Source organism: Cheilinus undulatus, linkage group 16, assembly GCF_018320785.1.
Source record: "Cheilinus undulatus linkage group 16, ASM1832078v1, whole genome shotgun sequence".
Lineage (NCBI taxonomy): Eukaryota > Metazoa > Chordata > Actinopteri > Labriformes > Labridae > Cheilinus > Cheilinus undulatus.
The window spans coordinates 19,993,900-20,064,105 of NC_054880.1; the positions used below are offsets into that span (position 1 = coordinate 19,993,900).

At 37.7% G+C, this 70,206-nt stretch overlaps 6 protein-coding genes across 6 annotated transcripts; 1 reads left to right on the forward strand and 5 right to left on the reverse strand.

Moving 5' to 3' along the window:
- Window positions 1–9,396: 9,396 nt before the first annotated feature.
- mrpl24 (mitochondrial ribosomal protein L24) lies at window positions 9,397–17,535 on the reverse strand. The gene is made up of 6 exons (XM_041808022.1): window positions 17,472–17,535; window positions 17,023–17,209; window positions 14,842–14,937; window positions 14,386–14,489; window positions 13,995–14,125; window positions 9,397–9,838 (listed from the first exon to the last, which is right to left on the reverse strand). The coding sequence occupies exons 2-6, from the start codon at window positions 17,203–17,205 to the stop codon at window positions 9,702–9,704; spliced, it is 651 nt and encodes a 216-aa protein (XP_041663956.1). The 5' UTR covers window positions 17,206–17,209; window positions 17,472–17,535; the 3' UTR covers window positions 9,397–9,701.
- Window positions 17,536–18,542: 1,007 nt separating this feature from the next.
- On the reverse strand, window positions 18,543–25,619 carry LOC121524459 (hepatoma-derived growth factor-like). The gene is made up of 6 exons (XM_041809859.1): window positions 25,149–25,619; window positions 22,760–22,836; window positions 22,341–22,479; window positions 20,626–20,784; window positions 20,356–20,544; window positions 18,543–20,163 (listed from the first exon to the last, which is right to left on the reverse strand). Exons 1-6 carry the CDS (start codon window positions 25,233–25,235, stop codon window positions 20,143–20,145), a joined length of 672 nt encoding a protein of 223 aa, XP_041665793.1. The 5' UTR covers window positions 25,236–25,619; the 3' UTR covers window positions 18,543–20,142.
- A 6,036-nt stretch (window positions 25,620–31,655) lies between these two features.
- prcc (proline rich mitotic checkpoint control factor) lies at window positions 31,656–38,639 on the forward strand. The gene is made up of 7 exons (XM_041808604.1): window positions 31,656–32,441; window positions 32,542–32,589; window positions 33,091–33,579; window positions 35,511–35,603; window positions 35,700–35,846; window positions 36,303–36,368; window positions 38,238–38,639. Exons 1-7 carry the CDS (start codon window positions 32,130–32,132, stop codon window positions 38,322–38,324), a joined length of 1,242 nt encoding a protein of 413 aa, XP_041664538.1. The 5' UTR covers window positions 31,656–32,129; the 3' UTR covers window positions 38,325–38,639.
- Window positions 38,640–41,389: 2,750 nt separating this feature from the next.
- mrpl9 (mitochondrial ribosomal protein L9) lies at window positions 41,390–45,507 on the reverse strand. Its single transcript, XM_041808605.1, has 7 exons — window positions 44,904–45,507; window positions 43,087–43,246; window positions 42,872–42,996; window positions 42,720–42,773; window positions 42,544–42,645; window positions 42,332–42,415; window positions 41,390–42,019 (listed from the first exon to the last, which is right to left on the reverse strand). Exons 1-7 carry the CDS (start codon window positions 44,982–44,984, stop codon window positions 41,687–41,689), a joined length of 939 nt encoding a protein of 312 aa, XP_041664539.1. The 5' UTR covers window positions 44,985–45,507; the 3' UTR covers window positions 41,390–41,686.
- Window positions 45,508–46,032: 525 nt separating this feature from the next.
- On the reverse strand, window positions 46,033–49,975 carry LOC121523674 (transmembrane protein 272-like). The gene is made up of 5 exons (XM_041808607.1): window positions 49,818–49,975; window positions 49,673–49,738; window positions 49,531–49,581; window positions 49,250–49,432; window positions 46,033–46,776 (listed from the first exon to the last, which is right to left on the reverse strand). The coding sequence occupies exons 2-5, from the start codon at window positions 49,731–49,733 to the stop codon at window positions 46,523–46,525; spliced, it is 549 nt and encodes a 182-aa protein (XP_041664541.1). The 5' UTR covers window positions 49,734–49,738; window positions 49,818–49,975; the 3' UTR covers window positions 46,033–46,522.
- A 2,261-nt stretch (window positions 49,976–52,236) lies between these two features.
- On the reverse strand, window positions 52,237–55,694 carry si:dkey-266f7.9 (uncharacterized protein LOC100006223 homolog). Its single transcript, XM_041809729.1, has 4 exons — window positions 55,562–55,694; window positions 54,884–54,974; window positions 52,932–53,502; window positions 52,237–52,665 (listed from the first exon to the last, which is right to left on the reverse strand). Exons 2-4 carry the CDS (start codon window positions 54,943–54,945, stop codon window positions 52,294–52,296), a joined length of 1,005 nt encoding a protein of 334 aa, XP_041665663.1. The 5' UTR covers window positions 54,946–54,974; window positions 55,562–55,694; the 3' UTR covers window positions 52,237–52,293.
- Window positions 55,695–70,206: the final 14,512 nt, after the last annotated feature.

The following is a 70,206-nucleotide window of genomic DNA, read 5'->3' on the forward strand; positions in this document are numbered from 1 at the left end:
GTCCATAATTACAAAGTCCTGCTAAAGCAGGTGGAGCCACACACACAATAGACACACTGCAGTTCGCTGACTGGTCAAAGGAATCGACACCTCATGTGTGACAGCTGTAAAAAAAACAAACACTCAGCCCATCCATCCATCTTCTTCCACTTATCTGGGGCTGGGGTCGCGGTGGTAGCAGGTTGAGCAAGTCTTTCTCCCCAGCAACACTTTCCAATTCCTACTGGGGATCCTGAGTTGTTCCCAGACCAGACAGGATATAAAATCCCTACAGCACATTCTAGGTCGTCCCGGAGCCTGGCCAATTTATTTGCTTTGCAAGGTTAGGTTATGGAGGCAAGTCATCTGGAAGTCCTTTCATTCCTATGGGAATCTCTTTGCTTACAAAACTCCTTCCCTCCAGAGCCTGGAATATTTCTTTTTTTTTCTTTTTTACTATATCTTTATTGAGGTTTTTTGTTTTTTACAACAAAACAGAGCAATAGAAACAAACAGGTCATCAGGGGTAGTACAATACAGTTCATTTTTCAATAAAGTTAAGTCAGGATTGCTTTCTCCAGTGTTTGAGTATTGACATTATTGGTCCATCAGATCTTCTAAATGAGTGTGTATCGAGAGTAGGACCTTTACAAAACATTTACAGGCAGACCGATCGTTATACTTAAGTTAGTCACCAAAAAGACAAGAGGCACAAACTAAAATTACATATGTAGTTATACAGAAAAAAATACATACCAAACACCTGCTATCATACATTTATGTTCAGAAATGCCATCCATTTGGACCAATATTTTCTGAATTTATCAAAAGAAAGTCTTAATGAAAAGGTCAGCCTCCCCATGTCATACAATTCATTTACAGTCAGCCATTCTGCTTTTGTGGGTGGTTCCTTGACAAGCCACTTCCTGGTTATTGCTTTTTTGCTTGCAACTAGTAATATTTAAAGAAGGTATTTGTCCTGGTCATTAAGGGTAATGTAGTTTAATGTAATGTAGGGTAATGTAGGGTAAATTCCCTAAATATATAGTTCTGAAACTATCATCCAGCTCAAGACCTAGCACTGATTTAATGATTTCTACTACATCTGACCAATATGGTTTAATAATTTGGCAATCCCAGAATATATGAAAGTGATCAGTAAGCTGCCTCCAGCAGCGACCAGATTCTGGTCCACCATTTTGAAGATATTTTATTTTGAGAGTAATTAAAAAAACCTTGTTATATTCTTCCAAATGTTTGACCACCCTTTCATCAGTCAGGGTTATGTTTGATTCTCTCTCCCATTTAGTTTTCACATATTCAGTAGACAGATTCTTAGACAACTGTAGGCATGAGTATATCTTTGTAACAACTTTCTTCTGAATGTTACCCTTACATGCATCAATAAAAATATTGATGAGGCCCATATCATTAGTGATATGAGATTTCACATTTCTGTTGAAGTGGTTCCTAAGTTGTAAATATCTTTAAAAGTCCTTCTTCTACAAATTATAGATATTTGCAAGATTCTGGAAACTTTTCAGACCTGCACTGCTCGAAATTAAGCAGTATGATGTCATCCCTTTCCAGGTCCACTACTTAAACCTGAGACTAGCTTGGCAGGTCTAAAATCCTCATCATATGCCACCCATCTTAACAATCTTGCACCCCTCTCTTCCTGTAGCTGTTTACATTCTTTAAACCAAATACTTGGAGGAATCATTGTCCAGCTACTTTATTTATCCAAATGTAGTTTCTTTAGATTTTTATCTCCTAATATGGATGGAAGAGGGATATCCAACTGGCTAAACTCTAGGTCCTTCCATTTAGCAGAATAATCCTCAATGCACCAGTAGACTAAATATTTTAATTGTGTAGCTTTATAGCGATCCTCCGAGCAGGGAAGTGACAATCCTCCTTTATTTTTTGCTAGCTGTAATGTTTCGAGTCGTACCTGACCTTTCCATATGAATCTGGAGATCATGTGTTTCTATTCATTAAATTGTTTCACTGGGATCTCTGTAGATAACGATTAGAAAAGGTACAATAACCGAGGCAGGATAATCATCTTTATAATTTCAATTCTGTTATACAAGGTAAGAGTCAGAGGAGCCCATCTGTCTAAGTCAGCTTTTATATCCTTTGTGATAGTACCATAGTTCATGTTATAAATGTGAGCCAAATTCTTGGGGATATTAACCCCAAGATACTTAATGCTATTAGTAATCCATTTGAAGTTCATTTTTTTATATATGTCTTCTCAATGTGAAAAATTATAGGTAAGAGTTTGAGTTTTGTGCGTGTTTAATTTATATCCTGAATAAAAACCATATTGCTCTAGGCGTGACATGAGTTTGGGCAGGCTAGAATCTGGGTGGGAAAAGTCACTAAAATGTCGTCCACGAACAGACATCTGAAATATTTCTTGTACAGAATGTGCTGCGAGTATGACAAAAACTGAACATTTGCAGTGGATTTTGGAGCAACCATATGGCTGTGCGCTAGCTTAACAAACAAGCTACTAACTAGCTAACAGACTACAAGTCATATCAGTTTGGTATGAAATACTGTCAGATAAATTAAAGCTAATCTGACAGCATAGTTTAACAGTCAGTATGAAGTGCTGTCAAAACCCTTGGCAGTTTAAAATATATTTCTACATGTAAGTGAAAAGTTAGAGGGCATATTAGATTAAAAAACAGTTTGGCTGACATACAAACTTTCAAATGGCTGAACGAGTTATCGTAGTTCGGCTTTTCAGTCATGTTTACGTCATTTTGATAACTTATTTCTCAAAATTCCAGGCAGTTCTACTTTATTTACTTATTTCTTGACATGCATGCATTAGTCTTGGTAATTCCTTGAACACATATTTCAAACCAATGAATGGCAAAAAAGAGACAAAATTATTATCTTCTAATGGCTACGGGTAGTTTCTATCAGGTCTTGATCCATACTTAAAGAAGTGCACTTCCATTCACTGGACACTAGGAGGCAACTTCCATATATTTACAGATACAAAGACATCTGTCACGTACGTACAGTGCTTAACAAATTTATTAAACCACCTGTCTCAGAGACCATCCAGCATCATGAAGTGCTGTAATGCAGACTCTTAATTTTCAGTGAGCTCTTCACATTTTACCATTTTGAACAGGAATGAGGAATTTCAAACTGAATTCACCTTTTTATACCCAAATTTGAGCCAGCTCACTGGGTTTCCCTGAGAAGTCAGAAATTATTCAAGCATAACATTCAACCACTAAAAATAATTTTTCTCTTCAGGAATGCAAGTAAATAACTATAATTTGACATATTAATCAAGAAATAATAATGTGCTTTACTATTTTTTTCAGTTTTTTTGTAAATCAGTAAATTTGAAAATTCGTGGATAACAATAATAAGTATATCTTAGCATTAAAAATATAATTTCATTTAAAGAGCTTCTACATATTGGTGTATTAACCATTGCAGAAACATAAAAAATGATTTTGGTTTTACCAATTTTTACCAGTGCTGTTAATTTAGGGCAGCTGTGGCATAAACCTTACTTTGGGTAGTGGTCTAATAAATTTTTTAAGCACTGAATGTAGAAACTAGGCGCCAGTGGCCTTGTCTGACATCTACCATGTGGCAACATTTGCAAGCAATTAAAAGTGATGACAGAAATAAATCTTTAAACTGATGGATTTGTCTGCTTTAGCAGCCCTTGAAGAGGCATCAGTTTCAGTTCCAAGCTGTTTCATAACCAGTTAAAAATCTCCTCATAGGACCTTTAAGTTCACTTTCCAGTTTCCAAATTCAACATACTGAGGTTATGTACAAGAATCTACTAAGAACAGCTTTTTTAGACCAAATATACTATGGTTAAACGTGCATGCAAGCCATGCCTCAGATCTGCAAGCAAGCGAACGTTACATTTTCCAGCATCCTTCAAACGAGCAGCCTATAATTAGGCACCATCATTATAATGCAGCTGAGCTTAGATCATCTTGTGAAAGAGGAACAGTCAAATTTAGTTTTTTAAGCGTCTTCAGATGTTTCAAAGATTTTTGAAAGAGGGATACCTGTCTGGAATTATTGCTACAGGATCTTCACAGCAAACTTACTCAAGCTACCATAAAAACGAATTAGATAGCACAATGTAATGTGACTTCTTGATTATCAGAGATCTTTCTAAGCAGTTTACTCTATTCATGTGCAACCTATGCAACCAGGCTGGATTCATTAGTTTATGTGGCTGAGAAGCAAATATGACTCAGCTGAAATGCAGAGCACCCAGCCTGCAGTTTATTTATAAGTATTCTGATTCTGCTTGAGTCATGTTCAGTGGTTTAACCAAGTTACCAGAAGTGCTGTGAATTTACCACAGAGTAGAAATTACAAGACAAGAGTTTTAAAAGCGCAGTCTCCCCTGCACATGTTCATACTGACATAAATCTGGGCTCTGTGAATGGAAAAAATAAAGAGAAATTAAGCGACACAAAGGTTCCACTTCACCAATGTTACACATCACCTTGCTGTAATCCCAGACTGAAATCCCCATCCAGTGACAGAAAAGACAACCAGCCTTTGAATCATTTTTCCTCCCATAAAAGTTAAAACCTCAAAACCCAGTTTCCGCTGACTGGCTGCTTTTACTCCCTTGTGGATGCAGAGTGGCAGAGAGGCAAACTGGTTCAGAAGGGACGAGTCTGGGAAATGTGCCTCTCTCATCCAAACGGCCAAACCAACCACTCGCCATGCTTTTTGCATGATGATACTGCACTGACCAGAAATTAGGGTATAGAGAGCCGCTGTGAAATTCTGATGCTGTTATATTATCTGTGACACATCGTTTTTTGTGTATGTGTTACCACCTAGCAACAGAGTTAGTTACTTCTCCAGCTGGAGATCTGGCAACAAGTAAAACTAGTATTACGGTAAATCAGTACTGGTGGTTAACCAGGGAGGGGGGAAAAAGAGACTGTAGAGGCAGCAAATGCCACATATCAGATTAATTTACAGCCAGATGATTTAAAAAGACTGAAAATATCAGTAGATACTCATAAGACTTTGGGTAGTTTAATACGAAGCAGGTTTCCTATGTGGGATGACTGCTCTTAATTAAGTTTGAAACAACAGCTTTTGTAGACATTTTCAACCCCAGTTCCATAAACGTTGGGGAACTGTGTAAAATGTAAATAAAATCAGAATGCAATCATTTGCAAATCTCATCAACCCATATATTATTCACAATAAAACATAAACAACATATAAGATGTTGAGACTGAGACATTTTACCATTTCATGAAAAATATTGGCTCATTTTGAATCTGTTGGCAGTAATGTGTCTCAAAAAAGTAGGGACAGGGCAACTAAAGGCTGGAAAAGCAAGTGGTACTAATGAAGAGGGGTTTTTTGGAGCTAATTCAGTGAATTTAAAAAAGGTCAGCAACATGACTGGGTATAAAAGAAACATTTTAGAGACAGTGTCTCTCAGAAGTAAAGATGGGCAGAGGTTCAACAATCTGCAAAAAAAAAAAACCTGTCTAAAACTTGTGGAACAATTTCAGAAATATATTCTTCAGCATAAAATTGTGAACACTTTGAATATCCCACCATCTACAGTACATATTATCATCAAAAGATTCAGCTTTCTCAAGGCCAAGGGTCAGTATTGGATTCTTGTGATTTTGGGACCTTCAAAGTGGAACTGCATTAAAACACACATTCTGTATTGTAACTTACTGCATGGGTTCAGGAGTTCTTCCAGACATCATTTTCTGTCAACACAGTTTGCAGTGCCATCCACAAATGCAGGCTAAAGCTGTAACAAGCAAAGAAGAAGTCATATCTGAACATGACCCAGAAGCACTGCTGTCTTCTCTGGGCCATAGCTCATTTAAAATGGAGTGAAGCAAAATGCAAAATTCTTTTTGGAAATCGCAGATGCTGGTCCTGCAGACTAAAGGTAAGGAATATTGCCTCAAGAATGCTCAAATGTCTAATTAAACCAAGGCACAAAATGATAGATTAAATATATATTTTATAGTTTAAAGCACAAAATCATTTGACCTCATATTCATCCTTTAGAATGTAAATCTAAAAACATCTTGAGCTCTCTTTAAAACTTTGCACAATCTCTGACTTATGGATGAACTGGTCACATTTTGGAGGTCAAAGTATCCAACCTTTCTCCTGAGACCAGCAGGATAAAGTGATGTTAAAAATGCACTAAAACTGCCATTTATTTCAAGTGTGGCTGACGTGAAGCCATGTATTTATGAGTGAGGAAAATGTATTTTAAATAAACTTTATCTACAGTTTTCTCAATAAATTACCCATCAAGTATGTATGCTTATTTATGTTCATATGGACAAATGTCATATTATTAAAGTGAGAGCAGGCAGAGGCTTGCACCTCCCCTGATCTTTGGCTCCCCCCAGACACCAGCTTGAGAACCAATGCCCTAGATTTTACACGCTATTACAGTGATGCCATTCAGTGTCTAATGACTTCTGCAACTATTTTTGTTTACATTCAGGAACCAGACAATCATTTTTGTTGAGTTACAGTCTGTTGAGATCCACAAAGCCTTGAATATTTATAAGAAAATCTGTCGTGTAAGACGCCTGAAAGACTTTACCAGTTGAGAGTTAGAATGTGTAAACCAGCTGGAGTGAGGTCAGCAGCTGGTATAAAAATATCTCCCAATATTACACATAACCTTTCCACAGCAGACATTCTGATCTGTTTCAGAAGTAAAAGCTCTTCTTTACCAAATAATTTAAGCAGTTGCTCTGTACCCTTTATTTACCTGAGTAAAACCTGCCAATGAGACAACATGCACAAAAGCAAAACAGGGCAAACCTTCATTTAATCAATCCATCATTAATATTTTTTTCTGATAAAACACTATTTTTTTTCTGCTAGAGCAAGTCCTATTAAGTGCTGTGGAGAAGCTGCACTAGATTCTCAGTGATATGGTTAATAGCAAAGATTAGAGAGTTATAAAAGGGCATTTTTTCCCTGTTCTTGACCGAGATTCACCACTATTAGAAGTTTATGTTTACAGTGCCTATAAAAGACATTGACCCCCTTGCATGTTTACTCAATCATGGTCAATATAGTTTGGCTTTTTAAACATTTTTTTTAAAACCTCTTTAATGTCAAAGTGACAACAGATTTATACAAAGTAATGTCAATTAAACAAAAATATGTAATGTAAAATAAGTAATTGCATAAATATTCACCCCCTTTAAAGTGACTGGCCTAATTCAACTGCCAACTGGTGCCAGTAATCTCATAGGTATTGAAATGAGGATCACCTGAGTGTAGCGAATGTGTCTTAAGTGATTTTAGTATTAGGACACCTGTGTCTGGAAGGTCCAGTCACTGGTTAATCAGTATTCCTGGCCACCATTACACCAATGAAGATAAAAGAACACTCCAAGCAACATAGAGAAAGGGTTATTGAAAAGTAAAGGTCAGGGGATGGATACAAAACACAATAGACCATTTCCCCATGGTGGCCAAGTTCCTGTTAAGTAATGCACAGGTGGGAAACTGAAGATGTTATTATGTCATACTATAGTATTTCAGGTTGCCATGTACATTTCAAGATTCTGACAACTGTGTTATATGATTTCCAAAACACGCAACTATAAATGAACAATAAAGATAAACAAAGTAGTACGTGCATGCCAATAATTAGCTTTGATCTTATTTTAGCTAACAGGTCATCAAACATGTTTTTAATATGAAGTGACCCAATTTCAGTCTGGGTTTTTAGTACCCATTGTCTTTCTGGTTGCTAATCAATGGAAAGCATAAAATAAAAACAATGCTCACAATGTCAACATTCATATGAAGAATAACCTGAAATATAACAGTGCAACATAACGTTAAGGAGCATGGCTGCCATGGGGGTATACTCTGCTCAACACATGGATTTTTACTATAATCGTTATTTCAAATGTCAAAAGGGATTTTGAGTGAGGTTAATCAATTGCTTTCTATTATCTCAAAAAAACTACTCAGTTTAAGATTTAAAAAAGAAGTGTGTAAAACTGTGTTCTGCTTAACTGAAATCTCAATATTTATGCAGTGATTTTAAAGAAATGCTAACAGTATTCCTTTATCAGACACGCGTCTGATACATACATGGTCATCAATTCAGGGATGAGATCATGTTTAAAACCTGTTAGACATCACTGTAATAACCTGCAGCGCCAGTTTATGAAGAGTCATATGAGGTGACTGAGAACTTGGTTTAAAACTCTCCGGTCTAAGTCATCTCCTTCCAGACTGTTTCCTTCAAAGCTCGGTTTCCCAGACTTGTTGGAAAGACGGCCTCATTTGTCTGAAGGCCTTAAGTTTTGGAGAGCAGTATGTCTGGGCTTCTGTAAAATAATATGACTATTTTAAGCCTTATAAATAAACCAAGCGGGCTGAAATGATTCTAACCATTATCATCATTGCCAACAACCAGAATTATTTTCCAATCATGCAGAGTGTGCAGTGTGCATGAAACGCTGTACAAAACAAAGTCTTTTACTCTCCCTGGCTCATACACCAACTTAACAGCCTAATCATACTCAACTTAACAACACTGCCATCTTTGCCTGAATGTTGGTTTGATTTTTTTATGTCCCTCATGTTTTATTACCATTAAGTAAATATGAGTGTATGCCTAGTTTGGGGAAAATTGCAGAACTTTCCTTCCAAACATCACTGCGTGTTGATACTGATGGATCATAGGCTCCTCTTATTGGAAAACTTTAACTGAATAATTATTTTTCCAACCAGCATAACTATAATCTTCATAGTTCTGCATTAAAATAGAAAAAATACCGTTGTACAAGCTGGAAAAAGAAACAAACAGTAAGCAGAAAGTTACCTGTTTTGACCAAACGTTTCTGAGTACAATCCTCTATCAAGCCCCTTTTTATTTCAGTTATCTGAAATTCCTGAGAATGAAAACTAATTTTGTAGTACTAAAATACTTCAACATGTTCACCAGTTACAACTTCTCGTGCATATTTGTATCATAGCATGGTTTATGAACACATGATAAAAGGGGTCAGGGCTGCTTGTAAACTAGTGGTTTCTAATCTAGACTGTTGTCCTCGAAGACAGTGGCCAGGGTTTCAATCAGGCCTGTGGCTCCTTCCCTGTATGTTATTTCCCACCTTTTCTTCCAAGTTTCAGACTCTATCTACTGTCTCTCCAATAAAAAAAAAAAATTAAAAAAGGAAAATGTCTAATATTGAATGCTTCATTGAGCTTAAAATGAACAGCAGTGGCATGCAATCATTTTCTGTGACATGGCACCTGATCACATTAAAGCTTACTTATCTGATTTTTCATGTGAAAACCTGGTAAAAGCTGCTTTTAAGTTGGAGTTTGGTCAACAACATTGTCAATTCTTCAGAAAAATAACCCTTTTTACTTGTTTACTTCTGACATTTATTCACAAAATTACAAAGAAACAGACAAATAAAAAGTTAAGCTGCACCCATTCAAAGTTAAGGTTTGAAGCCAGCTTTGTTTGCATGTCTCCTCCTCCTTACTAGTACACAAAGCTGTAATTTACTTAATCAGTTGTTTGTTGTTGCAGTCCTTTTAAGTCCAGAGGTTTGTGATATTATCCTCACACAGCCTTCTTCAACTGTTAATGTGACTCCCGTGGAACATTTGTAATTCAAAAGTATTGTATGGATAGTCTCTGATTAGTCCAATCAGTACCAGTAGGACCTCCGGTGCCTCCTGGGTTCCTGGATGCCCAGTTTTTCCATGACTTCTTCCTCCAGGGTTTTCAAGGACGGTACAAAGGTCTTTTCTAGAGTGTCTTCTGGACTGGTGTCTTTAGGACCATCTGTGGAAACACAAATAAAAGTTAGCTACAATATACACAATCCAAACAGCATATTAAACAAAATAATACACTTAAATAAACAACTTATTTGTGACTTTTTTTAACCATTAGGCAGGGGTGGAAAGTAACTATTTACATTAGCTGGTTCTATTCATACCTTTAAGAGCGAACCTTTGCGGTCACCATAGGTAACCACTCCTCCTCTACCTCTGTCCTTACCTGTGGTGTACCGCAAGGGTCGGTTTTAGGTCCTATTTTATTTTCTATTTATATGCTGTCCCTTAGTCAAATAATCCAGAATCATGAAGTCTCCTTTCACTGCTACGCAGACGACACACAGATATACCTGCCCTGAGACCTGAGGACCCTAGAAGCCTAGCTGCTTTCATAGGCTTTTTAAATGATGAAAACTGTTGGATGGCACAGAACTTCTGGCAACTTAAGTAATGAGTCCACGGACATGCCAGCACGTCACAAATCACGTGACTGATTTAAACCGGCTAGCAGAGAGACACAGCATCGCTGAGGCTCCGTTTCAAGCTGTGTCGACAGTGTGGGCTTCAAGCTATGTACCAGTTTTTAAATTGTGTTGATAGGCCAAATAAAACCAGAGTTATGGTAAATAATTTACTCGTATTTTTTACAGAGTATTGTTGGTGTGTTTAATGCACGTTTGTTGCAGGCTGACAAGGTTAACACGGAAAAAACAGCTGAAGCGCCGGTTGCCGAAAGTGCTTTCAGGGAAATGAACATGAAAGTCACTCTCCCACTGGTGGAAAAATCAACCATTCACCGTCGATCTTGTCTCTGTTTCTAAGGGAAATGTAAATGAGTAGTGACAGCCGGCAAAAGAGAGAGAAGTTGAGCGATCTTTGAAAATAGCATGTTTTGAGTGTGTATATAGTGTAGTGTTAAGTGCAGCGTAGTGTAGTGTGTTTAGTTTATTATTTAGTCGTTTTATTTGTTTTGTTTCAAAAACAATGAGATGGCTTTTGAATGTGAAGAAGGCGGTACAGCTCTTCTTTGAGCAGGAGGAAGCTGAGTGAGCAGCAGAGGCAGAGATGGAGTCTGAGCCAGAGTCAGAGTCAGAGAGAGAGACAGTGAGGGTTTTTATGATGAAGTTGTACATAATTGTGGATAACTTTGTTTTTTTGCTAAATTTGCACATAGCTTGTTGAAATGTAGACTTTATATTTGCATTCTAAGTTATAAAATCAGTTCGTTAAACATGTCTGTGGTTTTCTGAATAAAAAAATCAACTTTTTTCTTACTCGAATTTTAGTCTGTAGTGTGGTTTTAGGTCCAATGTGTCAATACAGTGTGTCAAAATGAAAAAATCACTGCAAAATGACAAAATTGAGGTTGTGCTGAAAAAAATGACACCAAGCATGGCAAGGTAAACAGTTTTTAAGGTAAAATATAAAGGTAAAATCAAAAGAAGTCAAAAACAGCCAATTATACCCAAGTTAACAACTCAAAATCTGAAATTACAGTGTTTAATCCCCACTACTCCCAATCCATCAACAGCCACCTTGGTGCTCTAGCAGCAATAAACTTCAAACCCACTGGCAGAAATGTAGGTGTGCTATTTGACAATAATCTCTCATTTGATCATCACATAAAATCAGTTATTAAATCTTGCTTCTATCAGTTACGTACCATCTCCAAAATAAAAACAATACTGACTCAACAGGACCTGGAAAAACTCATTCACGCTTTTATCTTTTCCAGATTAGATTATTGCAATTCACTCCTCTCTGGTATCTCCCAGAAATCACTCTGTCACCTCCAACTAGTACAAAATGCAGTAGCTAGGCTTCTCACAAGTTTTAACAGACAACATCACATCTCCCCCCTTTTAGCATCTTTACATTGGCTTCCTGTTAGTTTTAGAATTGATTTTATGATGTTACTCATTACTTTTAAAGCACTGAAAGGTCTGGCTCCAACCTACATACAAGAACTTTTAACCCCGTATGAGCCAACCCGCAGCCTCAGATCCTTGAGTGGGGGCTTCCTGGTCGTTCCAAAGTCGAGACTCAAATCTAAAGGTGACAGGGCCTTCTCCATCAGGGCCCCTTGACTGTGGAACGACCTGCCCGAGGAGATAAGGCATGCAGAATCATTGACATCTTTTAAACCACTTCGTAAAACTCATTTTTTTAGACCTGCTTTTGTATGTCATTTTCTTCTTATTGGTTTTTATCTTGTTACAAATTTTTTACCTTATTTTAGTTTCTAATCATATTCCATTTCCTCTCAATCTTTTACTCACTTTTACTACCTGTCAACCCCATTTTAATTCCTTGCCCCTTGGCTGTTTTTTAATTGCTACCGTCTTCCTCTCTTTATTGCCTTTATCTCTTTTTCACTTCCCTTTTGTTTACCTTTGCTATGATATTTGTCAATTTTACTGCTTTACTGTTTTAGAGCTTGTTTAACTCTGCTTTATTTATCTATTTCTTCCCTCTTTATTTACATTGTACTGACTTCTCTTGTTTAGCTCTTGTTTTTGATTTACTCCTCTTTGTTTCTCTTTTCGCTTCTCACGTCTTAATTTTTGTCCTCTCAGTCTCAGCCTGTGAGGCTGGGTTCCTGCATTGCCTGGGTTCCAACTTGGTTCTATTTTTTTTTTTTTTTTTTTTTTTTTAATGGTACTTGATGTTTGTGTCCTGCCTTTGTCCCGATGAGGTCCACAATGTCTTAGTTGTGTAGTATCGCATGATGTCTGAACTCTGATTGATGTCTGACATGCCTTAGTTTCCATGGCATCACGACATCTGGGTTTGATGTATTTTGATGTTGATGAATTATTATCTCGATCATATTTTTGGTTACATTCTTTAATTGTTTTGGATTTTGCTGATGTTGTCAGGTGTCATTTGTTCTGTCTTCTTTGTCCTATCCTTGCCTTGTTCTTCTGTTTGCTTCTACACATGTCAAAAGCACTTTGTAAACCCATGTTTTTAAAAGTTATTATTATTACATTTACTCAAATTACTGTGATTGAATTTTTTTTGTGTAGCTGTACTTTTTGAGTAGTGTTTAAGGGGCATTTTGCGACTAATTCAGTGAACTGGCAACAGATCAGTAACATAACTGGGTATAAGAGGAGCATCTTTGAAAGACAGAGTCACTTAGAAGGTCAACAATCTGTGAAAAACTGTCTTGAAATATGGGTTTTAATACAGGCAGTTTTAAACAACACAAAAAGAACAAACTGCCAGTATGGCAGTTAAAAGTGAAAAAGAGTTTCCAAGAATAATCCATCTGGGACTTCCTTTTTTTTGTTGAACCATAACTGTACTGAATTTTGATCCCAAAACCAAGGTACACACCAAACCGTGACTTTGGTGAACCGTCACACCCCCAACATTTACTGCCTGAATTCCAAAGTCAATTACTTGGTTGGATAGACTTCAAACTTGGGGAAAACTAGAGTAGATCCTTCAATTTGGAAAAATATTTAACATAACAAGGGTGCATAAGCAAACTGACTAAATAGCATGAGCGTGTTTGATTTTTGAAACTGTGTTGCTGCTATTCTTCACCAGATCTCTGGTTTGGTATCTCTGATCACAATGGGACTAACCTGGTTAAATAAATAAACAGTTTTTCCATGACTGCTGCCTTTAAACCATATCCCTTTGACATTTTTGTCTGTTCCAAAATACCCGGCATCTACTGAATTATGACACTTTCCAAGAACACATTAATGCTTTTTGCTAATGCAACCACTGACCAAGTGTGAAGTTCTGAAAAAGTCTTTGAGGGGTTAACTTTTTCATTTTGCTTTTTCAGTCTTCAAACAGCTACTTCAGTCAGTAATTGGAAATAAAACAAAGTTAAAGGAACAATTCTTTAAGAGAAACTATCAAACATTTATTTCATTTAATTTCATGGCCTCCTTTTTTTATATTTTTGATGATAACTGTCATACATAGCTTTTTTTCAATCACAAACTGAATCACGAGAAAGAAAAGAATCATGTTTCTTACTTTTTAAAACAATCTAACAGTATTATTCTGATGCCTATTTTTAGAATCCAACTTTGCACAGGTTGGAAAATAAATGACAGCCCATTGTATGTGCTATCTCTGAGCTAACAAAGGTAATAATCCAGTGACGGAAAATAAAGTCACATAGAAACACTCACCCTTCCACTGCTGGGGCACAATGCCGTCTCGTCGCTCAACTACGGGTTTGGGGATGATCCGACCGGTCCTGAGAGACACTCGGACCCTCTCACCTTCCTCTGTAAATTTCCACTCCACCTCAGTGGGCTTCCTGAAAGATCAATATCAGCAGCATATTAGAAATCCTAACTATTACCATTAAACAGCAATGGGCTCTTCTTTTATGTTCTGAGAAGTTTAAAGATTGTTAAAATGCAGTATTAATCTCAATAGCAGTGAAAATACCATGTGTACCAACCCTTATGTACCATGTTTTTGCTGCAAGAGATCATTTTCTTTGCCAGTAACATTGTTGGATTACAATCGTACAGTTTCTTGCCAGAATAAGTGAGGTGGTCAAGTTTACTGTACCTGTCTGCAGGATCAACGAGGGCAACGTCTCGTAGCAGGAGGGGAGCCTCGCTGGCAATGTAGGTCCCACGGTAATCCAAAGTTTTACCGACATACCTGTGATGCTAACACAGAAAACAACTGCTTACTGTCTTAAACCAAACAGGCAGCAGCCAAATGGATTTCTATAGTCCCCTGTTGGAGTAGCAGCACATGAACTCTAGACATCTGGCTCCATCTGGTGGAGCTGTTACTACAAATTAAATATTTAAGTGTGAACATAAGCTTGACAGGGAAATGGTAAGTAAGAAGGTGTCATATTGGATTGCCTGGAGTTTATGTGTTGCTGAGATGTCAACTACGTGCTTCAGTAACAGGGCATTGATCAAAAAGGGCAATGATTAGTTAGTGTAGGATTTACTTCATTTTACTGTTATAACATGTTTATTTTCACAGAGAGAATTATCACTTTCTTACTGTGTTAAGTCCTTCCAGGATGACCCAATTTCTGTTTCTGAAGACTTGAATCACTTTTCCTTGCTTTCCTTTGTCCTTCCCTGCAAGAATCTCAACCTAAGAAAAAAAATGAGAAAATCGAACATCACACAAAAGATACAAACCTAAATTTCTCTTTTATGCGAAATTGTCTTAGCCCTATTTGTAAGTCGTACAATCCCACCTACCAAATTCTTATAGTGTAACATTTTGGTGCTTATCCAATTTGTCAGGCTAGCTCAACTTGTCTTCACTCTACTGTTTTTTCCTGACTTTACATCAGGAAACATAACTGTTACCTTTTTGGTTTGGCAAGGTTCCAAGCAAGCTGAGCAAATATCAAAATACAACATTAAGAGACTGCTGACCATTGAGTGGTAAGAGAAGATTGTCACAAGTGGTATTTCCAACACAGGAATCAAATCCCTCTTTTCATTGGCTTCAAACAGCTGTGTAACTTCCCAGACTCGGCTGTACTTTTCAAAAATGTTTTGTCACACTGCTTGCAACCATCTCTGGTGCAAAACTTGTCTGTGAAATAAACAAGCAGACAGAGTGCCCTTCATTGTTGTTGTACTGGAAGTCACAGCAGCTCTGTGCAGCCATACTATGACAGCGCTGCCAATAGTGAGGAGGTACTATCTTTATACCATAATGGGCTGCGTTTCCATCAAGTAGTCCAGTTTGGATGAGTATGGTTTGATATGGTTCCCTATGTTAAACCCCCAAATAGTTAGCGTTTCCACATGTATGGAAGCATAACAGCATGTTACTAAAGACAAAAGATGAAGCTGGGATAACAAGCTTTCAGTTAGGCTGGCTACACACTACAGGATTTTAAGCCCAATTTGAGGCAAGATTTCCATCCCCCGACAGTCGTAGGGGCTTTTCGCTGCACCTGTAACACATGCCAGGGCAGCCTGTTGCGGAGAGAGCAAGAGGGTATTGACAAGACATCTGTGTTTGTTTGCTTTTTTGTTAAGTCACGTGATCACCCAATGCCGTCAGCAGGTTTGTGGTCTGACAGTGTGGCTGAGTCGTCCAGTGTGTGCGTTCAGAGGATAAAAGATAAAAATTAAAACCCTCAGATTTCAGCAGACCAACCATATACTTCATGAAGTGATGTATTTGGCACTATAAAAGTCGATAGACATTTTATATATATTTATATAAGTTCCTGATACCGAAATCAAGTACAGTCAAACTGGTATTACATCTGAAAGGACAACTTGTTTACTGATAATGCTTGATGAATATAAACATCTATCATAGATTTATATCATGTCAGTTGCACAGATTTTTTTTACTCCAGTTGCTTACTCCAGTAGGTAGATAGGTTGATAGTTAGTCAGACAGTCAGATAGATAGATCTTGGTAAATGCAGTTGGTAGGTTGGTTGGAACTAGGGAGATGGGTAGAAATTGATGTATTTTATTAACCTGACTGCCAGAGTTTTGTCTTTTGAAAAGAAAACAACCCACTGCTGTTCTTTGTTCTTCTTTTAACGAAGAAATGTTGTCAAGTTCTGATAAAACTGGCACTTTAGCAGCATCCACGCTAATCTCTTCCTCCATAACTGCACCAGCTCTTGCTGCTGCATGTTTACGTCACGACTCTGCTGTGCCTGAAAACACTGCCCCGGGTTGCTGACTGGTCCTGTCACTTTCTAACCAGGCCAAAACGGTTCAGATGGGAACTTTGCAAGAAGGATTCACCAGTGAAAAACAAGGAAACAGGTGTATCCATCTTCTTTGCAAGATTAGTATTTTATTAGTTCAGACAAGAAAATAGTGGCAAAAAAAAACTGTTGCACACATACATTGGCAGTGTTTCAGTTTGCAGTTTTTTATCACTGAAAATGTGGGTGCCTTGAACTTCTATTATCATTTCAGTGGTTTAAAAACAGATGTTGATATTGTTAATTTCAATATTGCCGTTTAAAATTATGGTATTGAGACAACCCTGGTGACTGCACCAAATTTTGTTTTGGTTAAAAAAAAAAAAAAATCATCTACAGTGATTTCACAAATGTTGGAAAAAGATAAATGTTGATAGCTTCCCTGGACTCATTGAAGGTCAGCACTCAGACGCATTGACAACTCTAAATTAACTTAAGTGACTTGTGAAGAACTTGTCTTGAGTGCCTTGTGTGGTGATACTTACCCTGTCCCCTCTGAACAGGGTCCAGTCCTCTGATGCTAGCGGCTCCACGAACACCTTTCTCCTCTTACTACCCGGAGGATTGAGCCTCTTGGCAGCAACAGTCCATGGTCTATTCGTCCCGTAGCGATAACCTTTGGGTTTGACAACCCTGACAGCCATCGACAGGAGGGCAGTCAGCCTCATTTTTCTGCAGGGCCAAAACAAACATGACAGAAAATGATGCACAGTCTGCCTCAGTCACACAAACTAACTGCTAACGTTAGCCTCTAAAAAGCTATCAGTGTTCATTATGTCTATGGTGTTCACAGCCACAGCGTCTACGCCTTATTTGTTCCAAACAACCCAAATTCTTCATTTAAAACTGTAACATATCTTTATAAAACATTTAACTTAAGCTTTGTTATTAAAACAAATACAAGCTGCAAACATAACATGCAGACTTTTCTTACCCTCCGTTGCTGTCAATGTCACATGGAGCAGCACCAGTGGGTCCCAAGCATAGCACACGGCGCCTCCTCGTGGACCGGAGGACAAGAATGCGCATGCGCAGTGGTTGACTTATGCATCACTGGACATCAAGATTTGTAGGCAGGAAGGAGGCCGCTGACTGAAATATGACCTTCACGGTGCTTTAATTTTACAATACATGGTATATTTTGAATGTTAGACATAATAGATACATTTGGAAGCAGTACAGACTGTATCAGTTTGTTATAGTCAACGGATGACACATTTCTTAGCTTGAATATGAAGAAAAATTTCTATTTTTATGGTTTCCTGTACGATTATTTTACCTATTAGAGATTTTTTGACTTTTTTTTTTTTTTATCACAAAAAATTGAACCATTTCAAAAATTAAGTTGGGGGCAGTAATGCTAGTTTGCATATGAGCTGTCACATAATGGTGTGAGCATCGACTTGGGGAAATCTGGTAAGTTCATTCAAGCTATAGAGTAGTTATTGTAAAAAAAAGAAAAGATTAGTGACATTTATAGCATCCATGAACCAAGACATGAGGATAGTTTCTTAGAAACTGCAAACATGTAAGCATGCTGAAGGAGTCATTAATCTTGAGAAACAGATGCACCACACAAAAAGAATGGTTACAAATCAATACTATTTAAATAATGGATTTTGTTAATAGGAAAAAAAAGAGTTTTAAATTAATCGTTCAATATATTTCGAGCTCAAAAACTCCTGGGGCAAATTCAAAGCTGTCAGACCATGTTACATAACAAAACTAGTTCAGTCCCTGAATCCCCAAACTGTGCTAAGGGGTTCTCTTGGGATCAAATGATTTGTGACGAGTGCACAAAAAGGTGCCACTTAGTTTTATACATTTAATACAGGGAGGAACAAAGAGACATGAAATGATTGGTCTGGCTGGTTTGAGAATTGGCAGGAGACTGCATCCAAGTGATTCAAAAGACTAGTGGCTAAAATGGGATTTTTACATGTGCTGTAAGACTGCTGTAAACAACAGCAATAAACTGCAAGACAAGTGAAAGAAATGACACATTATTTGTAATTGACAAGTTTATTAAATGGACTGGCAACTACAACAGTGAACTAAGCAGCAGATTAAGATAAATGACAGCTTCTAAAAGAAACCAAGACTTACACTTTTATGCCAAATGATACCCTTTAGTAATTAAACTCTAGATTTTACTGGGCCACTTTGACAATTTAGTAGCAGTCATGAGTCATATCTCCTCTTAAAAGATTTTTTAAAGTTCAATATTTCATTCAATGTGGGAACACTAAGCCAAATACACAAATGTACACTGAATGACATCCAAGTAACATGATGAGCAGGGTGAGCAATTAGAAAACCAATAACCTTTAATATTTAGTGAAAAATAACACTTTTTGACCATTTTTGAAACAAATGTTGAAATGAAACACACTGGTAAAACATCAAAACTTTAACAGCCAAATGATAATCAGAGCATTAAAGTAAACAGCCTTATTTTCCAGTTAGGAGGACTTGGAAACAAAAAAACCAAAAACTTTAAAGGTGATTCACTCTGTCGTTTCTTAATTTGTGGTAGATAAATTGGCATTGTCAAAGCTGAAAAAATATTTGGTACAATCAATTACTGAATGCAAATCTTCACTATTACATATCCAGTTTGAAGCAATGGCAGCATTCATGCGAGCTAAACAAATCACAACATGAAACTGAAATGAGTTATTGGATTTCTTAAATATTTGCCAGAATTTATCCAGAAAAAGAAGTGAGGGGTTACTCTTGCCACCAACAGACGGCACAGCTCCAGCTTGACTTTAAAATGTCAAGAGAGCAACATTCAGGAATGTCTTTCAGCTTTCAATAAAGTTAACAGTTACTGATTAAATTCTAAAATAGTTCTTAAATGGGCGCTGTATTTTCAATTTGGTTTAATCAAGCACATAATTTGGTCACCTGCTTGAAGCACAAACCACAACAGAGCAATAAAACCTGCATTGCAAAAAAAAAAAAAAATACCAAGAACTGGACATGATGAGTCAAGCAAGAAAAAATTATTTCTTAAGGTGCAACCCATCATGAATGCGCTGACTGAATATATGCTTAAAACAAAGCTGCAAAGCTAGACACTAAACAGATGGAAGTGATTATTCTTATGCTGGAACTAAAGCTGAGAGCATGTGTGACAATTTCCTCTTATTCCTGTACAATATCTAAGTTTTAAAACCTTCAAATGGGAGCTTTTTTGTGGTTAAAATGTTTTCCACTTTTATTATTTGTCATATAGCCCGTGTTTATTTCCCTCGAAACTGAAAAATGTTTTTATTTGACACCTAGCATTCAGTCTTTGTAATTATGTAATTGCACTTAGAAATAAAAAATATATACACACCAAAATCCCATTTATAAACGAGCCTTAAAGTGCTCATTTCAGTTGTTTGAAATCAGATTAGCAAACTTTTTCTTTATTTCTGGGATATATGATATCCCAAAACTGGCAAATAAGGATTTTTTTATGTCTTGATATAAACACTTTTTTTCTCCTATTAATTAAAGAGCTGAAATCTGGCACCCTACAGGTAATCTTGTTGATGCTCAAATTCCAGAGAAAAGCGTAGAAGTTTCTCTGTTTCCTTCTGAGGGTTTTGACGTTAAGCGCTGTCTGTCACTGGCTGCAAGGAGAACAAGAGAGCATTTATTTAACAATTTAGCTCAACATTTGAAAACAATTTACCATTTTCAAGGTCCTTAACACCCATTCTAAGGATTAAAGCAGAATGTAATAGCACACCAGTCTGGTTTATTAAAAGTTCTAATAATTCAATACTTCCGGGCTAAAAACCCAACCAATGAGTGTGTCTCACCTTCTCTGCTGTGAGCTGGCCTCCTGCTGCAGCATTTTCCTGGTTCTCTGCTTTTGACTCGCTCTGAGAGGAGGGAGCCGTCAACTTAGGTGCAGCCACATCATTCAGCTTTGCCTCTGCGTTCGACTTGTTGTCGTCTACTTTAGGGTCGCCCCCTGCCTCTGTATCCTTCGGTCGTTTGGGAGAAGCCTGAAATACAAGTGTTTGACAAATGTCAAAATGTGTGAGAAGGAGGCCCATTATTTCATGTTGTATTTTTGTTTATCTCACCTCTGTGGACTCCTCTGCTTTTCGCTTAGTTCCTCCCTTCTCATTCTTCTCGTCAATGACCAAGGCTCCTTCATCCTCATCACTGCTGCCTTCAGCTTCAGGCTTCTCTGAACCACCGGTGTCCCCTGCTCCTTCTGATGCATTCTCCTTCTTTGACGACTGAAGGCAGAAAAAAAAGTTATAAAAAACACAAAAGGACTAGAACTAATGCCTGGCAGTTAAATGCCTCCACAATTGTCACATAGTGAAAGTACAGTGGTGGGTTAAGGGCTGGGGTGGTTTCTGTGGTTGCCTGATTCATAGAAATCTTATAAATAAGGTACGAACATGTGACCCAATTGTCTATTCAGTTTTTTTGTTTGTGTCAGAGTGGACATTCATGCAAATTTTGAGGGAAAAAAAAAGGATTCCAAAGTGTTACTGAGATCATACATGACATAATCATATCACGATCACAACTAAAGGATGAACATTAGGCCTGATGATCTCCTAAATCTATTGAGCTCATCTTCGAGTTAAAGTGGATGTGAGTGCAAAGTTTGAAGAAAATCCCTCATCGCATCCTTGAGATAAACATGCAAGGGACAAACATGGGGCTCAACAGCTTTGACCTCCAATGTCTAATCAGATCATCCTTGAACCACAGTGGCCATTTGTGCAAAGTTTAAGGAAAATTGCTCAGAGTTTTTGAGTTATCACATTCACAAGAATGCATATATGTATGTACCAACAGATATAACTAAACTAAAACATAATGCCTACAGCCTCACTATTACTAGTGTGGAGGCAAAACAACCATGCAGATTACACCCAAAACTTTAAATCCTGAATAAAACTGGCGACTATCCTGCATTCTTTCAGTGGTCATAAATTAAACCATGTTTTACTTCTGAAAAATGCTTACAAGAGTTAACTTCCAGTCTCCTAAAGAAAAATGTTTAAAGTTGAACACAAAAGGGAATAAAAAGGAATATGATTTTGGTGCTAATTTCACCAGGCTCATAAAGCAAAGAGAACTTTTATTAAGAGCTGACTTTGAGTTGCCTGGGCAGTCAAAGCAATTCTTATTAAATGCATGATTGATCCTTTTAGATCCTGATCTGACCTGATTGATCCTCCTTTCAGATGTGCCCTAATTCAGTTAACTTCTTCCTAGCCTTTACAGACCAAAAAAAGGCTGATCTGTAATAATACAATGAAAACGGTTACGAACATAATACAGTATAAGAGCAGCATGATTTAGTAATGACTTGTGATTGCAATTATACTGGACAATACTGCAAATTTGAGATTACCATATTATACTTGCTTGGTTATCAAGGAAAATGCAGAGAATAATGATAGTTTTGAAATGTGTGTTTCTTCATTCAAAACATACAAATACTAAGTGGTATAAAAATACAGTACTGGAAGGTTTTACAGTACTGCTTTAAAAACAAACTTTGTATTTTCAATAAAATAAACATTTTTCTTATTTAAAATAAAAGTACCTCTACCAAGTACAAATGCAGTGTCACTGTTGTAAACGTAAATGCCTTTCTCCATGCATTTTTGTCAACTTTTCAAGTAATACTAAATACAAAACTAATTGCAGTCTTTTTTTTATAAAGTTATGTAACTGCACAGCCTGACATAGCAAATGCAAATGCATTTAAATTAATTGTGCAGCACTACACAGTATACACATGGATGCAGTTGCAGGCACACAAACCCACCTCGTAGCCTTCATGCGTGACAGTGGGGTTGTTCTCAATCTCCCAGAGTCCCTCAGTGAAGCCTTTCCTCTTGTTTGGTTTTCCAAGCTTCTCCTTATTTTCATCATATGGTAACAAATCTTTGGCTCCAAGGAATGCCCTGTTGGGGGGGTGGGGGTGGGGGTGGTGGTTGCAAACAGAAGAAATAATAAGTTATGTACATCTACTGACACATGATACCTTCACTGGGATTAAAGCTGACTTTGTGTAAGACTATGATATTTCGTAAGGGAATTTGTATTTGTGTTTGCCCAAGAGCTCACTAAAACAGACTTCATTTCATGTCTCCAGATAAATACTGCCAGCCAAACACTGGTGTTCCATCTCCTGACAATTAATAAACAATGAATCAATTAAAAGTATGAACAAATTTTACTCACGTCTCATGTGTTCCAAAAAAGAAAACCTGGTACTTGTTTGAGGGAGACTTCACGGCTCCTTCAGGTAGCTCATCAATCTGTAAATTTAAAACATTGCTTGTTTAGAATCTGATTAAAAAATTTGTTCTGCTCTGTAGATATCAAAATGAATCAAAAGTAAAAAAAAGTTGTGACAACCAGTGATAGCCTCATGCCCAAAACTGACTCTCCTTCAAGATGATTAAAGAGGCTGAAAAAGCAAATCTTCACGTTGAAGAAGTTTGCATAGTTTTTAATACATGTTCCTTGATAAATTGAAATTTTTTTATTATTAGTAAAAAAAACATTGAAACCTTTCTATCAGTGGAGCAAGATATGCACTATTTAATTCTCAAGATACATTAAGCCTCAACAAACATGCCACACAGTGTTAATAATGAATTGCATTTTGCAAGGTTGTTAAAATTAACTGTGTTGATACTCATAACTATGACTGGGGTTGTCAAATTTTTTGATGTAATACAACTGTGCTAATTAGTATGATTGATAGCATCAAAAAAGCATAAAAGTTTTTTTTTAAATAAGAGCTTACTTTCAGTCATATTTTTAACTAAGGGCTGCCACAAGAGAGGGGCAGAGTACTAGTATGCAAGAGTTTGCTTGCATTTTTTGGTAATTTTACACAATAAATGAGCTAATGTTGGGTGCTTAAGACTTCTGTTTTTGTTGCTGTGATATCAAAAACTGTATCAATATCATCCTTCATTCTTGTGCCACAGGAGACATTTGCGCAAAAAAAAAAAAAAGAAATTCCCTCAAAGCATTTTTAACATATATGCACAACTAAAAGATGAGGCCTAATGACCTCCTAAATCTAATAAATTCATCCTTGAGTTTGGTGGATGCAAAAGCTTGAAGAAAATCCCTCAAAGCATCCTTAAGATAAACGTGACCTTAAAAAAAACATACACAAATGTAAAAATCAAGTCTTAAGTAACAAACTGATGTGATAAACTCCCTTCTATTTGAACTAACTCTCATGTCTTTATTTCCCATAGGTAACAGCCTGATTATTCAGACAGGCATTATTTGTTTGTATTTTTGACAATGAAAAGAAGCAGAGGCACAGGAAACTACCACTATGATAGCAAAGCATGGAGTCCATTTGCCTCTCCATGACGGGCCTTTTGGCAAATGTGTCCACTGTTTGAGTAGGTGGTAGGTGGGGCAGGGTCTGTAGCCTGCTAACATGGTGCATATCTGATAAGACTGAGAAAAAGGAGGGAAGAGGCCAAGATCAGTCCTGAAGACTAACTCCACTGTTATGAATGATTTAGCTGACACGTGTTTTTATTCAGAATATGCTTAATAAATGTAAATACTTTTGTAGAAATGGCAGCAATAATTTACGTGTTACTTAATGTAATTTGTGCTACAGTCACCACCTGCCACTGTATAACCTTTTTTGACCCGTAAAGAAATAATATGTTTTAGTTATTTTCATCCCAGTTTTAATTTCGTTATTGGATGATACTGTCTATGAAGCTCTCAGTGGGGCTTCGTTTTAGAGGGAAACATACGGTGACCTTATTCGACTCAAAGTTGTCATTTTCTGTCATGCTAAATGATTAGGAAACACAGACAGCAATGCCAGGTTACTTTGTATTTGTAGAGCGGGTAGACATGACGTTATACCGCTGTTTTTGTAAGCATTTAGCCATTTGTAACGTAATGGAAGTAATTAAATGTGACGAGCAGAAATGTAAAAGTGCTACTTGTTGCAACAAGTGTGGGTAGACGGGCGTGTTTACAAAGTGCCAGAGCATATGGCTACACAAGCAGCCATGTGTAATCTGAAATGCAACAGTTATTAAAAGAGGGAAACTTATTTAACACTCACTTTGCTAAGTGAAATAATTTCTTTGCCGCTGTCTTTACAGCTATCGAAACTCTTAACATGAAAACATGTTTCGTAGTGGGCAGACGTTAACTTGTGTAATACATGACTGTTAATTCGAAGCAGACATTCTCTTATCCCAACTGCTGTCCTTAACGGTTACGATAAATTAGCTTAAAAGGCCCCCGGGGAGGCGAAAGCGGCAAAAGCAAAGCACCGCTGGTGGAAGAGGGAACCTAAATAACACATTCATATTTATTCAGCCAAGCTAGGAGATGAGACGTCTGTCTACGCGATGAATCACCAAAAAGAAATGTGCAACTGTCTACAGTTGGCTAGCTGTGTTTGGATGCGAGGCTATGTTAGCTGACACGACTGAGCTAGGCTAACTCATGGTAGCTAACTACTATTAGGCCTCGCGGGCAAACAAGTGCTATGAGCAGTCAGGAAGAAGGACAGATATGAACACCAAATCTAAAGCAGGACACAATAAATGCAACGCTGGATGCTTACCCTCGCAGGCCAGTGTGGATACCCCTTCATTTTAGCGAATACAAGATCTCCGGGTTTGTACTCTCTTTGCCTGTTGGACCTCGGCATGTTTCTTGCAGAAATGGCTTGTTATATCGGGAATATGTTAAATTAAAGCAGAGTCGCAGTTTCCCAGTCTGGTACAGTATCTCGAATGGTCAACACCTGCAGCAAATAATCCAGGCTTCGGTTTGTCATCCAAATTAACCAGGCGCGGAAAACTGGAGCGAAGACGCCGCGGCTGACTTTTCCACGGAATCTGTGAACAGTAGCTTTAGCTATAATAACGACACAGCGGCGTAACGTTTGTATGACGTTAAAATATTACAAATATATGCTTTGACGATATGAATTTAACGTTATCTCATATACCGCTTGCTCTTCCCTAGCACTGTTTGGGTTTGAAACTGAAACCCGCTTCCCACTTTACAGACGCGCCCCCAGTACTGGTAAAGATTCACAATTAGCGCCCCTACTCACCAAAAGTGTGTACTGCAGGTACTAGGACATAAAATATGGAAAGGCGTGCATTACATTGAATACTAAACTTAAAACAAGAAGTAAGGCAATTCGTGTTTGGTACATTATTTCTTTGTTGTAACAATGCTTCTTGGTAATAAATCTTATACCGTTTTATTACCCTTTTAAATGGTGCCACATTTGTAAGGATCATGCATTTGTGGAATGAGCAGCAGAGCTGAGTAGGTGGGTTGCGCCCATGAAAAATGTGCCAAATTTTCTCTGCCAATGCCAAACAGCTGATTCTGCCATTGACTCTTGTTGGGTGTTTGGTGGATTGGATGATTGAAGTTTGAAGAAACAAGACATATTGACAATTCAACAATTTATTCATTTAACAAACAGGAGCCTCAGTAGCATGTGGAAGTACCATACACAGCCACAACAGCCTGGCACTTCCTCCTCATGCTGGTCACCAGCCTGGTCACACACTGCTGCGGGATGGCATCCCATTCTTCAACCAGCATTTGTCGCAAGTCAGCCAACGTGGTTGTGTTGGTCACTCTGGCATGAACAGCACACCCAAGCTGATCCCTCAAGTGTTCAATGGGGTTAAGGTCAGGACTGCTGGCAGGCCATTCATCCTCTCCACTCCCAAATTCTGGAGCTAGTCTCTGATAAACCCCGCTCTGTGGGGGCGAGTGTTGTCATCTTGGAGGATAGAGTTCTTGCTGACAGGGTGAGAAGAAAGTATTCTTGAGGTGTTGTCTTCTTGGGACGCCCACTTCGCGGCCTGTCTCTGACATTCCCAATATGGAACTTGGCCTTCAGTTTGGAGATTGTACTAGGATTCGCTCCAAACAATGCTGCAACTTGGTTTTGCTGAACACCAGCTTGAAGTTGCCCAACTGACGGGCCTTATCCAGATCAGTCAAATGTGGCATGTCGATTCTTGAAGCGGACATCTACTGACCACTGTAGCAGGGCCCATGCTCACAGGTGCTGCCAATCAGGCACCTGATTGGCAGCACCTGGGGGTACCAAAAGCTCAAAACAAGAGTCAATAGCGACAGCAAAATAAGCTGTTTAGCATTGTGCAGAGAAGATTTGGCACATTTTTCATGGGCGCAACCCACATACTCAACAAAGAAATAACAAAACAAAGAAACAAAGAAATAACGACCAAACACGAATTGCCTTACTTTTTGTTTTAAGTTTAGATGTAAAGTAGGGCTGAACGATTAGGAAAAATTTTGTGACTGTGACACACCTCCCCCCACCCCCCCAATATTGCGATTTAATCGGCCATTCCTTTACTAAGTCCCCATTCTTTTATTTCAACAAACACAAGCAATAAATGATTTTAGATTATAACTAACACAATATTAAAATAGATCAAACTAGGGCCAGACGAATTAGAAAAAATGCAATTAGTTCGACTCAAATTGCAAATTTAATATGAACTGTTTGTTGAAGGAAATGATCATCTTCATGTCATTCTCATTTTGATTAAAACATCTGCAAAATTAGGAGAGTTGGATTTTTACAAACTATTCTAAAAAACTGACACTTGAATGTTTGCAAAATGCATAGAGCAGGGGCCATCTACAGTAGTTCTCAATGTGGGGGTTGGGACCCACTTGGGGGTCATGAGATTGTGAGGGGAACGCCTATGCTTCAACCATCTTCAGGTACAGTAGAGGTCCCCGGTCTCTGGCACGTTTATTTTGGGAATTGTGGCCTGAAAAGTTAAAAAACCTCTGATATAATACATTTGTACATAGGCTATATTTTGTTTCGACGGACACTGTTGGGGCCAGACTTTCAAATAAGCTAAATTAAATACATATTTTGTTCTAATTAACATATTATTGTATTTGTATTTCCTTCTATCTCTTGGCATTAACAATGAGATCAGCCTTGACTGCCTTTACTGCAGCCAGCCACAAAGTTGAAATTGAGATATTTTTGCTCCATATTTCTGGGTTTTTTGGTGAGAAACACATGAAGGAAATACGCACATGGAAAAAATTCTTTGTTCCTTCCATTAAAGAAAGAAAAACCCACAATGGTCACTGAAATAACTTTTTACTGAAAATTAACTAATGAAAATCAGACATTACTTTTGAATTGCAGTTCAACTGAATCATTTTAAAAAACAAACTAATGAAACTGGCTTGGACAATAATGATGGTACTCTTAATTTAATATTTTGTTGCACAACTTTTTGTGGTGATCTTTGCAATCTAGCGATTTCTGTAACTCTCTATGAGACTTCTGCACCTGTCCACAGGTATTTTGGCCCACTCCTTGAGATCAAACTGCTCCAGCTGTCTCAGGTTTGAAAGGTGCCTTCTTCAGACAGTATTTTTCAATTCCTTCCACAGATGTTCAATAGGATTTAGATCAGGGCTCATAGAAGGCCACTTCAAAACTTTTCATTTGTTAACTTTCAGTGAATTTTTACTCAATATTACTTTTGCCAGTGTCAAGTTATTTCAGTGACTCTCGTGGGTTTTTCTTTCTTTATTGGAAGGAACAAACAAGTTTGCCCTTGTGTGCAAGTCTTTTCTTTTAAATATCAGGCAGGGGAAACTGAACTCTCCAAGAGCCTGAACTAGCAAGCTGATGCAAAAAATTGCAGTTTTAATTAGGACTTGAATGATGAGTATGTGTTTATCAAACATCCTATTTACTAATGATGGCTGACAGGTGGATTTCTGAAAAACGGGTCAAACGTAAGTCATTCCTATAAAAAACTGTTTCAATATTGGTATTATTGTTTTTAGGGTCCATTTGATAGCTTTAGAGATATATAGACAAAGGATATCCAAGAAAAACCCCACATGTTTTCCTTATTAGTCTTTTGGGGGCAGGATGGCAAGCTTTTGGGGGCCCTGTGGCCCATGGGCCCTAGCTGATGTTCACTGGTATATAGCATAACATCTTGTTGGAAAAAAAAAAACCAAAACATATAAAACTGGTATTTTGGCACTTATCCGGTTACAGAAACATCGCACCTTGTGTGATTTGAAAACTGCAGAAGAACATATTGCAGTTTAATCAAAACTTTGATGAAATGCCCAGCCTTAATGTAAAGTGTTCTTTTAAAAGTTACTACCTTCAATAAATGGACCCAGTTAATTTTTTAGAAGACTCAGGTCAATTTAACAGAGACGTTATCTATAAAGTGTGTATAGTCATTTTAATACTACCAGGGCACTTTATTTATGAACTAACTTTATTTAAAACATTAATTTACAAGTGTGAAAACAAGCACCAAACCAAATGTATCAAGATACAGGTTTAAGGACCATTTCAATCATGATTTAAAAAAAAAAAGATTTCTTCTTTCTTCTCAAATGATATGGGTAATATTTATTCTTTGGGTTCCAGGCATTAGTTGCTAAAATATGATACACTATATGGACAAAAGTATTTGGCCACACCTGTTAATTATTGAATTCAGGCATTTTAATCAAACCTGTTGCCGTAATCCCTTGCAGTGATGAATCACGCTTCTCTGTTTGGCAGTCAGATGAGAAAGTCTGGTTTTGCAGGATGTATGGAGATCGTTACCTGCCTGACTGCATGTGCCAACTGTGAAGTTTGGTGGAGGAGGCATAACAGAATGGGGCTGTTTTTCAGGGTTTGGGCTAGACCCCTTATCTCCAGTGAAGGGAAGTCTTAATGCTTCAGCATACCAAGACATTTTGGGAAACGCTATGCTTCTAACTTTGTGGCAACAGTTTGGAGAAGGTCTTTTATTATTCGAATATGACTATGCCCAGTGCACAAAGCAAGGACTGTGAAGACATGGTTTAATGAGTTGGGTGTGTAAGAACTTGACTTGACAGAGCCGAGAGCCCTGATCTCAACCCCTTCGAGCACTTTTGAGATGAGCTGGAACAGATATGTCGAACCAGGCCCTCTCATCCAACATCAGTGCATGACCTCATAAATGAGCTACAGTATGAATTGGCACAAATTCCCACAAAAACACTCCAAAATCTTGTGGAAAGCCTTCCAAGAAAAGTGGAGTCTGTTATTACTGTAAAAATGGGGGGGGGGCAAGTCAGTACATGTTTTTGAATATTATTTCATTATAGTCCCTGTCAGTGTAATGATCAAGCAGCTGAATGTTTTGTCTATATGGTGTATATTACATCAATCAAGAGAAGTCAAAAGGTACAACTCTACTATTTTCATCATGCAAATGTCAATAATCCTTAATATGATCAGCTAAACATAGAATGTAAGTCATTTAAACTGCTTTTTAGTGACCAGCACTGAATTATGGGGGAAACAACCTTAGCACTCATGATAAAGAATGAGATTGAAAAAAGTCAAAATGATAACTTTAAAGGCTCAGAATCTGAGATAAAAATTCAAACTTATTAGCTCAAAAGGTCCAGACATGGCATTTAAAGTCAAAATAATGTTTTAAAAAGGTAAATATATGATATAGAAAGTTGAAATCATGATTCCAAACTATCAAAATATAAGATTTCCAGAATTCTAAATAATTCGTTTTAAATTTCATAGTGTGAGAAAAAAATGTAAATTTTGAGTTTAATAGGTCAAAATGATGCTTAAAATGTAAAATTGTGGATCTAAAAGGTCAAATTTTAAGATAAAAGTTAAAGGAGCTAAAAATGTCAAAATGTGAGGAAAAAAATCCAAATCATGGGTTTAAAAGGTCAAAATATTACTTAAAATTTTTAAATTGAGGATCTTAAAGGTCAAAAAATAAGATAATAAAAAGTCAAAATTGTGAATTGAAAAGGTCAACATATGAAATAAAAAAGACAACTTAAATTTTGTCATAACTGTGAGATTCAAAATTAAGAATATGAAATGAAAACAGAAATGAATTTCCCCACATTCCTGACTTTTTATCTACTTATTCTAACTTTTTTCTTTTTCCAATTTTTATGACTTAGAAAGGATATTTTAAATCATCAAGGTCAAGTCTACATTTTCAAACTGGAGGAACTCTGCAGACCTCAAACCAGTGGGCCAGCCATAAGAAAAATATGATATGATCTGGTGGGCCTGGTGTAACTGTACCACGGGCCGGATTTGGCCCCCGGGCCTTAAGTGTGACACCCCTGCTACAGAGTATACCCACTACACCACTGCTCCTAAGGCCCTCCATGTATATTTTGGCTTTTCTAAAACATAGTGATCATTTCTTCTCTTAGAATTTTCTTAATAATCATCAGCCATGCAATGAATTTGCAATGAAATTTTTATGAAAATTTTAAGGAATTTGTTTGATATTGTGGGGAATGTTCTTGGAAATTTCAAAGCATTTCTGTGGAAAATATGGGGATTTGTTGGTATATTTTTGAGAGTTTCATTGGAAGTCTTAGGGAACAGTTGCTTTGAATTTTTTCAGCACTTTAAAGGGAATCTGGGGAATTCATTTGAATGTGCGGGGGAATTTTCAGCTATTTTCATGGGAATTTGGAAAGAAAGGGTATATGTAATTTTTTTAGGAATTTGATGAGGGATTTGCTAAAAGATTTTCAGGAATTTTACATGATTTCTTTGTGGAAAATTTTGTCTGAATGTTTTGATGGGATACCTATTCAATATTTTAGTTTTCACATAAATTTTAGGTACATTCTAAGGAACTTTAGAAATAAAAATGGAACTATAAGTGGCTTTTTAAAATAATAATTTAAAACAATACCTCTCTCAGTGACTGACACCATTTCTGACTGACACACTGGCTGACACACAGCCATCCCAAAATCAGTGCTGTATAATGCAGAAACATGACCTTCAGAAGATGAGCAGACATAATTTTTGGTCGGAACTAATTTCTGTTCAAAGAGAGGGGTGAGCTTTTAAAGTTTCCACGTGCTACTTATCCTAAATAAGAGAGGGAAAACTAGAAATGCATTCCAGACAAAAGCTCAGGTCTCAGGAAGATTACATACTGTGTCCTTTGGGGGCGCAAACCCCTTGGAGTCGAATGTAACATGATAACAAATAGTAGAAGAAGAAAATGCTGCGCAGAAAGATGCGCAGCAGTCGTTTCTTCACTCAATGATGGAGGTGGATGTTTTGACGGAGTCTAGAGACTAAAATAGGTTTTTATTTGTAGCAAGTTTAACATCGGTGCAGCAGCAGCAGCCGGCGCTGTGGTATGTGGAATATCAGAATTGCAAAGCGTTTAATTTCCCTACAGGAAAACGAGCTAGTTAGCTAGCATCGTTGCCGTGGCGGCCTAGCTAGCATTATCGCTGTGAAGTAGAGATAACCTACTGAACGAGCCCCTCTCCTTAACCTGGTGAATTTTTTCTCAAACTACGGTTCCATCTGGAGTAATTTAATTACATGCGCAGCTCTGCTGATCAAAGCTCATCCTACCTTTTATTGAAGTAAGCTCCTGGGAAAGTGCGAGTACGGCTTCTTGAGGCGAAATCGAGGGGAAGTTGTGATCCATGTCCACGAGTTTCTGCAGACCAGGCATCTATAATAACATCCAAAACCATGTCTCTAGTCGCATATGGCAGCAGTGATGAGAGTGATTCGGAGGAAACCTCGACGTCTACCGCAGTAGAGAGCAAAGTCAGCTCAGGTGGGCTCTTCTCTGTTCTGCCTGCTCCCAAAAAGCCGGACTCGACAGGAGGAAACTATGGACCGAGCAGGGAGACAAGAGTGAACCCCTCAGCAGGGGTAGAAACGTCAAATGATGACCTAGATCCTCAGCCATCGAGAGGTGGGTTATTTGCAAGTCTGCCTAAGCCGAGGAAGCGAACAGAGCCTGTGAAAATAACTGTACCAGATATTCAGAGACGAGATGTGAGTACTGGGTCGGTTTGGACCTTTACTCATGCATAAAGTCGCTCCAACGATGTATGAACTAGTAGCAACTCATAATCTTTTTATACTTTTCTTTTAGTCGGACTCAGATGACGATGAACCAGCAAAGAAGAAACCTCAAACACAGGTAGAAATGGCTCACGTTGTGTCATTTGTGTTGTCACAAAAATGAATGTTCTTACTTGTTGGATACAAGATGGTGAAAAAGGGAAGCTTTTTTTTAACAAACAGATTTCCACTGGCATAGAATTAAGCAGGAGACCCTATAGATGAGTTAACTTTAATCATAATCTTTCTTCAAGCTGTCTTGAGTTAGCTTTTAATGGACAGAGTATGGGATCGTATTTGTGATGTATTTAAGTGCCAAAATGCTTTATTTTTATGTGTTTTGCAAGTCAACAACCCAGTTTTTTGCCTTGTTATTGTTGTAATACCATCTGCCACCTTCTCTTTTGATTCCTTTCCTTTTTTCTAAACCTGCCAGCAGTTAGAAAAATACAGAAAAAGAAGAGAATTGGTGACACTGCTATATTTTCTCCATTTTAGATATTATACAGATAGACACCAATGACACTGCCATACTTGTAACTCACACTGCCCCTTAAAATTTCTCTCTTTCCTCTTCTAGGGTGGAGGATCAGGCCTGTCCTCACTACTCCCCCAGCCCAAAAACCTGACAGTGAAGGAGACCGACAGAGTCCTGATTCCTCACACACTCACCAAGCGCCAAGAACCCAAAGGACCCAAACCTGGAGCTCCGGTTCAGGGTCTTCTCAGTTCAAGTGCGTCCCCCTCTGCCATCAAAGCTGCGGCCAAGTCAGCTGCCCTGCAGCTGGCACGACAGATAGCCACAGATGAACAGGATAACGAGGAAGAGATAACCCCACAGAACTACTTTTCCCTGGGAGAGAGCACCCCTTCTATCCCTGCAGTTATCCCAAGTTTAGACCCTGAGCCAGGAGCCCCTGCAGAGCCTCTTCCCTATGCACCCACAGATGAGCCCGGTCAATCAGACGCCCCTCTTGACTTTGGGGGAAGCCATGAGGGAGCAGGTTCATGGGGAGGTCAATATCCTCAGTATCAACAGCCCATGGCTGGCCCAGACACTTTTCCTCAGGTATTCATGGCTTCTGAAGCAACTAACACTGTTTACATAAACCGAATAATGTTACTAATTAGCGAGGATTCAATTAGCTTGAGTATTTTAGAGTAAGCTGAGTTCAAAATGGATTCCCTTTGTGAGTGCGGGATTATCCTATTAGCAGCTCATCAGATCTGAAAGCAGTCGTGGAAATAGTCACGTAGCCTTAAGTCCATGAATAAGTGAAGTGTGCATGCTCCTGAACAGTTTACAGCATGGCTGCAAGTAACATCTACCAGTAATACAACCACCACTGTACCAAGTAGGAAAGCCACTTTCTTCTTATTGCTGTCATTATTTTTGTGATCTCATTGCTTTGCATCATATCTATTACTTTCTGCAATTTCAAAGGCAGATAGTGTCAGCAGCCATGTAAGCAAACACAAATTAAAAACAGAGCTGTGTAATAATAAGAAAAGCCATTAAAAAGTTGTATAGAAATTTAATTGGGCATTAACCTACAATTACACTATTGTGATCCCCAAATCTTGGCCAGTTGGCAAGGTCTGCTCTGCCACTGCCAACTATCTGGCCTGTGTGGACCCTAGTCAGAATTTTACACAGAATTGAATCTGTTTTAATTTTTTTCAAAGAGTTAAATAACGTTTCCTCACTCTGTCTATTTTGACCACTTTCAGCACTAAGGATGCACAGATAGATTGGTATAACATCAGTGCTGGTCAGTATTGCCCTTTTACAGACATCAGCCATTTACAAATTATGAGGGCATTACTCAATGTCAGAAGCAAATGTTTATCCGTTGTCTAGTCACTATAACGCTGGCATATAGTACATCTAATAGCTGATTCAGAAAGAGATTTATTACTGGGCAGAAGATGTGACCTGTTGGACAAACTCTGATGTGTTTTTGTGGTCAGACATGATAGAAAATGTTGGCCTTGTGAGAGTATAACAGCGTAAAAGTTATATTCAAGACATAGGCAACAATTGGCCATCGACTGACAATGGCATCTACCCTTTTTTTACAATTAGTACATCCCTATTCACCCCCTACACCTTGTATAGGATTTTCCTTTTTTTTTCTTATATGACCTTAACAGAATTTGAGAATTTTGAATTTTTAATACCTCCGCTACCTATGTTTAGAAAATAAAGTTAATTGCAGCAACAATGACACCTACAATAACTTAATGTTATTATATTCAACCCTCTGCTTAATAGTCTTGACACAATTTGGCCCCTAAGATAAACTTATTAGGGAACAGGGCCAAATCCAAACTCATCCATCTGACTGATGAGTGATTGGTCACTCAACTGAACAAGTGTTGTGTGCTTTATGCCATGCCCTCCAATGTTTAGTATTGGATTTGGTGATGTGAAGCTTGCATGCAGCTGCTCGGCCATGGAAACCCATTTCATGAAGCTCCCGTCGCACCATTTTTGTGTTTACATTAATGCCAGTGAAAGTAAAGATCTCTTTTGCTATGGAATCAGCAGAGCTTTGGCGACTTTTACACACCATGCACCTTAGCAGTCGTTGATCCCACTCTGTGATTTTACATACTCTTTGCCCCTTCTTTGCTGAGTTGCTGTTGTTCCTAAATGCTTCCACTTTCTTATAATACCACTTAAAGTTGACTGTGGAATATCCAGCAGGGATGAAATTTCACTAAGTGTTTTATTGCAAAGATGGCATCTTATCACACTACCATGCCAGAAGTCACTGAGCTTTTCAGAACGACCCATTTTCTATCACAAATGTTCGCAAACAGAGATTCCATGACTAGGTGCTTGATTTTATGCACCTGTGGCAATAGTTTTGCTTGAAATGCCTAAATTCAATTATTAAAAGGTGTAGCCAAATACTTTTTGTCCCTACAGTGTATTTGGCAACAAACCCTAAATTTGATGCTGATGTGATAACCCAGCTGTGTCTTTTTGGACAGGGTTATTATAATGAGCCATACTACCAAGATCCTAACCCTGAACTGGCAGAAGCCGAAGAGCCGGGCCAGTCTGCCATGTTTGATGATGAAGCGGTAAGAAGTCTGCTGAAATTCTTATTGACTGCATGACTTCATGATTTTTAAGTCACATTTTGTAACTCACACAAGCTTTATTTTCATGTATCTTAGTTCATGCGCCTGCAAGGAAAGAGGAACAGAGGTAAAGAGGAGGTGAAGTTTCTTGAGATTAAAGGTGATGACCAGCTGAGTGGAAACCAGCAGTGGATGACGAAGAGCATGACAGAGGAGAAGCAGAATCGCCAGTCTTTTAGCAAGGTAACCTAATTTATTCTCTTTCTTCCTGTTCACATGAGTGGAGACGTTTTGAAAGTGTGAGGTTTTGCTTATAGGTTTACTTTCAGGTATTTGCTCAGCTTCTGAGAAGTAGAGGGATGTTGTTTTCTTTTACTAAATATTGATTCACACTCTGTTGAGGATGGTAACACTTAAAGCCCTCCAGCAGTAAAATGTTTGATGTCCAAAAATATCTCTTGGCTTGATTCAACACCCCGGGTTCTTGTTTTCTACTTTGAACATTCACAGAGAAGGAGGTGGTTTTGGTGGAATAACTCTAGGATTTTACCAAGCTAAAAAAATGCTGGAGGACTTTTTACCATCAGTATTGTAGAAAAATATTACTTCATGCTGGCTGCCCTGGGGAATCATCAGCTCTGCAGAGGAAAACATTGTTACAACCATTAAAACTTAACATGACTTTTTTATTTCCTGCAGAAAAAAGGAGAGCAGCCTACAGGACAGCAGCGACGCAAGCATCAGATAACATATCTCATTCACCAGGTAAGTGGAACTGGACAATGAACAGTTACGTTTAGATAGTAAATGTACACAAAGTAAACTGGAGTTAGTGGGTTTGTCTGCCATTGTTAACATGACATTTCACTGCAAGGTCAACGAGATGGAAGTAATTCTCTAAAAGTTGGTACAACATGAAAGCTCTTACAAGGGTTACGGTGTCCCTAGCCTCTATATTGTTACTCAGATGGATTTGTAGGTGGTTTGATGCAGGATGGAGTAAGGGTTTCTTTACAAAAGTGTGACACGTCTGCATATGTTAGGCTTCAAGTTGTAGGCCTCCACGCTGTTGTTTACACAGACCAAACTTTGTGCTGTTTGTTGACTTATACCGTTGGGATATACAGTGAACTTTAAGAAAAGAACTGTATGATGTGCCCACGCGACATTCAAACAAACTAAAAATGTAGCTCATTTTTCTCCAGTAGTTCTTGATGTACATATCAGAATTGCTGGCTGTTAAATAAGGCCATGAGTTATTCTGTCACAGACTAGGTTCTGATTTTTTTAAAATGCCATAGATGGTATTCAAAGTAGGGATAAGGGCTCAGGGTTGGTATTTGCATGAGATTGGGTGCTGTCTAAAGCTTATACTTTCCCTTGCACTCACTCAGGATTTTAGCTTCTTGAAACAAAGTATTTCAAATACCACAAGCCTTGAAATTTCTATCCATGGATGTGAGATTTTTCTTTAAATTTTAATTTACAGTGCCTATAGAAAGTATTCAAACCCTCGGATGTTTTAATTTTTTATGAATTTAAAATGAATTTTTGACCAAAAAAAAAAGAAAAAAAAACTCTTTATGGTCTAAGTGAAACAGATTTCTACAAAGTAATGTCAATTAAATAAAAATATGTAATGTAAAATAAGGGATTGCATAAATATTCATGCCATTTAAAGTGACTGACCTAATTCAACAGTGGTCCAGTCTGCATATAACAACTACTGCCTGGTTCTTCACCAGTCAAAGCTTTATGGGAGAGTGGCAAAGAGAAAGCCGCTGTTGAAGAAAACTCATATTAAATCTCAGCTGGAGTGTGCCAAAAGGGATGTGAGCAACTCCATAGTCAAGAGGAAGAGAAGCTCTTCGGTGTGACGACACCAAAATGGTGCTTTTTGGCCATCAGACAAGACGCTATGTTGGGTAGACACCAAATACTTCACTTCCCCACTTTAGAGCACGGTGATGGCAGCATCAGGCTGTCGGGGTGCTTCTCAGCAGTCGACCCAGGAAGGCTTGTAAAGGTAGAGGGTAAAATGAATGTGGCTAAATATAGGAAAATCCTGGAGGACAGTCTTGATCAGTCTGCAAGAGAACAACATCTTGGCAGAAGATTTATTTTCCAGCCAGACAATGACCCAAACCATACAGTGAAAGCTACACAGACATGTTTGAAAGACAACAAGGTGAATTTTCTGGAATGACCAAGTGAAAGCCCAGACCTCAGTCCAACAGAGCTGCAAAAGAATAGAGTAAAATTGCAGTGTCCAGATGTATAAGCCTGATTGAGACTGATCCACAAGCCCATTGACTTCAATGGGATGAATATGTATGCAGTCACTTATTTTACATTACGTAATTTATTATGTTGGCATTACTTTGTAGAAATCTGTCTTCACTTTGACATTAAAGAGGTATTCTTGGCCAAAAAACCCAAAATATATTGACCACGATTGATTAATGAAACCAAAAAAATGGTAAAACTTCCAAGGGGCATTACTTTTTACAGGCACTGTACATGTTTAAATAATGTTTTTCAATTGGTGTATTCTCATTGGTAAGGCATTTTTATGAATTAATTAGGTGTTCTCAAATCTAACCTGGAGTTCTTATTGATATCTTTTCCTTACAGGCAAAGGAGCGTGAGTTGGAGCTGAAAAATAACTGGGCAGAAAACAAGCTCTCCCGCCGGCAGACACAGGCCAAATATGGTTTCTAATTGTCATACTGTGGACTTTTCATAGACACAATGAAACCCTGCATCTAAACGTAGAGTAGAGCTCTCCAGATTTCCCCAGACAACAGGAAAACTTGTGTTTAGATAAAAGCTAAACAAACCTTATTACAGATTTGTCCCTCTTGCCCTACTTTCTCCTGTATTTGTGTTGAAATGTTTAAACTCCTTTTCTTTTGGTAAAGTGTTTCAACTTAAATATAGGCGCTGTACCTTTATAACAATGTTATGTAGTGTTTTTAAGGTACCAGAAAATGTAATGTGACCCTGAAGTGGTCATTATAAATGTTTTCCTTTGAATGTGTATGTTTCCTTTTTATACAGAAATCTTTGATGGATGGATTATTTTTTGTTTAATGACTCAGAAAAACATGTTTGGTCCTCCGGCAGTTGCATAAAGTAAAACATCCAAAACAAACAGGAAGATGTACCATAAAGCATGATTAGTCTAAGTCTGGTCTGTTGAGCCTAAAGTCCAAGGTTTCTCTGTCACACTAGTTTCAACTTAATATTGGAATAGTGTTGTTTTTTTAATTGTCACCGGGGATTTTTCTCCATGAGCATTATACAGATCTTTATTTTAAGGAACATACATTAGAGAAACTCCTGGAATTTTAATGTTTGTTTAATGACAGGATGAAGTTGTTGTGTTACAGTAACACATACACAGCAATCTAGGAAAGTAAGATTTTTATGTTAGACCAAAATCTCCTGAAAAGTCTGTTTTAACATTGCTGATTTTATAATGAAATAAAGATGATTAAATAGATCTTTAGGTATGATCTACTGACTTTCTTGCATTTCATGAAATAAATTAAATGCATTAATTTGACTGATATAGCAAAATAAAAAAGTTACTACTACTGTTGCTATGTTAAAAGATGATCAGACCAGTAGTTTGTCAAATGGCATATCAGTTGATTAATAGAAATATGAAGTGTCTCTTTAGTGCAGCAGGATTGACATGCTGTTTTGTTTGTCGCAAATCATTGCACATATGCATGGTTATTTTCATCTGACAGAATCAGACAGCCAGTGATCTTTTAATCTTTTTGCAAAAATATCAAATGATGCACTCAACGCCCTCTTTAATGTGAGCACGCACACAGCTTCTAGCAGAATCTCAAACTGAAGGCTCAGAAAAGCTGTGGTATGTTGAGCCTGCTCCATGGTACAACCCCCACCCAAGCGTTTGTGTTAAGTAAACCCTGAATCATAAACCCTAGAATTTTGAGAGATTGTTGCGTTTCTTCCAAATGCCTCATTAAAGAAACTGTTTTGAAGTTTTCCAAGTTTGTGGTGTATGATAATATCTTTATGCCTTCTTTTAAAATTTTGACTTTTTTCATGTTATTGCATCAAAATTTCAGCTAGGTTCAAGAAAAGTTAAGATTTGCAAAATGAATTGCCAGGGAACCAAACATGTTTCAGTATCAGATATTTCTTAGGCTCCTGCCTGATTTTAAAGCTCCTGCGAGGAACTCTCAATTTGTTCAAGGCAGGATGATTTAATTCCTTGCCCATTTTATCCTGTAATTGTATAAGTAGTGTTTCCTGATAGACAAATATCTTCCTTCTTTTAGAAAATGTCCCAAAATCCAAATCAACACTGAACACAGGTTTGGAAGGATTTCTCAAAAGGCAGACTTTAAGCTGCTGTTATTCCCCACATCTGACTCCTACCCTCCTGGCAGGCTGTAGCAGCTTATGAAATGGTCAAACAGAAATTATCTCAGATGGTCTGGTGGTCTTTTGTAGCTCATAGAGACAAGTAATAATTTTTTTGTCTTTTATTATCAGCTAAAATCTCACAGGAGCTTTAACATGAAACAGTGTTAATTGTTCTCTAAAACCCCAAGTGTGGATCTTTTAATTTTAATGAATTGATGTGTGAGGTATCAACAAAATTTAACATCTTCAAGGTACTCTAAAGCAGCGGGTCTCATCTGGTGGGTGCAGATATTTTAGGCAGACATGTTTACGTATGTATTTTACTGTTTTGCTGGACAAGGAGTAAATTCTGGTCGTTTTCTTGAGATCTGGCCCAATGTGCCTGTTACCTTGGGTTGACGTATTTTTTAGAACACTGGATTTCCCCTGATTATGTCTTAATTTCTGAAGAGATATTTAAAAAAACAACTAATATTTATGTTATTGCAGAGGACACTATCTGGTTTGTATGCATGTCTTCAAATAAGTTCAGTCAAGTCTCTTTGCTCAGTAACATGTTTTGTTCCATTTAGGGTCCAAAGGGCAATGGTTTCATTAAATTAGTTTTAAATAGTCAGGGGTTGCGATTTCATGTCAAGGAGTTGTTGGTGGGTCCCATGGCTAGACCTGTTGAGAACCACTGGCCTTATGTAGTAATGCATTATTGATAAGTTGATATGTTCATTTTAAAGATAATTTTCTATCCATTTTTAGAAAAAATGTGTCAGTGAATCTGCAAAAAGCCAGAGTTTTCCAAATACCAGGAAGACTTGGGTGTAATGTGAGTCATCTGAACTGTTCATTGTGGTCAAATACTGCCAATCCCTCCACTTTTTGGGGAAAATGTAAAAACAACCCTTTCTTTAAAAAAGAAAAGCAGACTTTAAAATGGCTCATCATTCAAGCACTTACACTTCTTGAAGCATTTACCTTCTAATTATTTAAGTAGGAAATGGAACTATGTAAGTTCAGACATGCCAGGGTGCTTTTTAAATGGTATTTCTTTACACGGATGATCTGGAGTAGGGTAAAATATATAGATATATATGGAGGTAGCTGTGTAACTCTTGGTGGTAACAAAGCAGCTGCACAGGAATATCAACTACTTCTATAGTTATGACACATAAAGCCTGCAGGGGTCATGTCAGAGCAATTTAAACCACAACAAGTGGCCAAACTACAGCCAACTCATGACTTAAAGCTTGGACACTCTAAGTTATAGAGCTTGAGTTTGTTGTTTTTGGTGCGACTCTTGACATTTATTTGGTTAATATTTGAAAATGTTTTTATAAATTCCTAACTTATAGCAATTAAAGAGCACAAAAATTCATAAAACCAGATTTAAGTTAACCCTTTACTGTTGTCATGCCTGTTGTGCTGTTAAAATTAAAGCATAAAATTTTTCCTTTCATTGTTTTCATAGCTTTTAATCAAACTGGGTAGTCATGGTACGGTTTCACAATGATCTAGAGAAAAATGACAGTCAAATGGATGGGCTCAGCTGAGCAGCTGTGTGATACACAGCAATGTCCTTGGTAGCCTTCAACAAAACTTTGATCAGCAAAGCTGTTTACTCTGGCCTGATGAATGACTGGTATTACAAAATCAAATTTACGCACATCTTCATATGGAGTCCTTTAATCTTTTTTCTGGCTGTCACTTGGTGTTGTTGTGTTGTTGTGGCTTGTTGGTGTACTTCCAGTGGTTTCTTCAGCAGCAGAGGCTTCTGTTGAAGTTGAATCTTCCCTAACTTCACTTAGAGAGTCTTTAACAACTTCAGCTTCCACTGCAGCATCAGAAACAACCTCTACTGCATCCTCCACACCAGCAGGCTCCAAAACCTTTTCAGCCTCTTTCTGCTGCTGCTGCTGCTGCTTCTTCTGTACTTTCAGCTGCTTTTTGTAACTTGCAGACTGGTCTTCATATGGGACCACAGAAATAGGGACGCGGACTTTGTCCAATCCATTTATCTGAGAGACAAAAACATGAAGAGGAGGGTAGTCATTGGTAATGAAAAGCTACCGGAGCTGAAAAAAATTAATATTTTCAGCCATATTTTTAAACCAAAAGCTGTTGCTAGCAAAAGATTTAAACAAGATTCCTGCACTATTTTGGTAATTAAAGAGACAAGAAATTACGGAAATTAAATATTTCTGTGTCCTGCAATAAAAATGAATTTCTTGCAACATGCAGTACCTGATTGTTGAAAAAATCTTTCCTTATTCAGAATTTTTAGCAACTCTGAAATAGTAATAGTAATAGTAATAGAAAAGCATACTTACCGTTATTTCACACCAGTAATCCCCCACTTCTTTAACTGAATCAAATGGAAGACTCATTGTATGAGGTGGAACAACAACTCCCAGCTGGTGAAAATTTAAGTTTTACATTTATTCTACATTCAAGAGAGACTGTGATTAACTTCATCTTACATAAATCAAACATTTCTCTGTGTTTCTTCAGGGTAAGATACATATGAAAAGAAATAACATACCTTCTTTTGAAATTGTCTGCACACAACCTCTTTATTGACCTGGAATTCATCTGAAGGCATTTGGATTATCTTCAAATGGGAGCGTTTAAGGTACTCTGCTGTCTGTAAAGAAAAACAAAAATTAAAGACAAATATTTGCTACTTTACATCTGATTGACTGTAACTCGGTAAATTACCAACTGTCCGGTACGGGTTTGAACTCTATCCTCTGATCTTCCTTCACGCAGAAGCTGTTCGTAAGAAAAAATTCACGTGTGAATGACTACACATCACTTTTTGATAGAGAAGGAGAAGAGGATAACAGAATTAAAATGCAATACACACTCACTCGTAACTCCTCGGTAAACATCTGCTTGTTCTCAGGTGAAGGATACACTGCCAGTCCTTGGGGCAGCAGCTTGTTTCTGCCGACAGACTTCTTCACAAACACAGTGTCTCCTCTCCCACCAAACTCTGATCGAATGAACATTATTAAGTTATTTTCATCGTTTGTAGAGTTTTATTTTGCCCATATATCAACAAAGAGCAGCTGTAAACACTCACTGGGCACGCTCTGTGTCAGGATGAGCTCCATCTTCTCCTGTGTAAGGTGTTTGGTGTCTTCGACCAGCTTGTAAATTCTGTGTCTTCGAGGATGAAGTCTCGGTGGTCTGCCAACTTTAGATAGAGGCACCTGCCACCAGCGCTCCACCACGACTGTGTTCTGAGGAGAAAACAAGGACAAATCTCCATTTGTGCTGTCTTGTCATAATAAAAATAATGAATGCGGGTGCACAGAAGCCCACAGCTTAAATGCTTGTTACATTTAAGCTGTCTTTTTGTTTATTACCTTTATGCAAAAAACAACACAAAGCAAGTTTATTTTAGAGACCTGTTCAGTATTTATTTCTAAAAAATGTTTAAAATATACAATACACTGAAATATTATGCCTGATCAGATCAATGCAACAAGACATGCTTAAGCTGAAGTTTAAGTTAAACGGCAAGTTTCTGTGGAGCCAGTTCATTATTCTTTACCACATTTAATTACTTACTAGGGATGGGAACAATAAATCGATGATCAATTAATTGGTTGTTAAGAATTTGGTCGATCATGGGAATGTAGTCGATCTGATGTTGGCATTTAATAAAGAGACTAAACACGTCTTACTCTGTACTGCACAACAATATCTACCGTCATAACATTGTGAGTGGGACCATGCCTTGTTTATGTTTAAGAGCCCTAGGCTTTTGAAGGGTAAAAATAAATACATCATCGTGAAACACACTCTTTAGTTACCTGTTTTTGTTATATAGAAAAATGTTATACATATATGCCCATGTATGTATGTTTTTATACATACATAACAATTTATCAATTAATTAATCGTCAACATTATAGATGCTCAAGTTGGCAGGTGTCTTCCAAACACCCATCCCTATTACCTACATTTGTTTGATCACTTAGAAAATGCTCAGCTTGGCTGGGTGAGTAGATTTTAAAGAGTCTTGGTTGTGCCAAACTTCTTCCATTTTAAGAATTAAGGAGGCCACTGGGCTCTTGGGACCCTTCAGGGTAACAGGATGTTTTTGTAGCTTCTCCAAATCTGTGCCTTGCAACAATCCTGTCTCTGAGCTCAGCAGGCAGTTCCTTTGACCTCATGGCTTGGTTTTTGCTCTGATATGCATTATCAGCTGTCAGGCCTTCTATAGAGAGGCATGTGTCTTTTCAAATCATGTCCAATCAAATTTATCACTGGTAGACTCCAATAAAGGTATAGAAACATCTCAGCAAAGACTCAGAGAAATGGGAGGAACCTGAGCTAAACTTCAAGGGTTGTTGCAAAAGGTCTGAATACTTGTGTTAATGTAATATTTCAGATTTTCATTTTTCACAAATGTGCGAAAAATTCTGTTTTCACTTTGTCATGATGGGGTACGGAGTAATAAATGAGAATAAAAATGATGTTTTGATGGTAGCATCAGACTGCGACATGACAAAATTAAACGTGAAGGGGGTCTGAATACTCTGAAAGTTTTCCACACACATAAAGCTAATTGAACTGAAATTGAATTGTTTCTTCGACATCACTTTAACATAACAGTGTTTCTTTAGGATTGAGCCGTTCACTCTTAACACTCGCGTACCTAACATGTCTTAATTCAATCACACATGTTCACATAATCGATCAGTTAATAATAAATTCAACAATAACCGAACAGTTTATGATAAATGTAAATACAAATGTAACAGATTTTTTTCATTAAAAATGCTGGTGCATTAGCTCCACTATCGGTATAGGTCTTATAGGTCTCGGTTTGAAGAGTTCAAATTGCGAACACATGGTTAAAAATGCAGTTTCATGGTCTTTAAGACTGACCTGAGCAGGAGTCAGGGAGAAACTCCTGACAGTAGACAGGCTGAGCAGATCCTGAAGGACGCGGCGACAGGAGCTCCACATGTTTATTTATTTAATTACAAGCTCTACAACCTCAACTTTCCTGTTTCACTCACACAAGTCTATATAAATGATGAATGTAGCCTCGAAGCGAGCACCTCTACTGTCTAACTACTCCACTAATACCTGTCAAATCTCAGCAGCATGCATATTAGCAACATGCTAACTACCACTGGCCGTCGCTTGTATGACGTATAAGGACCCTAAAGCTGCAATAGTAGGCCCGAAAGAAGCCTGAAGTGAGAGCTAACGTCTCATCTGTTGGTACAGATAATTTACACTAATCTTTTTCAAATAAAAATAAATCTTAGTTATAAATAGTAAAGGAAGTCCTCCTTTGACTGGTTTACAAATAACTTTAAACGTTCGCCTTGCGAAAAAAGTAAGAGCTGACTTTAGATTTAAGTTGTTTTGAAAATTTTTAAACTCTTTTTATTTTTTATGTCCTTACATTTCTGAATTTTAATTTCATTTTTATATAAATCAACCCCAAGCACACTCTAAATTTATAGTTATTTTTAAACATATTTCTTCTTGGTTCTACACACCTAAATGAAGTCAAGGAATAAATAAATAATAAATAAATACTTATATGCTTTGATTTTAGCTGACATCTGTTTGCTGTTTTAATGTATGGCCACTGTTTGTTTTGCAGATCATTCCTGTTGTATGTTCTTGAAGTCTAAATTAACTTGATAAATAAATAAATACACCCTATTTTGCTATTTGTCTTTTTTTTAAATAAGATTTGATGATTATTTTAATAATCCCCACCAAGTGCAATGAGCCCTTGTTATTGACTCAACAGTAAATTTCACACTAGTCACAAGGATACAACATTATGCAGTAGGTCACATATTATAGGATGACCAAACTTACCTAATTCTAATTTAAAATATAAAGTTAAAGGAAACCTTGGGCTTAAAAGAACATTATAATATGTTTTTGCATATAACTTCAGTGGTTTAACTTCTTGACATACTGCATACTTCCCCATGTGTAGGCCACATTTTGGTGTCAATATCTGTCAAAATTTAGACAGAAACAGGAACCGTAGCCTGATTTGCTTTATTCACGTGTCAATATTCAAGTTTTAGCTGCCATTACATTATCTTCAAAAGTATCACAGCAAAAACCAGCTGACTGATTTTGATAGAAAAAAAAAAACAGGAAGCACATGGTGTGACATTGCAGTTGCGTTTTGACGGTTTGCAGATCTAAGACAGATCTTGATCTTAGACAAAGCCACTGGTCCAAACTGATTAACAAACAAGATACAAACAAACCAAGTCATTAATAAATGTTGCAAAAATAACAGCCACATAATATTCAAGTTATGTAAGGCACGTTTCTTTAAATTTTAACAGGACATTTTTAGTAACACTGTCTTTATGTATGCTGTGCTATAAGCTATAACTGACAAAAGTAACAGTACATCAATAGAATTCACAATCAAAATGAGCAGAATCAATAAACTTAATTCCAGTCAGACTCTGTAAGGTGAATACCTTACACATTTTGAGAGACAAACACATTTAAAATCACACGTCCCCCACAGAACCTTGTGTTGTTGCACCATGGAAAGAGTAACGGCTGGGTATCAGTCTGCTACTTGCAAATGCAGTTCCACAGCAGGCCAGCACAACACAGCAACAACTGCAGACAATTATGATTGCTAAAGCGACCCACACCAGGGTGGTGACACCAAAGGCAAACAGGTAGGTTTCCCTGTGGCAGTACAGATCTACTCCAGAATCGTACTTGGGAGGATAAATGGGATAGATCCAGCAGCTACCTGCAAGGCAAGAATTCAAAATATTTCAATTAGATTATGACTTTTTTTTCAATGCTAAAAACAACAACATTTTCATATTCACAGTTTTAGCATGAGTTCCTTAAAGTTTGCACAGCTGTCTACTGACTAAAGGTGTGTTGGTAGGCTGTTTGGTGACTTGTGTAATCTTACAATACTCACACAGTCCTGAGGTAGCAGACAAGCTCAGAATTTCAGTACTGATTACTAGGGATTTTTTGTTGCACTTTAAAATGATCTAAAATTTGCATTCAAATTCAAGGAATTAGAGAAACCATTTGAATGTGAATCCTCACTGCAACTGTGTTACAGTTGCAAATGAATAGGGATGTAACATTACATACAAATCATCATATTCTCAGCAAAGCATGATTATGGTATTGAATTTTATGGTAAAGCTAACCTAACAAAAAGTCAGAGATCCTTGGTTGCTCAGTTTAGAACAGGAATCCTCCTCTGGTTCTTGAAGTTGGCAGATTTAAAACATCGCAGAAGACCACAGTCTGTGTGAGCTTTGTGATTTAGGAGAAGCTGTAAATGAATCTCATTTTCTTTTGTTTCATGCTGAGCTAAGATCACCCCTTGTGAATGAACTTTTTATTAATTATCCTAAAGTATTTTGGAGTATTGATGACAGGATGGAGTGGTTGTGTATTTAAATCGTTAATAAATTGGCCTCTCTTGTAGCAAAAGCATGAAAGAAATATCAGGATGATTTATTTTATTAGTATTATCCTACCAGGCATCTACTTTTGGTTTCTGGTCTGTTTATATCAATAATGGTGTCATGTAAGCCTATATGGTCTGGACACATTGTTATGCAAGACACAACAAAAAAATCAAATCAAATCAATCACAATATTTGGCTTGAATAAGATTGTATCACTTTTTTCAGTTTTCCAATTTTTACGAACAGGAAACTCAGTTTACGAATTGATATAATTATTTTATTCAAATTTAATGACAGTAAAAATGCAAAATATTCTTCTATTTTTTTCCTGGGTAAATACAAATGAATTGTTTCAAGTTGAATGTTGCACATAAATTAATAAAAATAAACATATTTTCCTTTTGAAAAGGAAGTGCGACCAAGTGCCAAGTGCGACCATTCCAGCTACTCATACTGCACAAGCTCTGTTATTTTCTTACTTCTGCTCCTCTTTCTGCATCTCCCCTTTCTCTGTTCTTCTGCATAATTTCTTATTCCATCTCCCTCTTCTCTATTTCAGCATTTCTTTGCCACTTGTACTTTGCTAAATGTTTCCAAGGGCTGAGCTCACAATGGATTCATGTTTGGCCCTATTCTTACCACTATAATTGGTTGCATGCCTGTCTGTCTGTCTGTGTTGATTTGCATGCCACAGCATTGCTCCAATTGTCCTTGATATTTCTCAGAAGACTTCTTGGGCGTACTGGTTTGAAACTGGTGCCATTTAAGAATTATAAATATGTACAGATTTTCAATAAATCAAATAAAATTGTTGCGCCTTTCACTTCACTTTCCCTATACAACACATACGCTCATATTGCCTTTAATTTACCTTGGATGTTGGAGCTGGGAATGACTTCGCATCTGAGTTGAATGCCTTCATTTGCTAGGACTTCCTACTTTGGGGTACATAGGGGTTGCTCTAACCTCCCGAATCGGAATTCTGAGTTCAGGGTGCATTTTTGAAGATGTAGTTGACTGGCAGCTCAGATTTCTGAGTTCCCAGATTAAATGGAACGCACCATCACTCTGCTACAATGCTGAAGAGGAGACAGCCTTCACTCTCAAACTCAGGCAAAAAGACAGAAACTACAGCAGGCTCATGAGCCTGGTGTTTCTGTACAACTGAGAGAGAAGTGACAGAGCTGGGAAAAAATGGACTTTGTTGAAACACACCCACAAGGAAATGTAACTGGCACATCTTTCTGTTCAAATTGGTCTCATTGCATTGACATCTCATGATGACAGTAATAGCAGTTTTTATGATGCCCAAACTTTCTAGAGATCAGGAAACTGTTTCACCTCTGTGATTTAGAAATAAATAAAATCTGTAACTATTACTCTTGAGATTGCTATTACTAAGCCATAAACAGGAGTTCAATCAGTCTAATGTTCTCAGGTGTTTTTTTTCCATTCCTGTGTGGCATTGCTATGCATGACAAGGATGTGCCTGTTGTGTTTTTTTTTTTTTTTTTTTTTTTTTTTTTTAGATTTTTTCTTCATTTAGGTAGGAAACTTTTTTAAGGTGGTGCTGAAGTAATCATAGTTATATCAGTTATATAAAAGAACAGTGGAGAAGGTCAGAGACTTGGTAGAGAGACATGGAGAACGAGATTTAGGAGTCACAAGACATACAAATCTGAGCCAACTGCTTCAAGATGACAGCCTCTGTCCAACATAACCACTATCTGCATCCCTTGAAATGAAAATACTGAGTTTAAAACAACTCAATTTCCAGTCTCTCACCTGCAATAATCCAGCAGAGATTGAAGATGTGCAGAAGGGTCATCAAGCATGTGGATCCATTGCTGCTTTCCCCCTGGCTCTTGCTGGAGCTCAAAGACAGCGAGAGGATGCTGCTCACTCCAAACACGATCAGGTAGATGGGGATGTATGGCTGAAGAGGACAGTTGCTCAGATTTATTCCTCCTGTCAGAGATCATGTGAGATTATGGTGATTTTTACAGTCAGCATTCATAACATTTAATTCATAAAAATATTTCACTGATCAAAAGGATGTTACTCACCGACAACAATGGCAGCAATCATAGTTGCCCACCAGGCAACGTTTACTAAAGCTATGAAAAAGGAAGAAAGAAGAGTCAGAGCTTGGTTCAGGCTTAAACAGGCAGGCGTAAATGTAAATGTAGTGAAGAACAGTCCTCTCACCTAATACCAAAACCAGCAAGATAGCTGGGAGAATGGAATGCTGATGAGACGGCTCATCCATTTCTCCTGTGAAGAAAATCAGACTTGTCAGAATCAAAAACAGACAAAAACAGGAAGATCATCTACAGTATTGTGTATAACGTACCTGTTAAGCTGCGGACAGAGACACGTTAAAGCTTCTCTCTTCTTCCAGTATTCACAGAGAAAGTGTATCTGTCACTTCTCTTATAAAAGTCTAAACAGTTGCATCCTTTGGTGTTTTAACAGGATGTTAACACATGTCCGCACAAGCCCAAAATTTCAACAACTGTTGCGTAACTTATTGTGAGTTTCAGCAAGAGGAAGTAGAGATAGAAACTGTTATCTGTACCATTAATCTGCATACAAAGCATCTTATTAACCCACAGACCAGTCACAAGTTACAGTCATGTTAGCAAACCACACCTTTTCTGTTAAATATTACATTTTGCAATTTAGTAGATGTAATTCAAAAGTTAAAATGGGATTGCACAGGGGAAAAGGGTCTTGTTTCATTTTAGACATGCAGTACTTTTAGGTCTCATCAGTGTCTCATTGTAAAATTTATGACGTCTTTTATTGCCACTGCTAGTGGTCCGAGCTGATGTTGCTTTCAGTCAAGTATGAGATAAAACATGCGATATTACCACAATCAAAATGAAAGGTTTTAGTTTCATTATGATACTAAGACTTAACTGATTTCTAGAAAGGAAACTTTTTCAACTGACATGAAAATGGGTAACGTTTATATGAGTGTTTATGGCATCATGCTGTCATTATATGCCAAACCTCCCAAAGGAAACTGCATAATCTCCAGGAACAGCTGAACTTAACCCTGTTTATGAGGGGACTTCACAGATTCACCATTGCACAACCTAAAGTTCACAGACTTGCAAAAGACAAATAATTGCTGTGTGGGACAAATTAAAGGATACTCAGTTGTCTAAGCTTTACTGCTGTAACCTTACAGTCACTTTTGTTTATAAAAAGCAGCTAAATCCTTGCGGCAGAGAGAGTGAGTAATCATCTTTTCCCAAGGGTCTTTCTTTCTTATGCCTACATTTCCCACAAAACAGCCAGGCATCCAACAGTTCAAAGACTTTTATGGACTTGGTGTAGCTTTATAAAAGAGCAGGGAAGAAAAATCCAGGAAGATTTAGCCCCACCCCCTACAAGACACAAAAAACCTTGCCTTGTGTGACATCATTGGAGGCTGAAATGAGATGACTTGGGCAGTGTTCACATCTGATAACTGGAAATAATTGGGTAATGGTAAGAGGTTGTTTGCAATCATGTAATCTTGAATGTCCATTGGGGGACAGGAAGTGGGGGAAAGCTGTTAGGAATGAATGTATGGAGGAAAGTTAGCACTCTGTAGCTAGAAATGGATCCAGATGCTGCAATCATGATAAGAAAATTTTGACACATTGAGTACAATCACAACGCTTCACCAAAAAAGTGATTTTTACCAGTTTGACTGATTTACTTGACATAGAGGCGATCAATATCACATATTACTTAGTCCTGCAGACTTCCTAGTGTCTACTGTCATCCATCCAGATGAAGAGAGACGAGTCTAAAGAAGTCTTGTACTAAGCTAAGAGGCCAACTGAGCCCCTTTAACATATAAAAAAATCCTCATCTTGTCACAAACATGCTTTTAATTGAACTGGTGATGTACTATCAACTCAGTAAAGCTTGAGGAGTAAGCAACTAAGAAATTATACGCCATTCATGAGTGCTCTTTTGTGTGAGTCATGGTAGCTAGCTACTGTTTGAGTTTCACTTTCCTTTCCTCCTAATCTCTAAAAAAAGATGGAGTTCCCGTCACGAGTGAGACTGGACAGACATCAGCTGAGGAAACACGGGTAAGGTCAGGTTTTAATATGCTAAACCACAACAAAAGTGTACTGAACCAAACCGAACCGCTTTGTGGAAATGGACCACACACGAGTGTTTTGAGCAAAGTCAAAAACGCTCCCTTACTTAGTACAGAGGTTCTTTTCAATTCAGGAGAGTCCGTATAATCTCAGAGGTGTTTGTAAATTTATTGTACAAAAAGCTAAAAAAGGTATGAAAAGGAGATGTGTGTCTATTGTTGAAGTTAAATTCTGGAATAATGCCAATATAAATTCAAAAACATGTAATTCTCTTTTGGTTTTCAAGAATATGGTTTGTCAAGCTATCTGTTTTTTAAATAGATGTTTAAAATTGTTCCATTGCAGCTTAAGGTTTAAATTCATGAATGGTATTATTCTTAAAGGGAACAGCAAACCAAGCAAAGAGAGTAAAGCTGAGGGGAAACTGTCTACTTGGCTTACAGTCATTCTTAAAAAAATTGAAGTGGGTTTATGATGTTAAAGTTGAAACTACTGTCTCCTATAAATCATGTGCATACAAATGTCCCACAAGTTCCTCTGTAGCTGCACTGCTGCCCTTTGACAATAACACATGACAGCTTGCATCCATCTTCTAGCACAACTCCTGAACAACGTGTTAAAAAAGAAGTTCAAGTGTACTTTAACAGAAGTACATAACTGCACAGATTGCACTCATTTATTTCAGCCAAGTATTTTGGTTTCACCCAGTACAGAGATTTGGGTTCAGACATTAACAGCTTTAAGAGTCATCAGCTTCTTTGTCAGTGAAGACAAACTTAGCTTGTGAGGGCCCGAGTAAAGGGCCTTTCTCCTCTTTGTGACCTCTCTTAGCTGGAAGTCAATGATCATTTGAATCATGGGAGATGCAGGGAAGTCCATGCAGATGATTCCAAGCCTCTGGTTCTGGTCCGTCTTGGCCCTCAGGTAGTCGTACAGCTGTGGGTTGATGCGCTGAGCGACAGCTCGTGGAAACGCAAACACGCCGGCTCCACTGCTGAAGGTGAGAAAAATCTGGGCTTTGTTTCCTGCGGGTGCTGCTTCCAGGTGTTCATGGACGCTCTGCCATTTCTCCTCAACATGCAGGAGGGTTGGAACCTACAGGGAGGAGCAAAGGACTGAAACTTAATTACTGTTTTTATCTTCTTAAAGAGTTTTTAAGAGAATTCAAGGAAATGCTATGATTAATTGGAGAGTAACTAACTGAATATATATTTTAATTATATGGAAATAATATATTTTATCCATGTGTTTAGCATGGTATCCATATCGAAGGTCTTCCTTAAAGCCATCTTGAACAGTCTTTTATATCCAGCAACCTTAATAATGACCCAATTCACTAAAATTATACAGTGTTTTCATACTTTCCAGTCATCAGCTATGTCCAAAGAACCATAGCGCATCCCCAGGTCTGGTCCAGGAAAGTCCTGCAGGATGATGAGCTTCCCTCTGGCCTCCTCCATGGTGGGCACGAGCCGGCTGTGCCACAGCAGGTCCCAGTTGGCGTAGTGGTGGATGTAGCTGACCACGGCTCCGTAGATGTCGTACGTCTCACTGAACTCCTCCTTCACTCTCATTAGCACTGTCTCACTGGGAAACTCTTCGAGGAATTCAGCAATGCCCTCCAGCACATGACCAAAGTGAGCTCGCTGATAAGACACCCCGTGGTGGATGGTGAGGTTCCCTTTAACGTGACGGACACGGACGTCCAGGAAGCGGACACCTGCACGAAGCTGGGAGGCCAAACTCCAGGTCTGACACTCAGCGTACACACCGCCATACAGAGCCATGGTGTTGTGTGTACCAGGCATGGTGACCTCAGACAGCGGCTGATCATCAGGGAGGCTGGCCATCCAGGATGGATTTAGAAACTCAGGGTTTGGAGTGTCATCATAGTCTGGTCTCTGGATGGCACCATGACTCAAACTGACAACTCTGAAAAATAACAAAGAATTGAGTGTGAAAAAATGTGTTATGAATAGGATGTTTTTCTTGATGTCAGAGACTAAAAAGGAAATTAAGAGCCTTTTTCTGCCTCATACCATGTTTTTATTGCCACATTTGACTGTAAATCATGTGTAAATTATTATATACAGCACATGTATTGGTATATATGTGAGAAATTCGGGAGTTGGGACCTGCAACTCTGAAGTTGTTACCTTTCCATTTTAGGAGACAGGACGGTTACATAACATTCAAAGGAGGAATGATATGCTCTTTAGCTTAAACTGGTTTAAAAGCTTATTTTTCCAAGTAAATTTAGTCAATTGGCACAGAAACTTTGGTAATTGGCTATTGTGATTATATTTTGTCCATATTTGCTTTAAGTGAGCTTAAATATTGCTCATAACATTGCTTAACTTTAACTCTATGTTTCAAGCACCCCAAATCAGGCTGTCTCATTCTTTTGCTGGAGAATAAATCACTGTCCCATTCAACCAGATGTCCCAATCTCTTTCAACTGACTCTATTTATTCATATTGCCCCGAGTAAAGAAAAGGATCTTAATCCAAGCAGTTGCATGGCATGAATTCACTTTGGAATCTTGTGGAAATTGTAGAGTATTAACTCAAATATTTAGGTGATATCACGCCAAGGATAGAAATGCAAGCAAACATGTTTGTGCTCAGTCTGTTAACATTGTGTACTATCTCTGCTTTGCTCATACAAACACTTCAAGTAAATATTATTTCAAGTGCTTTTTTGCTCTTGCAATCCTACTTTTTAACTATTCACACCACTCTTGTAGATTTAATTTTCCAGTTTGATGGATGTTTTCGACACCTATGACTTCAGAGTAGTCATTGGTGTCTTGGTGGCCTCTCTAACCAGTCTCCTTCTTGCACGGTCACTCAGTTTGTGAGGATGGCCTGATGCAGGCAGATTTACACATGTGCTATATTTCTTTCATGTCTTGATAATGACAATGCCTTATAATGTTTCTTTTATCCATCCCATGACTTTTACTTTCCAGTTTGGAGTGTTCTTTTGTCTTCATGGTGTAATGGTAGCCAGGAATACTGATCAACCAGTGACTGGACCTTTCAGACACAGGTGTCTTTATAGTCCAATCATTTGAGACACATTCACTGCACTCAGGTGATCCCCATTTCACTAACTGTGAGACTACAGCACCAATAAGCTGGCCCTCTGTTGAATTAGGTCAGTCACTTTAAAGGGGGTGAATATTTATGCAGTCACTTATTTTACATTACATATTTCTATTTAATTTATATCACTCTGTAGGAATCTGAGGTTTTAAACAAGGAAGAGGAATGCAAAAGTACTTAGACTGCTCAAATGTCTCATCACTTACCCCAACAACAGCAGCTCTATATACACCTGCATGTTCACTGAACCTCTTCTGATGTTCCTCATGTTGGATGGTCATGAGCTGGTGACAGGATCTATGATCAGCAAAGAAAGATAAGATAGAAATATTGTATGAACCCCTTTCCAGCCAAAAAGTCCACAGAATATAAATAACATCTTGATCATTTCCATACAGATAGTTGTGAAAAACGTCACTTGATTGAAAGAGTTACAGAGCAAATACAATAGAAATTAAACCTCTGAGCACATTCCTCAGTAAGTTATATATTAATATAAATCACTGTCTTGTGCTGCTGCCATTGCTTTGACACCTGGATCCCTGATAAATAGATTCTCAGGTGAAGAAAAATGCCTGAAATGAACACATAAAGGGAGAATATCGGGCTCAAACTTCAGCAAAAATCAAAGTTTGCAGATCTTTTAACATATAACAAAGAAAAATGACCCCCCTAAACTCTTAAGCATGCACATGTCTGGACCTCATGAAAGCATGTCAGTCAAAATAAAACCAAACAAACCATCCATGTCTGGGCAGACGCCAACCTCGGCTCATCCTTTAGACATCATCTATGGCTGAACCAAACCTTCCTCAGTCAAAGAATGATCTCAGCCATTCATAAATGCAGTGTAAAACTGCTGATGTGTATTTCGTGTTTCCTACCTGAAAACAGAAGGTGTTCGTCCTCGGTCCGGACCAGGCAGCTGGGGACAGAAAGAGGCAGAGAGTGAGAGAGAGGGAGGGGAGAGTGGAGGGGTCAGAGGCAAAATGACAGCGTCAGTGGGTTCGACCTGGGATGTTATTGTGGGAAATACCATGGAGCGGAGGGGTGGGAGGTGGGGTGTTTTGTGAGAGGGGTAGGCTATTCATCTAATCATGTCCCTCAATTATAGTGGCTCAGAAACATTTGATAAAAATCCAAGTAGAGGGAAAATAGGTGTTTATCCTTGAGGCTCAGTCAGTGTTTGACGTGTTTTCAACCTTTTGTAACCTAAATAGTCTCTTATTTTATGAATAGACATATGACAGTAAAATAACGGGCTACGTTTTGGTAAATAATGTATTTTCTTTTGGTTAAATTGTGTGATTATAGCACAGGTGGGTGTTTTCCCATGGCCTATCAGTGAGTGAATGTCCTTAAAAGATGTCAAATACCACAGCAGATATTATTACATTAGTCAGGAATTTAACAGAGAATTTATCAAGTCCTCATTTAACCTCTCTTCTTTCTGTATACAGTATAGTTTTATGAACCTTTACATTGGAGCTCAACTGTTTAGGTGTTACAGTTGTTTTGCTGGCTGCCAGAAATACTTCAATAAGTGCTTAGCCTGCACTGAGAGGTTTACATTTAGTTATTGTTATGTAAATGGAAGTAAGAGAGAGAGAGAGTGAGAGAGACTGTTTAGATGGGCTTTTTCTATGTAGTTATTATATCTGCACTGGTGGCCAAGGCCAAAGATTTATTCCAAACTGCCCAAACTCCGCTTTGATTTAAGGATATATTTATTAGATTTCGGAGGTCGTGGGTTGAACGTCAAATCAGGTGGCCTCATGTTCATCCTATCTTTCTGGTCCATTTTGTGAGTAAGGTTACAGTAAATTGATTATGATCATGCAAATAAAACTCCAGTTAAACAAACATCTCATTTGTAATTTTTCAGTTGAGCTTATTCTCCTGTCAGTTTACATCACTGATATTGCTAGGTGAGGCTAATTAAAAGCAGACTATTTCAGGAGGTTGGTCCAATGCGCACAAGGACAAACAACAGCGCTGGGCTAAGAAAAAAATAGACTAATTTCAAACAGTTTCATTCACTAATGAATGCTGTGCTTCACTGGATAGTCCAGATGGATGGTGGATGGCCAGCATGTCCCAGCGTCAGCAAGGAGGTGGTAGAGGGATGTTTTGGGCTGGAATAATAGGAAGTGAGTTGTTACCCTTCTTTAAGGTGACTGAAAGTCCCATTTCCTGCTGTGGTATAAAGAAGAACCATGCTTTTTGATAGAAATTGAACAAAAACAGCATATGCATAATCATTTGGAACACAGTGATTAATGCTTGGAGGGATTTTCTTCAAGCTTAGCACAAATGTTCACTCTGACTCAAGGATGAACTGATTAGATTCCTAGAGGTCACGGGTCAAAGGCCGAGGACACTGGGCCTCATGTTTATCCTTTGCATTCTGGGTCGTTCTTGTGAGTGAGATATCTTAGGCATATTTTGAACGGATTTGATTTTGAGGGTTAAAAGTTAGAGGTCAAGGTAGTTGGGCGTTATTTTCATACCTCACTTATAAAAGTGATCTCTCAAGAATGCTATAAGGGATTCTCTTGCATTGTCTCATAATGGCTCAAGGGTGATGATTTTGGAGGTCAAAGGTCAAGGGTATTGGGTCCTATGTCATCCCCTGCTTGTGAAGGAGTATCTCAAGAGCGCTTCAAAGGTTTTATTTCTTAACGCTTTGTGCAAATGTCTACTTTGCCTCCAGGATGAACTGGTAAGATTTTGGAGGTGAAAGGGTAAGGAAACTGTGACCTCAACTCTTGTGTGCACACTATTTCAAGAATACACTGAGGGATGTCACAGCCTCCAGCTTATAGGGCCTGCTGTTGTGTTGGGTGCTACCCCTGTGATGGTGTCTTGTCTTGTCTTGTCTTGTCTTCTTGGTGGGTGGTGTTTACCTCACCGGGGCGGGTCTTTTTTAGTTATGTTAAATGTCAGTTTAGTCCCTGTTTTATTCGCTTGTCAATCCTTTCAATCAGACGTACCACTTTACCCAGACACAGACGATAAGATAATCACGAGAGCTTTAAGACACAGTGGCTAAAATACACAAAGCATTAAGAATTAGGAACTCTTTAGATATTGTTTTTTCAATGAAAGCCTATTTCTATGTGTTACCCTGCTACTGACTGGCAACTTTTCATAGTGATGTTTGATTTTGTTCTCACAAAACCTGGCATCACAAAACTGAACAAATCTTTATTTAAGTGCAATAAAATGTAGAGGTTTTCGACCAGACGGATATGCAACCAAATGCTCTTATTCTGCACAAATGTGCCTGTATATGTTTCTTATATATAGCATAAAAAATCTACCTTATGTGTATTTATAAAATTATTTCCAAAACTGGCATAATCAAATGCTAATAATTTAGAAAGTGGTAACAGAGCACCGCTTGTGCTGAATGATTGAAATCATCATGAATATTTTTGAATGAGCATCACACAGAGTTATGTCAGTGAGGCTTAGAAGGGCGTGGGCTGAAGGGGCCTCTGCTCACAGGGGTCAGGGAGAGAGTGCGTGTTTGTTTGCATGTATCTACAGTACATGGAAAAGTCTGCAGATGTTTTCCCATCTTGTCTCATATCACCGTGTGGGGGCCACATATTACATAAGAGACTCGTCCTTGTCCTGCTGGGGGATATTTGGTCAGCTGTTACCACAGATTAAACACCCAGAGTCTACATTATAGAAATTCCTCCAGTTTTAAAGAAAATCAGGTCAGGTGAATACAGGTGAATGCTGGGGGCTAACAGCACTTTCCTTTAAAGCTTTAATTATAAATCTCTCTGCTGATGTTGTCCTGTATGTGAGTAAACAAAAGCCACAGCCTGCATTATTCTATAAGTAAAATATATAAAATAACTAGAATCTTTGTCAGAGGACAAATCTGCATGTGTGACCTAACTACCAGCAGCAGTGCAGACAGTAACAAATAAAAATAAAGAACAAGTTATCCTTTAAGGTGATAGTCTTGTTGACTTTATGGATCAAAAAGAGGCATTCATATAAATTTTGGTCTGTTTCATAACCACCATTCAACAAACTAGGAGCTTGAAACATTTCTTTTATAAACAAGGTCACTCATAAGGGGATATAAAGATATATAACTGGGTTAAAACTGGTGAGGAAAAAAGTGGCAAACTAGGTTTAAAGTAGCAAACATTGGTGGAAAAAGGTTAAAAGTTTGAAAAATGCCAAAAAGAGGTTCAGAGGTATAGGAAAAGAAAATGAAATTTGAAGGAAATTGGTTAAAAGTGGCAATGAATGCCAAAATGGGTTAAAAGTGGCCATAAGTGGCAAAAAGTTGTCTAAAGTGGCAAGAAAAAGTGGTGAAAATGGGTTGAAGGTGGCTAAATGGTTTAAGAAATGTGTCAACAGTGTCAAAAATGGGTGAAAACAGGTGAAAGGTAGCATAAAGTAGGTAAGCTTTCAAAACAACAGGTAAAAATGTATATAAGTGACAAAAAGAGGGCAAAAATAGAATAAAAGTGGCAAAAATGGCTAAAAATGTCAATAAGTGGCAAACGAAGGTGCAAAAAAGAGCCAAAAAGGTGTTTAAAGTGGCTGAAAAGTTGTTTAACTTCCAAAAAATGTGGTAAAAATGGGTTAAAAGTGCCAATAAGTGGAAAGAGAAGGTAAAATAAGAGAAAAAGAGATGTTTCAAGTGGCAGAAAAGTGGTGAAAATCGATCTAAAATGCATAAAAGTAGTGAAAAAAGGTTAAAGGTAGCTAAAAATGGCACAAATTGTTTTAAAGTGGCACAAGGGACTTAAAAGTGGCATAAAATGTAATGAAAGTGGGTTACAAGTTGTAGAATTATGTGGAAAAAGTGCTGAATCGTGTCAAAAAGTGGGCAGGCTTGAGTAAAACAGAGATGTGTTTATTTTTGTGATGATACAATCTGATGAAACTTGGGTTGTGGGGAGCATGGGTGTGGGGCAAGGCTGCCCACATGGGGGGATTTCTCTGGGGTTCAGTCTCATGGGGGTCCATGGAGGTCAGCAAAACATATTCAGTTGTAATATTAAGGTATGATAATTAAATGTTTCTTGTTAACTCAAATAATCCCTCATATTAAAGAAACAAAAATACACAGTTTTTGTTACCTCAGTAAAAAAGACATTTTCAAATTTTAAACCCTTTTTGTAAAACAGAATGAGCCTCTTTTATAGTTAATGTTGATAATGCAGCTGGGCCTGTTGAACTAAACCGTTGGCTGCTGGTACTGTCAGACTAGCGATGTAAAGACCTGCACGAAAGTCAATTCTCCAGAAGGGAAAACAGAAAAAACGGATGCAATTTTACAAGGAATAGTTGACCCTAACAATAACTTGTTAGCAAAGTGTTCATCTCCAAAAGATGGTAAATATTTAAATCTTGGTTTATTTATTTGTTTTTGATGGACTTCTATGTCTGCTAATAAAGATGATGATGATGAAGATGATTAGTCAGCACCAACACTACTCATCAAAAATACATGAATGAAAGGCTGATTCTAAGTTAATAAAAATACAACAATTTCATACATATTTGGGTGGTTAAAGACCAATTTAGATAGGCCGACTTCAGATATTATGTTTAATTTTTACTAAGTTTGTTCTGTTACTTGCTATGAGGCTAAGCATTACACGCTCTAATGAATCACATCTAAGGAGGGTCCATTCACGTGGCTTTCAGGGTCCTTGTCAGTTCTGTGGCTGGCATAGAGTTGACTTGTAAGCACCCGTGCACGCTGCTGCAAGCTACAATGTAGTTCTTCATATGGCCAAAAGAGGGCAGCAAAGAGATAGATTTTAAAAACCGTGCCTGACCCTACCTACTTTCACTACCTTCCTCCAGGCGTTACCTTTGGAAGTAAAGGGTAAATCACCCTACCTTGACCTGCTGCTTTCATAGCCAAATGATACGTTTTCAGGGAGGAAGACGGATTCAGAAAAAGGAGGACGAAGGGTTTTGTCTGGAGAATCTGCAAGAAAAAGAGGGCAAACAGATATAAAGCTCTGCAGGTTTACAGAAAAATAATACAGCTAGCCAAAAATGTTATCAACATCTCACAATGTGCAGGATACAGCAATTATTTTAAACGCTTAATCTGTACTCAAATTTTTACTACATATATTGCTAGATCATTTTATGTTTCTTTGTCAGTAAATTTTTTTTTTTACTTCCTGCTTAAAGTGATCCTGCTACGAATGCAGATTTACACCATGTAAAGATTACTAATGCTTATGATAATCTGTTGTATACTGCTTGTGGATAGGTTTGTTATTTGTTATGAGAATAAAGGTGTCCATTGTGTGAGTGAACTCTGTGGGTCTTTTTGTGTGCTCTATTGTAGGCTGTCCTGTAAGACGTGCTGTAATTGTAAAAACTATTTTACATTTTTGTATCTGCTCATTCATTCAACTCATTCAACTTATTTAACTGATGATGTAAAATGTCCACTGTCAAATTAAAAACGAAATGATAAATGTAATTTACATGGTGTACACAACAAATAGCTCACTCTAAACCAGAGTTAATTTTTTTTACAGATTTTAAAACTTTTGTCCTAGTCTTAAGATTAGAACGTTCTTTACTTTTAGTCACATTTTAGACTGCATGTCTAGATTTAGTTCACAGACAATTTGGCCCAGTTTTAGTTAAAAAAAAAAAAAAAAAGAAGAAGTCCTCAATTTTTCAGTCTTAACTTTTAGTCCAAACTTTTTTCTTTGAACTAATTAATCAATGAGCCACATTGTAAAACCAACTAATTGTAGTTATAATATAATATCAATACTTGGATTCCTTTCAAATATACTAAAGACCATTTTATAATACTTTGAATGCTCTCACTGGTATCACTGCATGTTTACAGATTTTATTCAGAGTGAAGAAATATCACAGATTTTTAATGTCTAACAGTCCAGCTCTAACATTTTAGTCTCACTGATAAAAATAAACTTACGTTTTGTCAGTTTTTATCACCAAAAATCAATTTTTCAGTCTAGAGTCAAATCTTCTTAATTCAACTATAATAGCAATGCTAAAGCAGTAAGGCTATGGAGCTATTATTGTTGCAAAAGTGCAAATGCGTGTACAGATCTGCAAATCTGTGTAAAGATTTGCAAATGTGTGCAAAGTTTTGCAAATTTGTACAAAGATCCACAAATGTGTGCACTAATCTGCAAATATGTAGACCAATTTGTAATTGTGGACTTAGCTCATTTTGGTTCAGAATCTGCCTCTCAATTGGCTGCCATACACACGTGACTTTTGCAACACTTGTACCGCGCACGATTTGTACCCAGATCTGTAAGCATGTACTGAGATCTGTAAGCGTGAAGACTGGGTCTGTAGCCCTCAGCGCAGGCTCACAGGCAAGGCTGCCTTTCTCATCACACAGGAGGCAGCAGTTAAGACTTAGTAACGGCTATATAACGTCAGTGTGGAAGGAGAAATGTTATCGGATTATACTGTTATTGTTATTATTCATATTTTGATTGAAAGAGTGAATAAAATAATGGCTTCCTTATCTCCAAAATCGAGAAAGATTGACAGCCATACACGGAGCTGAACAGCACCCATGAATGTTGACATCTTAATCATATTATTTCACTGATCTTGAATGTGTTGATCAGGTGGCTAGGTGGCACCATCGCAGACTTTCATTTACCTAGTCGTGGGTTCGAATCTTGCAATATCTTAAATATTTATTTCTTATTACCTTGCCAGGAAACATATTGGACTTGAAAATTTGCTTTAATGTATGATCAAAACGATCGGCCTGACGAAATATTCATTTCAGTCCATTACAGTTCGCACTAAACAGTCATTTTAATACCACGGTCATTTACACTCTTGATCATTTGCTCTGACATCACGCCGATAGTCCCTTCAGCTGCCCTTAAAATAGAAAATCGCGCGACTGTCCCGTGAGCAAAGGAATCCCAACATAAAAATGTAAAAGCTAAAGTTCTGCTGTGTCTACCAGAAAAACTCTGAAATTAGACACCTCAGAGTCACCTGGCTCTGTCCAATGTGGTGCTGCTGATCCTGCACCTGCAGCACAATCAGCGCTAGGGTGATGACTCTTTTTATCCAAGGCTGAAGACTCCCCTCTACCTGTCATCTACTCCCGCCCGCGCATGCGCGGATTCTGGCTTGATGCTGATTCACTGAAAGCATCAAGCATAACAGACACTGCGTCTATTTCCGTGCCTGAGTGATTAAATTCATGATCGGTGTATAAAAGTTACCAGCAAAAAAACAAACAGGTAATAAGAAATAAATGTATAGAACTTATATTGTAATATATTATATTGCAAAATTTGAACCAATAACTATGTAAATAAAAATCCGTGATATTGCCACTCAGCCACTTAATCAACTGGATGTATACTGGACGCTTTCAGTGAATCAGCATCAGGCCAGAATCTGCGCATGCGCGGGCGGTAGAAGATGACAGGTAGAGGGGAGTCTTCAGCCGTGGACAAAGAGTCATCATGCTGTCGCCGTTTGTTCTGCAGGTGCAGGATCAGCACCACATTGGGCAGAGCCAGGTGACTCTGAGGTCTCTAATTTAAGAGTTTTTCTGTGGCCACAGCAGAACTTAAGCTTTTACATTTTTATGTTGGGATTTTTTTGCTCACGGGACTGCAGGGCGATTTTCTATTTTAAGGGCATCTGACGGAGCTATCGGCGTGATGTCAGAGCAAATGATTAAAATATTAAAATGAACGTGTAGTGCGAACTGTAATGGACTGAAATGAATATTTCGTCACGCCGATCGTTTTGATCACACATTAAAGCAAATTTTCAAGTCCAATATGTTTCATGGCCAGGTAATAAGAAATAAATATTTAGGATAATGCAAGACTCGAACCCACGACTAGGTAAATGAAATTTCGCAATGTTGCCACGTAGCCACCTGATTAGCACATTCGGGATCAGTGGAGTAATATGATTAAGATGTCGACAGTGGTGGGTGCTGTTCAGCTCCGTGTATGGCAGTCAATCTTTCTCTTCCTCTGTTATTTATATAAATAGAAATGTTACAGACCACCCTATCGATCTTATTGCTCATATAGCGTCATAATGGGGATTTCTGTTAAAAACAACACATGAAACCCTGTCTTGTAGAGATGGCAATTCAACCACTGCTCTGACACGATTTTGGAGATAAGGAAGCCATTATTTTATTCACTCTTTCAATCAAAATATGAATAATAACAATAACAGTATAATCCGATAACATTTCTCCTTCCACACTGACGTTATACAGAGCCGTTTGTAAGTCTTAACCGCTGCCTCCTGTGTGATGTGATGAGAAAGGCAGCCTTGCCTGTGAGCCTGCGCTGAGGGCTACAGACCCAGTCTTCACGCTTACAGATCTCAGTACACGCTTACGGATCTGTGTACAAATCGTGCGCGGTACAAGTGTTGCAAAAGTCACGTGTGTATGGCAGCCAATTGAGAGGCAGATTCTGAACCAAAATGAGCTAAGTCCACAATTACAAATTGGTCTACATATTTGCAGATTAGTGCACACATTTGTGGATCTTTGTACAGATTTGCAAAACTTTGCACACATTTGCAAATCTTTACACAGATTTGCAGATCTGTGCACGTATTTGTGGATTTGTGTGCAGATCTTTGTACGCATTTGCAAACACTTTTGCAACAGTAACAGCTCCATAAACATCCTCTGGGTTTTCAGGATCCCAGCCAAGGCTTGTGTTAACCTGCGCAACATCTGATTAATATCTAATCAGTCTCTTACATGGCAGCAACATGCAAATGCATGTAAACATTGTCAAAACAATCTGTTGAAATTCAAACTGAGCATCAGAATGAAGAATAATGGTGATTTTAGTTTCTGCACTAGTTGATTCAACTAATCATTGAAATGATGAAGACTATCATTTTAAAACAAAAAAAATGTTTGAACACTTCAATGTTAAGAAATATTTCCAATGTTTTTTTTCCATATTTTAGACAGCACTAGGAGTTTGGATCCAATACTGGGTGTCTAGGACTTGTGTTTTTGTTGCTGTCCTATAAAACAGGTTTCAGCTTTTGTTTTTACTAAAATCTTATCAAGGTTTTTTACTTCAGGTATTGCTGCCACAGTTACCAAAGGTGTATAAAACAAGCAGCCAGACATGGAGTCTCCAATTGCAAATATTTGCAACTTCAAGCGTGGTTCTGTAGATGTCACCTTTGAAAAAAAAGACTGTTTTTGAAATTTCATCCCTGCTGGATATTACACAGTCAACTGGAAATGATATTACCAGAAAGTGGGAGCATTCAGGAACAACAGCAGCTCAGCCATGAAGTGGAAGACTAGATAAAATCACAGAGTGGGGTCAATGACTGCTAAGGTGTGTTAAAGTCATCGATGGGGTTGAGTCGACCTCAAACCAGTCGAGCACCTTTGGGATGAACTGGAAAGGAGATTGCGAGCCAGGACTTCTTATCCAGTATCAGGGCCTTACCTCGTAAATGCTCAACAGAATGAATGGGCAAAAATTCCCACAGAAACTCTCCAAAATCTTGTGGAAAGCCTTCCAAGAAGAGGGATGCTGTTTAAACTGCAAAAGGGTGCCGACCCCATATTAAAGTGCATGTATTTGAATACAATGCCATTACAGTCCCTGTTGGTTTAATGGTCAGGCAGCTGTATACTTTTACCCAAATAGGGTAATGATGAATGCCATTCAGCTAAAAACATCTGATATGATCATTGATAATTTTCATTATATTATCATCATGTCAGCTATGATTATTGCTCCATATTGCCCAGTCCAAAAGCCATTGATGTATGTGGCATATGGATTCTTCTTATTATTTTGGCTTAGTACCACTATTTTGTTGTCTCTGATTAAGCTAACCCCAGGATTGAATGTATTTTGCTTCTTTAAGTTACATGCCATTAAATACTAATACCAACGTTTTACATCCTGGCTGGATTGTTACTTTGATGAGCTCCATGAAAATTGAGGCATGAACGAATGACACAGGGTCAATACTTGATGAAAAGGAAAGACAATAAAGTTTGAATAAAGGTAGGATCTAAATTCACTCACACTGGCAAACGTGAACACAAAAACACTCACACAAGCTCCTCCAGAAAAACCTGCTCTTGATCTTTCAGTTGAATTTCACTGTTAGGCTCTCAGTATCAGTCTGAGCAAATCTTTTACAACTTAAACTCTTATCACTTACTTTTTATTACTTTATCGCTTCTGTGGAACAGACTGAAATTAATACTGACGACTCTTTCTCAACTACAAAAGTAAACAAGACTGACAAGACTAATAAATTCAAGCCACTGCTGAGAGGTAGGGTTCAGATGAGTCCATTTACAGCAGGCTGAAGAAACATCTCTTTTTACAGCAAACATCCCAGGTGAATGATACATTTTACTGTTTGAAGAATGCACCTTTTCTTTTCTCTTTTTTTTGTGCATGTGGAACCCATATTGGATATTTTTGGTCATTCTTTATTATTATTTCTTAGTTTGAAAGTCGACATGAATACATACACATACACATTCCTGAGCTGGCATGCCAGCACTGCAGGCACATTTCTCTATAACCTGGAAGACTTTTTTTATGGGTCAAATCCCAGAAAGAGAGAAACCTAGATCTATCCACCCAAATCCACTTAGAAAATTACAACTGTCTCCTTTAATTAGTTCCAGTAGAAACTGAAGGGCTCATTATTATTATACTTTATCATTTTGTTTTCCCTACTTAGTAGACAGAATTTTATTTTTGCGCCTGTGCTTGTTAAAGGTAAACATTTATATTTGGACACAAACTTAAAAATACAAAGAAATAAAGGCATTTAAAACTTTATGAAAATTATGAAAGTCATACTTGGATTTAATAGTCTTTACAGCCTAATGAAAAGAGACAGTCATTAAAAGTTTAACCTTTCTTTTCAACAGAAACATCACTTAATCAATCAGTGGAACAATTTATGAAGATAAGAAACAAATTTCCATCAGTTTGACTACTTCATTGAAAACTAAAGGGATGGAGGAAAATCTGTTAGAGTTAAACATGATGCATATGTAGTTTTCAGAGCTAGGATGTAGTTTTTAAAAGTAAAATGAACAAAATCCCATTCATGATCTTACCATTTTGAAACCTGGTAAATAAGACCACATTAAGCAACCTGTCTTTATATCAAGTGACAAACTGTGAAAACTTAAATCTTGGCAAACACATTTTGCTTGATTTCTTTTTATTGTAATTTTATCCCCCCCCCAAACAAAAATAAGGTCCTCTTTGCTTTTCAGAAGTAAAAATGAATGATTTTAAAGGAATATTTCAGTATTTTTGGAAGTTGGGCGATAGAAGTGGCAGCAGCTGCCATTGATTTTAGTGAGCACTGCTCCTTTAAGAAGCATTGGCTGGTTGTACTAGCCAGAAAGTTAGGCTATACAGTGCAACAGATGGGTACAATTTCTCCCTGAGATTTAGCACGTTTTTGGTAAAAAAAGGGGTGCAAAACAATGTTGGCTCAAACATATGCACAATTTATAACTTTTGAAACAGTTTCAATGCTGGCTTTGGCTAGCGGTTACGTGCTCTTACATTGCAAAACAGTGACAAAAACACAGAGGCTTTCTGGGTTGAAAAAAAAAAAAGTTTGAAACGTTTTCAGTTGTGCAAATGTTTGAGCCAACATTGTTTTGTGGCCTATTTTTACCAAAACCTTGCTCCATTCCCGGGAGAAACTGTACCCATCTGTTAGACTGTATAGCCTAGCTTCCTGGCTAGTACAACCAGTGAGACCTTATTAAAGGAGCAATCACTGGAGGCTAATGCCACTACTACTGCTATGTACCTTCATATAACTCACCTACAAACATACTGAAATATCATTCAATTAGTTAGTTCATGTTACTTAAAGACACGGGAAAATTTTGCATGCTGCCCTGGTGGATATTTCTACTTACATGAAAAGCAAATAAGACCTCTTTTGGTCTGAATGTCTTTAAATGGGATGTTACCTGAATTTGAATAATGTAATTTTGAATAATGATTCAGTTCATCCAACAAGGTCATTAAAAACATAGCTTTGTATTTTCTACATAAGCTAAGACAGTATATGGAGATGTAACCTTTCTTATGAAGGAAAACTGATTCATTACATCATTTAGTGACTGATTTCTGCTTCTCTGCCAAGTCTCTACAGTTCCATTTAAATTCTTATGTTGGTTTTAACAATGGTATCAGTAATACTTCTTGACACTATCTTTGCCTTTCATCTTTGTGGTATCTGGTCACCTGTTCTGGTTAGGCAAGCGTGATGGCCTGCAATTCAACATCACAATGGAGGGAATACTGTGTATTTACAGCCTGTTCTGCAGCCTGTGGTTGGAGCAGGAGAGAAACGTAACCATAGGATTTTATTTTTGCGCCTGTGCTTGTTAAAGGTAAACATTTATATTTGGACACAAACTTAAAAATACAAAGAAATAAAGGCATTTAAAACTTTATGAAAATTATGAAAGTCATACTTGGATTTAATAGTCTTTACAGCCTAATGAAAAGAGACAGTCATTAAAAGTTTAACCTTTCTTTTCAACAGAAACATCACTTAATCAATCAGTGGAACAATTTATGAAGATAAGAAACAAATTTCCATCAGTTTGACTACTTCATTGAAAACTAAAGGGATGGAGGAAAATCTGTTAGAGTTAAACATGATGCATATGTAGTTTTCAGAGCTAGGATGTAGTTTTTAAAAGTAAAATGAACAAAATCCCATTCATGATCTTACCATTTTGAAACCTGGTAAATAAGACCACATTAAGCAACCTGTCTTTATATCAAGTGACAAACTGTGAAAACTTAAATCTTGGCAAACACATTTTGCTTGATTTCTTTTTATTGTAATTTTATCCCCCCCCCAAACAAAAATAAGGTCCTCTTTGCTTTTCAGAAGTAAAAATGAATGATTTTAAAGGGATATTTCAGTATTTTTGGAAGTTGGGCGATAGAAGTGGCAGCAGCTGCCATTGATTTTAGTGAGCACTGCTCCTTTAAGAAGCATTGGCTGGTTGTACTAGCCAGAAAGTTAGGCTATACAGTGCAACAGATGGGTACAATTTCTCCCTGAGATTTAGCACGTTTTTGGTAAAAAAAGGGGTGCAAAACAATGTTGGCTCAAACATATGCACAATTTATAACTTTTGAAACAGTTTCAATGCTGGCTTTGGCTAGCGGTTACGTGCTCTTACATTGCAAAACAGTGACAAAAACACAGAGGCTTTCTGGGTTGAAAAAAAAAAAAGTTTGAAACGTTTTCAGTTGTGCAAATGTTTGAGCCAACATTGTTTTGTGGCCTATTTTTACCAAAACCTTGCTCCATTCCCGGGAGAAACTGTACCCATCTGTTAGACTGTATAGCCTAGCTTCCTGGCTAGTACAACCAGTGAGACCTTATTAAAGGAGCAATCACTGGAGGCTAATGCCACTACTACTGCTATGTACCTTCATATAACTCACCTACAAACATACTGAAATATCATTCAATTAGTTAGTTCATGTTACTTAAAGACACGGGAAAATTTTGCATGCTGCCCTGGTGGATATTTCTACTTACATGAAAAGCAAATAAGACCTCTTTTGGTCTGAATGTCTTTAAATGGGATGTTACCTGAATTTGAATAATGTAATTTTGAATAATGATTCAGTTCATCCAACAAGGTCATTAAAAACATAGCTTTGTATTTTCTACATAAGCTAAGACAGTATATGGAGATGTAACCTTTCTTATGAAGGAAAACTGATTCATTACATCATTTAGTGACTGATTTCTGCTTCTCTGCCAAGTCTCTACAGTTCCATTTAAATTCTTATGTTGGTTTTAACAATGGTATCAGTAATACTTCTTGACACTATCTTTGCCTTTCATCTTTGTGGTATCTGGTCACCTGTTCTGGTTAGGCAAGCGTGATGGCCTGCAATTCAACATCACAATGGAGGGAATACTGTGTATTTACAGCCTGTTCTGCAGCCTGTGGTTGGAGCAGGAGAGAAACGTAACCATAGGATTTTATTTTTGCGCCTGTGCTTGTTAAAGGTAAACATTTATATTTGGACACAAACTTAAAAATACAAAGAAATAAAGGCATTTAAAACTTTATGAAAATTATGAAAGTCATACTTGGATTTAATAGTCTTTACAGCCTAATGAAAAGAGACAGTCATTAAAAGTTTAACCTTTCTTTTCAACAGAAACATCACTTAATCAATCAGTGGAACAATTTATGAAGATAAGAAACAAATTTCCATCAGTTTGACTACTTCATTGAAAACTAAAGGGATGGAGGAAAATCTGTTAGAGTTAAACATGATGCATATGTAGTTTTCAGAGCTAGGATGTAGTTTTTAAAAGTAAAATGAACAAAATCCCATTCATGATCTTACCATTTTGAAACCTGGTAAATAAGACCACATTAAGCAACCTGTCTTTATATCAAGTGACAAACTGTGAAAACTTAAATCTTGGCAAACAC

Excerpts from the sequence above, each read along its gene's own strand:
- LOC121523674 (XM_041808607.1), bottom strand. The coding sequence starts at position 49,733 with ATGGATGAGCCGTCTCATCAGCATTCCATTCTCCCAGCTATCTTGCTG. Across the intron at positions 49,582-49,672 it reads CTTGCTGGTTTTGGTATTAG|CTTTAGTAAACGTTGCCTGG; the intron begins GTGAGAGGACTG and ends CCTTTTTCATAG. Across the intron at positions 49,433-49,530 it reads GATTGCTGCCATTGTTGTCG|GAGGAATAAATCTGAGCAAC; the intron begins GTGAGTAACATC and ends GATCTCTGACAG.
- mrpl24 (XM_041808022.1), bottom strand. The coding sequence starts at position 17,205 with ATGAGGCTGACTGCCCTCCTGTCGATGGCTGTCAGGGTTGTCAAACCC. Across the intron at positions 14,490-14,841 it reads TCCTGGAAGGACTTAACACA|CATCACAGGTATGTCGGTAA; the intron begins GTAAGAAAGTGA and ends TTTCTGTGTTAG. Across the intron at positions 9,839-13,994 it reads TGTGCCCCAGCAGTGGAAGG|ATGGTCCTAAAGACACCAGT; the intron begins GTGAGTGTTTCT and ends GTGTTTCCACAG.
- prcc (XM_041808604.1), top strand. The coding sequence starts at position 32,130 with ATGTCTCTAGTCGCATATGGCAGCAGTGATGAGAGTGATTCGGAGGAA. Across the intron at positions 32,442-32,541 it reads CAGATATTCAGAGACGAGAT|TCGGACTCAGATGACGATGA; the intron begins GTGAGTACTGGG and ends CTTTTCTTTTAG. Across the intron at positions 32,590-33,090 it reads AGAAGAAACCTCAAACACAG|GGTGGAGGATCAGGCCTGTC; the intron begins GTAGAAATGGCT and ends TTCCTCTTCTAG.
- si:dkey-266f7.9 (XM_041809729.1), bottom strand. The coding sequence starts at position 54,945 with ATGAGGAACATCAGAAGAGGTTCAGTGAACATGCAGGTGTATATAGAG. Across the intron at positions 53,503-54,883 it reads ATAGAGCTGCTGTTGTTGGG|AGTTGTCAGTTTGAGTCATG; the intron begins GTAAGTGATGAG and ends GTTATTTTTCAG. Across the intron at positions 52,666-52,931 it reads ACATAGCTGATGACTGGAAA|GTTCCAACCCTCCTGCATGT; the intron begins GTATGAAAACAC and ends TCCTCCCTGTAG.
- LOC121524459 (XM_041809859.1), bottom strand. The coding sequence starts at position 25,235 with ATGCCGAGGTCCAACAGGCAAAGAGAGTACAAACCCGGAGATCTTGTA. Across the intron at positions 20,785-22,340 it reads TCACGCATGAAGGCTACGAG|TCGTCAAAGAAGGAGAATGC; the intron begins GTGGGTTTGTGT and ends TTCTGCCTTCAG. Across the intron at positions 20,545-20,625 it reads AAGCAGAGGAGTCCACAGAG|GCTTCTCCCAAACGACCGAA; the intron begins GTGAGATAAACA and ends CTTGTATTTCAG.
- mrpl9 (XM_041808605.1), bottom strand. The coding sequence starts at position 44,984 with ATGTGGAGCTCCTGTCGCCGCGTCCTTCAGGATCTGCTCAGCCTGTCT. Across the intron at positions 42,774-42,871 it reads TGTTTACCGAGGAGTTACGA|CTTCTGCGTGAAGGAAGATC; the intron begins GTGAGTGTGTAT and ends TCTTACGAACAG. Across the intron at positions 42,416-42,543 it reads GCAGACAATTTCAAAAGAAG|CTGGGAGTTGTTGTTCCACC; the intron begins GTATGTTATTTC and ends AATTTTCACCAG.